The 72,089-nt window shown below is 30.1% G+C and overlaps 5 protein-coding genes across 7 annotated transcripts; 2 read left to right on the top strand and 3 right to left on the bottom strand.

Moving 5' to 3' along the window:
- The first annotated feature begins 26,298 nt into the window (after positions 1-26,298).
- On the top strand, positions 26,299-34,668 carry LOC101494741 (pumilio homolog 1-like). 2 transcript variants are annotated; one of them, XM_004490819.4, is made up of 9 exons: positions 26,299-27,267; positions 27,995-29,508; positions 29,593-29,734; positions 29,878-29,985; positions 31,425-31,637; positions 31,725-31,835; positions 32,433-32,627; positions 32,886-33,060; positions 34,235-34,668. In XM_004490819.4, exons 1-9 carry the CDS (start codon positions 26,734-26,736, stop codon positions 34,282-34,284), a joined length of 3,042 nt encoding a protein of 1,013 aa, XP_004490876.1. In that variant the 5' UTR covers positions 26,299-26,733; the 3' UTR covers positions 34,285-34,668. The 2 variants fall into 2 exon arrangements, with proteins under 2 accessions (XP_004490876.1, XP_004490875.1); XM_004490818.4 differs by having other exon boundaries at positions 27,992-29,508.
- A 1,127-nt stretch (positions 34,669-35,795) lies between these two features.
- On the bottom strand, positions 35,796-37,441 carry LOC101494427 (thaumatin-like protein). The gene is made up of 2 exons (XM_004490817.4): positions 37,269-37,441; positions 35,796-36,692 (listed from the first exon to the last, which is right to left on the bottom strand). The coding sequence occupies exons 1-2, from the start codon at positions 37,330-37,332 to the stop codon at positions 36,016-36,018; spliced, it is 741 nt and encodes a 246-aa protein (XP_004490874.1). The 5' UTR covers positions 37,333-37,441; the 3' UTR covers positions 35,796-36,015.
- Positions 37,442-38,601: 1,160 nt separating this feature from the next.
- LOC101494120 (ribulose bisphosphate carboxylase/oxygenase activase, chloroplastic) lies at positions 38,602-42,457 on the bottom strand. Its single transcript, XM_004490816.4, has 7 exons — positions 42,297-42,457; positions 41,183-41,505; positions 40,980-41,085; positions 40,812-40,897; positions 40,262-40,734; positions 39,896-40,177; positions 38,602-38,889 (listed from the first exon to the last, which is right to left on the bottom strand). Exons 1-7 carry the CDS (start codon positions 42,339-42,341, stop codon positions 38,774-38,776), a joined length of 1,431 nt encoding a protein of 476 aa, XP_004490873.1. The 5' UTR covers positions 42,342-42,457; the 3' UTR covers positions 38,602-38,773.
- Positions 42,458-46,993: 4,536 nt separating this feature from the next.
- On the top strand, positions 46,994-48,336 carry LOC101508415 (LOB domain-containing protein 33). Its single transcript, XM_004490859.4, has 2 exons — positions 46,994-47,315; positions 47,780-48,336. Exons 1-2 carry the CDS (start codon positions 47,037-47,039, stop codon positions 48,119-48,121), a joined length of 621 nt encoding a protein of 206 aa, XP_004490916.1. The 5' UTR covers positions 46,994-47,036; the 3' UTR covers positions 48,122-48,336.
- A 20,741-nt stretch (positions 48,337-69,077) lies between these two features.
- LOC101507777 (AT-hook motif nuclear-localized protein 15-like) lies at positions 69,078-71,028 on the bottom strand. Of its 2 annotated transcripts, none has more exons than XM_012713060.3 (2): positions 70,585-71,028; positions 69,078-70,391 (listed from the first exon to the last, which is right to left on the bottom strand). In XM_012713060.3, exon 2 carries the CDS (start codon positions 70,371-70,373, stop codon positions 69,360-69,362), a length of 1,014 nt encoding a protein of 337 aa, XP_012568514.1. In that variant the 5' UTR covers positions 70,374-70,391; positions 70,585-71,028; the 3' UTR covers positions 69,078-69,359. The 2 variants fall into 2 exon arrangements, with proteins under 2 accessions (XP_012568514.1, XP_012568515.1); XM_012713061.3 differs by having other exon boundaries at positions 69,078-70,373.
- Between the last annotated feature and the right edge of the window lie 1,061 nt (positions 71,029-72,089).

Here is a 72,089-nt window from a genome sequence, read left to right as displayed (position 1 = left end):
TACATCATCAGGAACATAAGCATATTCGATAAGGTTTTCTATTTTATGGGAGTCGGTCTTTTTACAGGTTTTTGGAAGGGATATTGACGAGGTGATGGTAATAGGTTGTTTAGACTCGGTTGTTTCCATGATTTAGCGGTTCCTTTCTTACTCACTCTCCTTATCATATTCATACCTAGATCAGGAATCAAGTTCTGATTTCCTTTGATATGTTTTACCGTAAAATCATATCTCGAAAACCAATCTTTGAGCCTAAGAGTCTGGGGATCTGGAGGCATTTTATTCTTAAATTCAAGAATTCTAGGGAAAGAAGAGTTCCATTTGGACCTCGAACTGGTAACCCCTCAAGTGGAAGTCAAATTTTTGTATTCCCAACTTAACTGCAAGTGCTTCTTTATAAGTGGTGTGATAATGTTTTTCGGCTTCCTTGAATTGTCCACTAGCGTGACCACAATAGTATTTTACTCCATTGATCTCTTCTATCAAGACTGCGCCCCAATAATGATCACTCGCATCAGTTTGTAAAATTCTTTTCTCATTTCCAGGAATTTTCAGGGCAGGTGGAGTCTGGGCAATCCTTTTCAAGGTTTTTACAGCTTCAGTGTGCTTTAGTTCCCATGGTGGGGGATTCTTCTTAAGCAACTGTGATAGTGGACTCGTGTATTTAGCCAACTTTGGGATGAAATTCCGGATATAATTAATTATCCCGAGAAATTGCTGGATTTGTTTGACCGTGAGGTTTTCATCTGGGAAATTTAACAGTTCTTGGGCTATGTGAGGTTGTGGTTGATATTTTCCCTGAGAGAAATGCATCCCCAAGAAATCGATATTCGTCTGGGCTATCTGGCTCTTCTTCTCGGATAACATTATCCCATGGCCTTGGGCTATTTGGGTAAATTGGCCCAATAACTGTTTATGAGCCTTTTCATCTTTTGAAAATAACAACACATCATCGATGTAAATGAGAATACTATCGATAATGGGCTCGAAAATCCTAGTCATGGCCTTTTGAAATAGTGAGGGAGCTACCTTAAGCCCAAATGGCAATACTGTCCATTGGTATTGAGCATTGGGAATGCAGAACGCCGTTTTGTAACGATCATTTGGATCAATGCCCAACTGCCAAAATCCCGACTTCATATCAAACTTTGAATAGACCTGAGCATCTTTGAGGAAGATGTTTAGTGAAGAGGTTTTAGATGAGAGAATTGTCCATGATTGTCTGCACAGAGTTTGAGTAGTTTGGATTTGATTTCTTCGTATCCAGCAGGAACTTCAGAAAGGGAATACAACTTTAAGATCCCTGAATAAGGTTTAAATTCTCGCTTAAATTTGATTCCTGTAGGGAGAATTTGTAGCCTACTTGCCGCTGAATAAACATCCATTTCCGTTGATTCTTATGCTCAAATCACTACCAACTCATGGCTCTACCATTAAAGACTTTCCTCCTGGGGTAGAACCGTCTTTTTCACCAGCTAGGCTCAAAGAGTACGCCAAGAATCATCTTTTTTATTTTATGGTAAAAATTATGAAAGGAATGAAAAGATTTCCAGATCACTCCCCTTTCCGTATAGACACACCGTTCTACTTACCATTCATGATAGACCCAAAGTGTAAGTTTACTGAAAATCATCTATGGTATATTTGGTGTGCAACTAGCTTGTATGTTATGCCTATCTATGTCCCAACTGAAGCAATGTACAAGCACCTGACAAATCCAAAAAATCACACCTCCTTAATTTGGACTGCACTTGGATGGTATTCTCCACTGGAATGGTGGAGAAAACAATTGGAACCGGTCTTAGACGAGGTCAAAGGAACGAAGTTAACACAGGAAGCTGTTGGTAAACTTAAAACGATTTTCATAATACATAGACCATATCTGACAGATTCTAGGACTAAACTCCTCATTAGTGCAAATTATGCTGATCTATGGGAAACTATTGAAGATTATCCTCCAAATTTAAAGGTTATGAATGAATTAATGGATTATCTCAATTTTATTAATCTTCATGATCAGGAAAAAACCCAAGCTGAAACAACATGTATCAGTCATGGAGATCTTCCGTCCCAATGGCAGCCGATTAGTCCAGAAGAATTTTCATGCACCAGTCATAAAGTACTCAACAATTCTCAATGGCAAATAGGAAGGATACAAGAGACGGGAGAAAGCTCTACTCGACAAGAACGGAACTCTAAAATAAAAATTGAGCGACAGTTTGCAAAAATGAATTTTGAAGAAAATCCCATGGATATAGATATTGCCGAAAATCCCATAGAAGAAACTTTGAAAGAGATGCTAGAAGACATCTGGCAGTATGATCCAGAGTATTCTCCAGACTATTCTCCAGAGTATTCTCCTAGCTATTTCCCAGAGGAGTACTTGTCAGATCAGAATTTGTCACCAAGTCACGAACCTATCTCTAAAGGATAATGAGTCCAAAAGTGTCATGATGATATCTTGTATAATTATTGCATGTCTTGTATAATTATTGCTTGAATAGTCTGTATTTCGTCCATATGTTGCATAATAGTCAAAAGGTGTCATAAATGTGTCTCCAATAATTGAAAAGCATTCAATAATGCTTATCATGAATAGTATAGGTGTCATGATTATGTCTCCAATTATTGAGAGACATTCAATAATGCTTGTAATAGGACATGATCATGAATAGTGTGTGCTTTGTCTTATGTATAACTCCTTGGCTATAAAAGGAGGAGTCTTGTAACATATGAGCTCAAGCAGCATTCGAAATAAAACGTTAAGTGTTCTTAACTATAAACATGTTCCTCTAAGTTCTCTCTTCTTTCTGAAAGCTCTAGTTATTATGTTCATATCATAAACACCCTATTAGAGATGCAAGTATGCTCTACACTCGCCTCAGTTATGAGGATCTTGTGTATCAGAAAACATCTGATTATTGATCCTTGCTACGGTCCTTTCTATCATAAGATTGTAGTTTTAATTGATAATATGTGCCTTGAGATTTGTAAGCCAATGGATGGCGTTTTGTTATCTCGGTTTGATGATTCAATTAAGACTACATCTCATGATATGGAAGGCTCCCGGCCAGCATGGTAGGAAATAACCAAACTTTTCAGATTTTAAAATAGATGGACCTATTTTGAATCGGTAAAAGTAAGAGAACAAAAATTGCAATTAAGCCTAAAAAAAGGTATTAAATCTCAGCTAGCTAGTTCCATCAATATCCTTAATCGAACCCAATTTCTTTTACAATCTACTGCACCGCATTTTTTCGGTAATTTCCATGTTATATTTTGTGTGAACCTTCACGACTTTGCCTTTTACAAATAAAAAAGTGTTTTAGTGGATTGATGAGTGTAGATGTTTATGAACTATCTTTAACATCAATTCTCACTTGGTAATCAAACAAGTCACTGGGAAGTGCCAATGTCTAGACCTAAATCTCCAAAGAAATTACGAAACGGCTAGCAAATTGTTACGTGTGTTTTTTGTTCATTAGTTTTCTGATCTAAATCTCCATGAGGCTTTGTAAGTCGACTAGCACTCATATAAATCGACTTACAATGCTTCATGATGAAATCTTGGACTTTCAAAAAACTGGTGAATTGTTTCACAAACCTTGTAAGTCGATTCACACAACCTATAAAATTAGTTTTTTCCGTAAAGATGCATTGTACTTTTGTCAACTAATTTATGTCTCTTTATATACTTATTTGAATATTCGTTCATTAATAAAAACACTTTTACCTATTTACCATTAATCATTTTTCATGCATTCAAGATCATAATTTAGACTAAATATTTTTATTGTTTAATTCAAAGTTTGTTTATGCGTGAATCTTTGGGTGATAAACATCAAGAAAGGGTATCTATTGTTGGAGTGTGTTAAAAAATACACGTGTAAAGTTAGTTAGAGTAAGTTTGTTGGGAAGTTAAGAATTTAGTTACATAATAAGGGTTATAAATAAGTGTCTCATTTTATAACTTTCCATTATTTGTGATCAATTGTGCAAAATATTTTCTTTTTTTTTTAAATAATTTAAAAGATAAGTGACTTTTAAAATTTTATTTTTGAGATATTTTCATGATTTAAATTTGAGTTAGAAAAATGTTTTGAACTAGCATCAACAATTGTGAATTATGTCCAATATTAATTTTTCTATTTACTTTGATTTATTATCATTTGTGTAATCAACTAAGTCATTCTAATTCACTTCAAATTTGATTGAATCACTTTCATCTTATACTAGATTCAATCAAACTGTTTTTCTTGTGCATGATATTTTAAATTTGAAATGGTTAATTGTAATACCAAACAAATTTAAAAAAATAAATTTTCACATGCTCTAACACTCTATTCCATCACGTTTTTAAATAATTTTCGCTATGCGATAAAAGTCTCTTCAAAAAGTCAAAATTTTATTAAACTCTTCTAAAGTTATTTGATCTTCTCAACTAACATATAAAACATCATTATTCATATTTAATAATACATACTATTATTTGCCATTTTTTGTATTATTATTTATTCCGATCAATTTTAAAATATTTTTAAATACATTTTAATTTTTATTTAAATACGAAGAACGAATGCAAAGTAATGCAGTAACAATATCCAAGTCACACATTGAGGTAAGCTTGAATTAGACTTGTGCTTACGGTAAGCTGCTTGGTAATTTGATTCTAATCTCTTACAAATCCATAAATTAAAGAGAGAAATATTGCTAGAAAATATAGATACTCATGTGGCTATATATTGAGAAACATAATGAATGAATTGATTGGATTAAATCATAGAAAATAAGTAAATAAGATACTCTATAAATAGATAACAAACTAATTTATTACTAATAAATTCTAATCAACTTTTTTGTTTCTAATAACTTGACAAAGTTGGAGTCAGTCTTAATCTGAATTTGGACTATAAAGTCCAAACTTTCAACAAACTTGTTGTAACTATAACGAGCCAGCCCAAGGGCCTACAATCAAAACATATATTGTTAGTCTTTTTTTTACTAACATATATTGTTGGTCTAAATTATCCAAAAATGGTGCATTTAATTCTTTGTAAGGACTCGTTGATAACTTAAAAACACTTGCTTTAAAAAAAACATAAAAACACTTTTTTTTTTCTAAAATATGAACACAGGAAGCGAGTAAAAAAATTATAAACCAAAATTAAAGTTTTTTTTTTTATAGAAATTAAAAATTTATTTTCATTTAATCCCATGTATTGATTGTGTGGAAGTGATACCCAACTACAAATTGCAGTGTTATACTAACAAATAAATAAATGTTGAGATAAAAAAGACAAAGCTCACACAATGTGCACAACAAGTTAGGTCCTTTTAATTCCTAAGCCGGCAAGCCCTAAAAGCAATTCTTATTCGTACCAACATCTAACAAAACTAATAAATGGAAGTTAATATCAACAATATATTTCTGTTCACCTTCATGTGAATCAATTCCATGCCCCCCAACGTCTACCATAGGCCATTCAACTCATGTGAAAAACAAAAGGAAGAATACATACAACTAATTAAGATTAAATTTACCTTGTCACAATCAGATTAATAGACACAAATAGCTAAGCATTCTACTTATAGTCAGTGTAATTTTGACTCAAACTAAAAAAAAAATTAATTTATAAGTAAATTCTATTTTAAATTTTTCGTTGCTAAAAAAACTAAAATTATAGTGACAGATCGAAAAATTAATTTTTTTTATTAATTTACTCGTCATTTAATGACAACTTTAAATAGGAATTTCATGTTTTCTTTTAATTTCTTTTGTTAATATAAATTTTTTAATTGTAATTAAAGTTGGTGGTTTATCTATTACATTGTATAAATTAAAGTTTATTCTTAAACTAAGCTTTTATTTATTAATAAAGTTAATTTTAAAAAAAAAAGTTTGTATATGGTAAATAAAATTACAATTATAGACAAAAAGAAAAAAGGTGGGTGGGTCAGTTAGAGGGAAACGGCTTTCACCTTAGATCAGAAGTTGTCCTATATAAAGTAGAACAACCAAATAGAAAATAGATTTGTAGTTCACATAATTACTATATGTGAAAAGTGAAATACTTTATACCTCTGCTTTAATCCTCAGCTGAAATCCTATCCAAAAGCCAGTAATACCATGTGCTCTGGCTCAAGTTTTTATTACTTCACTCTCAGACCCATTGCACATTAATTCTTTGTGTTCCATTTATTCAAGCATTAGATATTTATCTATGTGGAATAAATCATGATATTTCCAATGCCAATGCCACATTTGATAACAATTTATATATATACACTCTGGTAATATTGTTGAAGTGTGATTTTATTTTTATAATTTTTTTTAATTTCATATTTCCATTTTTAAGTACCCAATCAATTAATTAAGTTTGCTTACTCATTCAATTAGTCAAGGATACGTGTTTTAGATTTATTTAGGCTAAGGGGCAAAAGGATTTTTCAGCACTCGTACGTAACAGAGACTTTAATTTGTAGATTTGACTTCCACAAATGATTTTATTATTTTGATTTTAAGTATGTAGTATTACAATATTTACGAGGTATTATTTGTATTGGATCTTGTGTGAACTCTCACACAAAAAGTGAGAGTGTTTTTAAATCATTTTTAGTCTTCATTTTCATATAAGGTAGAATTTTTGGTGTCAGTCAAATGATAGTCCATTGATAGAATTTTTTTTGTTTTATTTGTGGAAATATATGAGATTTACTATTTGAGGAAAAAACTCTTTTATATAACACTTTTATTAGTTTTATATATAGAGCTAAATTTTGATTTAAAAACATATTGAATTTTTAAAATAAAGAATAAACATAACAAAATATTATAGACAGAAATATAAATTATATATGCTAATGATATTTTATTTTAAATCTTAAATATATTTAAATCTAAAACTTAAATTTATAATATATAGAAAATATTTAATTATATTACATGGCAGAGACCTTTGTGGATTTGGATCTTATATGAATCCTTACGATTTGTCCTTTGTGGAAATGTAGCTCAATGGATTGAACAGCGTAGATGTTTATATACTATTTTTAGTCTTAATTATTGTTGTTTTTGAAAATCGAAAACCTTTGAAAACAATTTTTGCCACCGAAAATATTACTGGGTTGAGTCGCGGACTAGGTCGCTCTCTTTAAGACGTTTCGAGGCACTGCCTAAAATTGTGCAAGGCAGACTATCAACCACGAAGTCCCCAGGATAAAACAGTCCAGTTCTCTGTATCGGAGTTCTACTGCACTGTAGAAAACCGTTCTAGAATTACACTCTCAATATGGCAGTCTTACGACTGACACTCGCAGTATGGCAGTCTTTCGACTGACACTCGTAATATGGCATAATGACCACTCGAAAAGGAAGAAAGAGATGAAGCAGTAAGAAGGGGGAGAAGAGAGAAAAGCCTCAGATGCGGAGTGCTTTTGGTGTGTTTTTCCAACTGGGGAGAACCCTCTATTTATAGTGGAAAATCGCAAGTGGATCTGAGAGATCCATGGAAACGTGCGCTCCAAGTGCTCTCAGAAACGTGTGTTCCAAGACCACAATTCGTACGCCCCAAACTTAGGAAGGTTGACTCTGACTATTGACCGGACAACAAAGAAACGTGAGACCAAAATTAGGGTTTTGACCGGGCAAAACAGACGCACAAAATCAGGGATGATGACTGGATCAGATATGACTAGGTGGAGGGCAGTTACGTAATTAACGTTTAAATTAGAGATGGAACACAAGTAATCAAATAATTAATTAAAGATTGATTAATTAATTTTCAGGCAAAATAATAATACACCACAAAGCCGAAGCCGAGCCAAGCCAAGCCAAGTCGGACGGACGGACGAGGGCGGCGCGCGCGCGTGTGTGGTGGTCAATTTGCTTGCGTTCTCCTTTCTTCACAAAATTGGGGTGCCCCTTGGGGCCCATCCCAAGTTCATTACCTCCACCTTATATACCCTACTAGTGTGTGGTATCCCTCCAATGTGGGACTTCTCAATTTTTTCAATTCACATCAACACTAGCTCATAAATGCCATCATTATTTCCAATGCATTTTTCATTAAAGGCATCATCATTTCCAACAATCCCCCACTTGAATTTAAAAAATATGTTTTTGAATAGCGTCAGACGCTTCTATAAGATTGTGCATAAACAAAGGTGTCTTTCGACTTGAACCTTTGCATAGCGAGTAGGATTCAGATTCAACAAGAGTAACTCGTAGTCTTGAACTCTATCTCTGACATCAAACTCACACACAACCTTTTCATTAGGTGTATTCTAAAAAGCATGTGCGTTTAGGGCCATACACGTGTATCCCAGTCTAGTGAACGCTCTAGGAATTCTGCCTCGAAATTCCATAGGAAGCGCCCCCCACTTCCACATTCACGTAGGTGAGTCTATCAAGATTACTCCTGTAGCTAAGTACCTCACTCCACATAGAGTATAGATCTCATTAAGAGTTTCTATTATCTCATCCTTTTATCGCTTCAGGAATCATGCTTCTCATATAAAACATAGCATGTTCATCTCATATCACTATGACTTGTTATTACCCATTGAACCTAATTCTTGGGATCTCCAGTCTTTTAGGTCGGGTTACCATCATAAGTGACTCATTTATCTATAGGCATTAGTCCCATCCTTTTGGATGTATTTTGGACTTTCTCTCTAGCTAATCCTTTCGTCAAAGGATCAGCTAAATTTTCATCAGTGCGTACATGATCCACAATAACAGCTCCTTTAGAAAGTAATTCTCTAATTGTGCTGTGCTTACGACGTATTTGTCGTCTCTTACCGTTGTAATAACGGTTCTCAATTTTTGCAATAGCCGCGGTACTATCGCAGTGGATCAACACAGCTGGTAACGGCTTATCCCACAAAGGGATTTCTGCTAGCAAGCATCTCAACCAGCTTGCTTCCTCACTAGCATTAGCCAGTGCTATCATTTCAGACTCCATAGTGGACTGAGCCAATACCGTCTGTTCTTCGATTTCCAAGATACAATACCACTCACTATATTAAAATATAGTCATCGATTGCTTTGGAGTCATCTGATAAGATGTTCCAATCAGCATCATTGTATCCTTCAAGGATAGTAGGAAATCTTCGATAATATAATCCGAGACTCATGGTCCTTTTCAGGTATCTCATGACTCTTTCCATAGCGTGCCAATGCTCCATACTAGGTCTACTAGTAAACCTGCACAATAATCCCACGACATAGGCAATGTCGGGTCTAGTACAATCAGGGGCATCCCTGAGGCAGCCAATGATGCTCGCATATTCAGTTTGTCTAACACCTTCCCCAGTGTAATTGAAAAGTTTCACACTTAGATCATATGGTGTGTAACTTACAGACCTTGTCTTCTTGTCCATGAATTACAAAACCTTCAGGTTGTTCCATGTAGATTTCTTCTTCCAGGTCACCGTTTAAAAAGGCTGTTTTAACATCCATCTGGTGTATCACCAGGTTATGAATAGCCGCAAGTGATATAAGCACCCTAATGGATGTTAGTCTAGTGACTGGTGAGAAAGTGTCTAAGAAATCTATATTCTCTCTTTGTCTAAAACCTTTGGCTATAAGGCGAGCCTTGTATTTATCAACATATCCATCGGGTTTCAGTTTCTTTTTCAAGATCCATTTACAACCTATTGGTTTTCAACCAGGAGGCAAGTCTACCAAATGTCAGGTCTTGTTAGATTCTAGAGAATCCATTTCATCGTTTATAGCTTCTTGCCGTAGATCTACATCTAAGGATGACAGAGCTTCTTTAATGTTCGCATGATCCTCTTCTATGTTGTAGGCCATGTATTATGGTCCATAATCTTTAGCAACTCTTACTCTCTTACTCCTTCGAGTTTCCGTTTCGTCTTCTTTGTTGCTTTCAGTGCTCGTTGTCACAGGAACTTGACTTGGTCCGCTGCCCCCACTATTTCTTGATTTGAAAGGGAATTTATCTTCATAGAAGTCAACATCATTTGATTATATGACCAATTTCGCGTTTAGGTCATAAAACCTATACGCTTTGCTGTTTACTGCATACCCAATGAATGCACATTCATAGGCTCTACTGGCGAGTTTGATTCGCTTGGGATCGGGGATTCTGACATAAGCCAGACAACCCCAGGTTCGAAGATAAGACAAGTTGGGTTGTCTATTCTTCATTATCTCATGAGATGTTTTGCTTTTAGAATTAGGGACTCTATTCAAAACATAGCAAATAGTCAAAATAATTTCCCCCCACCAATGAGATGCAGCACCAGAATTAAGCATTATAGCAACAACTAATTCAGTAAGAGTTCTATTCTTTCTTTCAGCTTTACCATTCATTTCAGGTGAATATGGTGCAGTTGTTTCATGTATAATTCCTTTGGTTTTATAAAACTCAATAAACAAGTCGGAATCATACTATGTTCCTCTATCACTACGAAACATCTTAATCTTTTTGTTAAATTGATTTTCTATTTCAGTCACAAATATTTTAAACATGTCAAGCGCTTCACTTTTATTTTTCATGAGATATACATAAGTAAAATTAGAACAATCGTCAATAAAAGTGATGAAATAATGTTTTCCATTTCTGGTTAGTGTTCCGTCAAGCTCACATATGTCAGAGTGTATTAATTCTAGAGGTTCAGATTCTCTAATAATTGATTTATGGGATTTCTTAGTTATTTTGGCTTGACTGCAAAAATCGCATTTTTCAAAATCCTTTTTAGATAATTTTGGAATGAAGCCTAAATTACTTAAGTTTGAAATCACATGTTTATTTATATGACAGAGTCTAGCATGCCAAATATAAAAATCACACAACATGTAAGAAGAAGGAGACATCTTATTCATTTCAACATTCAATTTAAACATGCCATCAGTGGCGTTCCCTTTCCCAACAAAGATACCATTTTTAGAAATGGTGTACAAATCTGCCCCTATAGACTGAGTAAACCCTGCCTTATTGAGAAGAAACCCTGAGACCAGATTCTTTCTTATTTCTGGAGTGTGCATGACATCCTTCAGAATTAAGGTCTTTCCAGATGTGAATGTTAGTTCCACATCTCCAATTCCAGCAACATTAGTGGTGTGAGAGTCTCCCAACAACACTTTCTTATCTTCAGTAGCAGTGTATGTTTTAAACATAGCACGATCATAGCAGACATGGCGTGAAGCGCCAGTGTCTATCCACCATCCATCTGATCCACCAACTAGGTTGATCTCAGTTATCATTGCAACGAATTGCTCTTCGGTCAAGTTGGCCTGATTTACAGTGTCTGGCTTGTACCTACACTTGCGTGCCATATGACCCTCTTTCCCACAATAGTAACAGAGAAAGGGGAGAGGGCCATTTCTAGGAGGTGGTGGCTGCCTGACAATTGGGACCCTTTGGTGGTTCCCATTCCTGTTGATGTTCTTTGAAGTGCGGTTCTGATTCTTCAGTTGTTTTCCGTTTGGCTTCAGAACTGCTCCGATGAACTTCTTTTTCTTGTTATTTGCCACAAGAAGAATTTCATCTTTCTGGTCTTGCTTGCGAGATTCCTCCTCAATTCTAAGGCGGGTTATCAGACTTTCTAGAGAGAATTCTTTAGTTTTATGCCTAAGAGAATTTTTAAATTCTTTCCAAGCAGGGGGCAATTTGTCAATAATAACAGCAATTTGAAACTGTTCATCTAGGGACATACCTTCAGTGATGATCTCGTGAGCTATTTTCTGGATTTCATGAGACTGAGTTTCCACTGATCTGTCATCTGATATTTGAGGTAGCGGCTAACAGCATACTTCTTGGCTCCAGCTTCCTCAGTATCATACTTCTTCTTTAAAGCATCCCAAACATGTTTAGCAGTATTGCTGTCGGGACTGTAGTAGTCATACAGATCATCAGCAAGTCCATTAAGAATATAATTCTTACATAAGTAATCATTATTTTCCCATTGGGTTAATTCAGCAGCTATTTTATCCTTTACAGATTGTTCACCTTCTTCTGGTACAACAGGAATGTCATCCTTCAAAACGTTGGCAAGCTTTTTCGTGGTTAGAAAAAACAACATCTTTTGTTGCCATCGTTTGAAGTGACTTCCCTCAAACCGAAACGGTTTGTTGTAGTCAGGAGCAAATGAACCTGGCCCAGTAATTTCGTCGGTAGACATGGCAGTTCGAAAACGTCTTAAAATTGTTGTTTTTGAAATTCGAAAACCTTTATGCCACCGAAAATATTACTGGGTTGAGTCGCGGACTAGGTCGCTCTCTTTAAGACGTTTCGAGGCACTGCCCAAAATTGTGCAAGGCAGACTATCAACCACGAAGTCCCCAAGATAAAACAGCCCAGTTCTCTGTATCGGAGTTCTACTGCACTGTAGAAAACCGTTCTAGAATTACAGCCTCAATATGGCAGTCTTATGACTGACACTCGCAGTATGGCAGTCTTTCGACTGACACTCGTAATGTGGCACAATGGCCACTCGAAAAGGAAGAAAGAGATGAAGCAGTAAGAAGGGGGAGAAGAGAGAAAAGCCTCGGATGCGGAGTGTTTTTGGTGTGTTTTTCCAACTGGGGAGAACCCTCTATTTATAGTGGAAAATCGCAACTGGATCTGAGAGATCCATGGAAACGTGCGCTCCAAGTGCTCTCAGAAACGTGTGTTCCAAGACCACAATTCGTGCGCCCCAAATTCGTGCGCCCCAAACTTAGGAAGGTTGACTCTGACTATTGATCGGACAACAAAGAAACGTGAGACCAAAATTAGGGTTTTGACCGGGCAAAACAGACGCACGAAATCAGGGATGATGACTGGATCAGATATGACTAGGTGGAGGACAGTTACGTAATTAACGTTTCAATTAGAGATGGAACACAAGTAATCAAATAATTAATTAAAGATTGATTAATTAATTTTCAGGCAAAATAATAATACACCACAAAGCCGAGCCGGGCCGGCCGGACGGACGACGGCGGCGGCGCACGCGTGTGGTAGTCAATTTGCTTGCATTCTCCCTCCTTCACAAAATTGGGGTGCCCCTTGGGGCCCATCCCAAGTTCATTACCTCCACCTTATATACCCTACTAATGTGTGGTATCCCTCCAATGTGGGACTTCTCAATTTTTTCAATTCACATCAACACTAACTCATAAATGCCATCATTATTTCCAATGCATTTTTCATTAAAGGCATCACCATTTCCAACAATTATCAAACAATATGAAACTTTTTTTTGGTATATCAAAACTATAAATATACTTTTTATATAATATAAGTATTTATTAGCAGCAAATTTTTGAAAGTTTCAATATATTTGTCGTCATATGAGTAAATCTATTATCATTTGAAGATACACTTTATTTTTTTACTAAAATGGAATTCATTAATTCAAACAGGTAAAAATCATATCGATCAATAATAATATAATTTATAGTCGCTAAAATCGCAAAAGATGAATTTGCAAACACCTTCACAACATCTAGGTTAATACTATAAAAAGGAAAATTATCTACAAATATGATAAAATTGAAGTGTCTAAAATACTCATGTTTTCAAAACTGTAACGTTGAAAACTCAAAAGTCATTTATTAAATCTACACTAGATCGGAGTTGATTTGTCAATATGAACCAAAGTATTTCACAACAAGATGAAAAATCAAAACAATGTTGCACCAAGACAACAAACAAAAACAATGTTGCACTAAAACGACGAAATCACAAATAAACATGAAATAAAAAACTAAATATGTGTGAAAATCACTTATTTAGAAGGAAAAAAAAAAGGAAGAAAATGATTTAGAAGGGTGGTTATGGATTAAAAATTGGTCAAAAATCACCTTACTAGGTGCAAAAGAAAAATGGACAAAATGGACGCTAATAAAAAAAAAAAGGAGTGGTTGCTAGGTTTTCTTGTCCTCTCAACTTATATAGACTCAACTTTTGTGTTTGTCTCTTTCTCAAACCTCATTCTCTTTTTAAAAATAGAGGAGATTCAAACTCCACGAAAATGAAAAAGATACATAATAATATATTTTATCTAGTTTTAATTATAGGATAAAGTTGAAAGAATAAAAATTGATATATATATATATATATATATATATATATATATACACATCATCATCATCACATAAACTCGTCACAAATTTATAGCATCACTATCATCAATTATACATCATCACATATACTGATCACAAAATTATCATATCACCATTATTAATCACATTATCATCATTACATAAAATTATCACAACACATCCATCTTTTATTATAACATCATTTGAACTCATCTAATCAAACATATGCATAAAATTAATTCAACAGCCAATATCACAATAATATCAAACACCACACATTTAAAGAAATTAAATCAAATATCACAATAAATATCAAATGCCACACATTTAACGAAATTAAATCAAATATCACAATAATATCAAATGTCCAACATATAACAAAATAAAATCAAATATCACAATAAAATTAAATATCACACATTTAATGAATCAATCAACACCTTATAAGTATTTCTATTCCAAATTTTAATATCACAATTTCAATTTTGCACATTAATTAATTTATCACTCAAAGGACTACTTCGATACGTAGCGATAGTGAGCCCCAAATGATTCGTTGGGAAATACGATTTTCTCATTCATCTCACAATATATTATACTCATGTTTCGATGCTTTCACACACGAATATGATTCCATGAGCAAACAACCTTTGTCCTTCTAACTCGACAATTTATGGGTAAACGTCAAAAATAGATTATGAGAAGACACTCTAAAAATTAAATTTCGAAAATCGGTCAAGGAAACTTACCATAAACCAGAAAATTAATCAGTGGATAATATAGCCACTTTTCACAAGATCGTTTTGGCGTTGGTTGCACTCAAATCGGACTTACGGTGAAGAAGAACAGTGTAGAATAACGAATTTTGTAAATGGGGAAGTCAGGTATTTTAGGGAGAAATCGGGTTGTTAAAGATATGAAAAATTGTGTTTAATTGACTAGCTAATTGAATGAAACAACATACTCAAATTTAGGTGAAAACAGATAAAGTTTTCTAGGACTGTTATCGATCACCCGTGCCAATTTTCTATTTTTTTTCCTCCAAGTGCGGCTGGTTCTTCATCTTTTCTACTGTAGCATTGTGCGGCTACTCTTCAGCTTTTAATTGTAGCCTATTTGAGTTATATTTGACCTTTATTTATATATATATATATATATATATATATATATATATATAATTTATTTTTAGAGCGAATACAATAATTTATGTTGTCTAACTTTTTCTTATATTTAAGAACGAATATAGTATTTTTTCCTTTTCTTTTTAACTGCCAATTTCTTAAAAATAAAAATTATTTTAATTTATTAATTTTTTCAAACTTTAAAGTTACATTAACTATTTTTTGGTAGACTATATTATTTTATTTATCTTATTTATTACTACTCTCTTTGTCTTAAATTATATATCACTTTGTCAATTTCACATAATTAAAAAATGTAGTTGATGTTGTATAAAAAAGAGAAATTATGAGTTAGTTTCCAAAAATATATCCTTTACTATTGAAATTGCAAAAGATATATAAAAAGAATTGAAAAAAAAAAGTAATAAATAATAGTAAAACGATATATAACTTAGGATAAACAAATTTTGTTAAAATTACATAATAATTTGGGACCAAGGGAGTGCTAGTTTACACTTACATTGATAATGAGACACTAAGTGTGTGAGTTAATAAAAAACTACTTATTTAATCTCTTTTTATAAGATTTTCATTTTTTAAATTATTTTTTCCTTAATATAACACTATTTTCAAAATAAAAAATGCATTAATTATTTTTTTTTATAAAAACAACGTTATTTAATATTTTATTCACATCGAAAAAAATGTAATATTATTGTGTTATTTATAATATCAATAATTAGAAAGGCAAATATAAAAAAAATAACACAAATTTATTAAAAAATTATCGGTCCAAGTACTTTTTAATATACGTTAATTTTGTCATAGAATCTTATATTAAAAACAGATAAAGTAATAATATATTTGATAATTTTTATTAATTAAAGCTATTTTTAAATTTTTATCTTCAAAATTATACTCTCACTGACAAATTCATTAATTTCTAAAAAATAATAATTTTACTTTATTGGTATTTTAAAAAATTCGTACTTATAATTTTGTACATAAAAATGTTCAATTTATTTCTATATTTCAATAATTTGTGTTATGTTCAAAAGAGATTAAAATCACTTATACACAAACTTTATATTTAATGTCATAATTTTATTGTTCAACTAAATAAATTTTTTACAATAAAGTGTTTATTTGATAATTAACTTTTTAATTATATACTTTAAATTATAATTGATTAACTTTACTTGTTAATTAATTTTTTTCCTAAAAAAATATTCAGATATTATTATTTAATTATTTATCTTGAAATCAATCGGATACTGTCTTTATTAAGATTGTAGGTGATATTGATGTATGCATTAAATATTAGTATTCAACAAATGCAACCTTTACATAAAAAAGAAAAATGCAACCTCAGAATCTGATACTCAACTTTAATTTATTATATTACCTTTAATTAAAAATTATGAAAAATGTTATCCACTGCAGAATCTAGTGAAGACGTGAAACCAAAGCCGACACGACACATTGCACGAGTACCATCATCTAAACCAACAAATAGATTACTTTACGATTCTATCATTTAACTATATACAATTATTTATTTAACTATGTGGTCTAACCCAGTCTGAGTTTTTTAAGTATATAACAATAGAAAATTATGATAAAAAAAAAAATTTAAAATTCGTGTATCAACTCCAATTAATTAAGATTAGATAAATAAAAAATATTTGAGTTTAATCGATAATTCAAATAATATTTGATGAAACTTTATTTAACTATAATTATAAACTATCAAATAGTAAACATTGGAAATCTCTATCTAATTTTTGAGTATGCATCATCATATTGAGTGTCATGTTTGATCAATCTTCTAAAATAGTCCATTTCCTTCGCAATGTTCATCAATTAGGTGCCTCTCTTAGTGTCTTGTCATTTAACCGAGTTAGGAGCACTAACGTGTCACGTTAAGGGTCTCGTTGGGGATAACATTTCAATTAAGTTAGAGTTTTATATGGAGAATCCTCAACAACTCTTTTTCTCTCAATTAACAACATTTGCGAAGACAAAAGGCACATAGTGTAGTTGGTGCGCAAATTCTTGTGTGGAGAAGCCGAATAAGTTACATGGGAGGAGAAGCGACTTAACTATGCATATAATTATGATTAAAAATTATATAAATGATACATGATTCATTTTTAAGTTACATGATTTTTTGTTTTTATTTTGATCATGTACACTTATGTGGTTAAGATTTAAATATTAAATTAAAAAAATATATCACATCTTTCAATTTAAATTTTAAATGAATGTGTGTTGAGTTTCGTCTACAGATATAAAAATTAAACTGATGTCTAATAATTAAAAAAAATTAATATCAATTATATTGATTTTTTCTTTTTAGATTCAAATTCAATCTGAATCGAAATAAATAAACTGAATCTCGATTAATTTGAGTATAATTTTACTTTGTTTTAAAATCGACCATTGATAAAATCATTAGACTATATCATTATTGTTATCTTAAATATGTGTTGTATTTAAATATTTTTTAGTCATCTATATATCATTTTTCTCATTGAAGTTTAAAAAGTGTTTGTTTTAATGATATAAAAAATTTAGTGTTTAAAAAAGAATTTTTTTATTTTTAAAATAAGTATGTTAATTTTTATTAATATCAACGTGATTGAACTAAAACAAACCAACATACTATTCATCAATTTGAGTTAATTTTGTGATCAAAATTGTTAAAACTCAATTAAACTAACCCTATTTTTTGTTTAAATTTTTTATCCTCTCCAAACATGTGAACTAAAACAATATCTTATACCTATGATTCCATCTCTTCTAAACTCGTAAACTCGTGCAACTCTTTAATCCAATTTGTTATTTTTTTACAATTGTATTTGCAAAAAAATTATGTATTTACATTACTACTTTACAACTTAAAATTTTAATATATAATAAAATACTGTATTTAATTTATCTATTAAAATTTTAAAAATTCAATACTTTTAAAATATTTGTTTAAACTCCATCACGATTCATATATATATATATATATATATATATATATATATATATATATATATAAATATAAAGAAGTGGATAAACAAACTCATCAATATCCATATTTTTATTAGTATAATAATAACATAAAAAATATATATTATTATTTATTATTAGAGAAAGTATAAGACGATATCCATGTATATATAAGATAATATTTTTTTAATACATCACAAGTATTCATGAGAATGATTTTAAATTTAATTTTGATAAATTTAAATCTTTCGAATGATTTAATTGTTGTAATTGATTGATAGTGTATAAATTATTTTATATTAACTGTATATATAAATTAAATCTATAATTTTATATATGACAATATTATATCTATGTATATTGATGTATTAATTTTAAAGTCAGGAAGAGGATTAATATTAATTATCTTATAACTAACAAACATTTTACAATTGTCTTAGAAAAGTTTTGAAACATTATCACCTAGATAACATCTCACACGAGGGAGGTGATGTTATTTTTAGAGATCCTAGTAGTGCAGTGACACATTGTTTGTGTTCGATCTTGATATTTCTTATGTTTTTCATGTAAAGTTAAAGGCAATCATATAAGCCATTAATCCTGCTAATCAAAAGGGATGATATAAAATTTAGTTAGAATGTGATTTTTTAAAGGTAATTTTATCATTTTATTTCTATATCACGTTCTTTGGACATTACTTTCGAAATTGTGTAACTACCTTCAATTAGTTTTCTTCAATCAATTCGAGTTTGCTTATATCTATAGCGAATGAAATAATGGTATCAATAAATTGTCTTGTTTTGGAGTTTCTTAGAGATGATTTATTGGGTGGAACTATATTCCTTCTTTTATTGCTCCAAATTTTTCCACCAACAATTTAAGTTACCGTTTTTCATTTTCCATAGTATTTTGTTTCCTTTTTGGGTTTGTTACTCATACCCGATTTTCTTTTTTATTTTATTTCATTGTTGTGTTTTCCTTTTAGTTAGGTTATTGTTTGTATTGCACTCTTATTTTTTATACTATAATTTTGTTTTATTGAGCTTTTTTAGTAAAAATTTTAATAAGACAATTGTTTGTTGTTTTTTCTATCTGTATCAATCTTTGGATACTAGTAAATGTTGGGGAGTCTGGGGGAGCCTTATGAGTCATTCTCCTTATATATCCAATATAGTCACCATTTCTAGTCAATGTGGGACTAACTACTCATAATTGAATTACAACAAATCTCTCCTCAATTATGAGTTCCCACCACTAGACTTGATCCACTTGATCCAAGTCCTTTTTGCTCTTGATCCACTTGATCCAAGTGCTTTTTGCTCCCCCCACCAAGCCAAACCAGGCTCTGATACCACTTGTTGGGGAGTCTGGGGGAGCACGACATCTGGAATGGACTAAACATCAAGGATTCTTAAGAGACTTAGACACAACATCTCAACCCAAAATCTTAAGGCAATAAGTTTATGGGTCATTCTCCTTATATATATTCAATATAACCTCAATTCCTAGTCAATGTGGGACTAACTACTCATAATTAAATTCTAACAAATTTGCATTCCAACAGTAGAGTCTCTCAAGTTTGTTTTTTTTTCTTTTTTTTTTTTTGATAAATTTTTTGAGGTACTACAATTTTAGAGTTGGAGTAAAAACTTAGTTGGAATATCTGCACCTTTTACTTATATACTTCATTAGCCTTATATATAACATAATATTTGTTGCAAAGTATAATATTATATAATGTAATATATAATGTTATACATCACATATAAATATATTATAATTAATACATATATAATAAATATATGTATACAAAATAATAATAATAAAAGTATAAATAACGAGAGTTTGAATTTAGCAAAACAGACTAAACTCTTATAATTTGGTGACTCAGTAATCGAATTCAGTATTCCAAAATTTTTAAGACTCACACACAATGCACATCAACAACTTATGTTATAATATATCACTACAAAATAAACGCTACTTAGTCACGTTCTTAACCGTGACAAAATTGCCAATTGATCGTGGCAAATAAAATTAGCCACGCTAACCATTCCCGTGGCGTAGCTGGGCATCACAATTTATTAGCCACGATTACAATTCATATTAGCCACGCCTAAAAGAGTTGTGGTAACATATTTTTTGCCACAATTATTTTACAGTTAGTCACAGCTAAAATCGTGTTAAATGATAAAATGAAAAGATATTTTGTTTTCGCATTTGCTACGGGCCAACCGTGGCTAAATGTTTTTTTTTTTTAATATCAATTGCAGGTTTGTTCCTGTTTTTGTCATATCTTTCTAACAATAAAGTCAAACCAAATACTGTAATATCAGGAAGACATTCTTAACCAATATAACAACAATAACTAATTAACATTTTAAAACTATCATTAATATAAAAGTATAAAATGGTTTATACCAACAAAAAAACTTTGATCAAAGTAGTAAAACATTCTAAAATTTTATACATAAACTAATGAAACATACAAAAATTGTTGACAACATCAAAATAGTCTAGAGCAAAAGCAAAACAATCCACTAAACATCCATTCCTTCCATTTGCAATCCAAATAGCAGCATATTTCTTCCATTTGCTTGCATACAACAAAAAACACAATTCTTCCATTTGAAGTCCAAAAATCAAGATGAACTTTACTCGTTAATTATGAGAATTAGAACCTGTCAAGTCAAAGCATAATGTAAACAAATGTTTACTAATTAACACTAATGAATGAGTATCATTTTAATAATATCAATCACTATGTCAAGAAATAGAACATGATATTTGCTAGTGACTTAAAGTATAGATCTAAGTGCAAAAACTCTTATTAACTTCAATTTCTATATATTATAAGAAATTATATTTCTAAGGTGGAGGGAAACCTTGGTTGAAAGTAGGTAACTCATCACCAAATTTTCTTCTCATAAAATTAAGGAGAACTTTAAGTTGATCTTGTGTTTGTGAAAGTTGCTCCTTAGTCTCTTCATATCCATTTAGCTTTTCTTTCAAAGTGCGCACTTCCTTTTGTAACTCCTCGACATTTTTTGGCTAGAGCTACCAACACTGTCAGATTGCGTGAAATATTTGCGCATCTTGAAAACACTCGTGGGGCAAACACCAACACCTAAACCACACACTCGACTTGAATGTTCAGCTCCGTACACTTTGCCAATGACATCATCTAGATAGGCATTAATCTTTGATGGAACACCTTCAGTGGCAACACGTTCTTGATCTTGAGATAAGTTCTCTGATATCTTTTCCTAGTAAAGAAATAAAAGTAAGATAAATTCCACCATACTACCAAGTAGCAAATACTTTATTAACAATAACAATGTTATCTTTTTTACTTAATGCGATGGATTTTTCTTCCTCATTCACATAGTTTCCATTCTTTTTAAGCAAAGTTGACAATATAACCTCAACATGACATACAGGTCTATTCAATTGTAGCTCCTAAGAGATTAATAAAATATAAATCAATATCAAACTTTCATATACAAATACTTTAATATATTACAAAAATAAAAGTTATGGATTTAACTTACCATATGACGAGCTCTTCTTGCGTTGCTCATACTACCCCCATCATGTGAGACTTTAAGCATCTTTCGATTTTTCATATTTTGCTCACTTAGTTTCTACAATTTTCAAATGATAGTCATTATATGCATTTAATATAAAATAACAATGTACATTGTTTACTTTGTAAAAGAAATGCAACAAATATTTATACCTTCATTTGTGGTTTTTTTATAGTAATTAACAAAAGCAATCCAATCATTTTTAGGCACAGGAGGATCAATAACAAGTAGGTCTTCCTTACTTTTGTTAGGGTAGAAGTATTTACATCGTAACTTATATTTATAGCAAGCTGATCATGATATTAAGTTGTCACCTAAAAAGTGCAGTTTCCACAATTGCTTTTTCTCTGAAGTTTATCTCCAACATAGTAAGAATCACATGATCCACTAAGTTTGTACTTATAAGGTTTCTTGTAGATCAAGATAAGGTTGGTAGTGCATTTTAGGTATCTAAGAATTCTCTTAACATCAGTTAAATGTGATTTCATATGGTCAGCTTGAAATCTTGCACATATACATACATTAAACATGATGTCAAGTTTAGAAGCAGTAAGATAAAGTAAAGATCATATCATTCTTCTATAAGTGTTTTTGGTCAATTTTTTTGACTGAATCATCTTTTTCAAGTGAACAAGTAGGATGCATTGGTGTAGCCATAGATTTGCAATAACTCATCTTAAACTTCTTGAGAAGGTCTTTTGTATATTTAGTTTGATGAATTTATATACTTTTTTGATTTTGCTGAATTTGTATCCCTAAGAAGAACTTAAGTTCTTCCATCAGACTCATTTGAAATTCAAGTTGCATTAATTTATAAAATTATTGGCAAATAGTGCCATTAGTAGATTCAAAAATAATGTCATCAACATAAATTTGAATAATAAGAATGTTATCTCCTATTGATTTTCTAAAAAGTGTAATAGTTCTAATAGATTATCAGTAATAGATCTAATAGATCAATAATGAATTTCATTGTGAATCTAGTAGATCCAATAATAGATTACCAGCGAGCGATCTAATAGATTATCAACAAATAATCTATTAGTACCATTGTAAATCATAAAATCAGCGACGAGTTCCTAAAATCTAAAAACTAACGTCATATTAAGCCCTGATAGATGATAAGTTCCTAAAATCAAAAAAATTAACAATTTCAAGATAAGCGAGTTCTTAAAATCAGTAAATCATAGAATCCTAGCTAACGTCAAACTTCAAGATTCTAATACTGGGGCGGTGGTGGGTGGTAGCACTTAGGCTAGTCTATGTTCAAATATTTATTATAGACATAAGGTGGAAATATAAAATTTTAGAGTGATCAATATACAAAATTAAAAATATTAATATAATTTTTCAAAATATACTATTAAAAATATCGTGAATATTAGCTAAACACACTACGCCAAAAATGGTATTTTACAGCGCTTTTTTTAAGCCATTTACAACGCTTTTTCAAAAAAAAAAAAACGTTGTAGAATTCAGCGCTGTAAAATGATACAACAACGCTCTTTAAAATAAAAAAGCGTTGTAAATCCCTTCTAAAAACGCGCTGCTTGTTGTACTAGTTTTACAGCGCTTTTTAAAAAAAGCGTTGTAATAGGTGCATTCCTTTATTTCAGTTAGATCTCTTTCTAGGATTATATCAACAATCTCCTTCATGAATCGCAATATATAGGATCCGCAGTCTATGTTGTTAGTTTGACGAAGACACTATAAAATAAAACATATAAGTCAATAAATATTTGTGCATTGATTGTTAATGAAATTTTAAAGGCATATATTTCAAACCTTTATTAGAATCCATGTGATTTATTTGACTTTTGCTTCGACACTGTAACACACATTTGAGCTCGGAAAACTTGTAAAGCACTATCAAATAAATGTGATTATTAGTATTAACAAACACATTATATATATATATATATATATATATATATATATATATGTAAGAAATAAATGAATAAATGTATACAATACCTGAAGAGTGCGGAGAAATACGTAGGGTTCGTAGGGTTACAGTTTCGTTTAAGAAGGAACAACGAGAATGCGCAGAAATACGAACGGTTCGTAGGACGGAGTAGGGTTCACAATGAAAAGAGTACGTAATAATGTTCGTAGGGATAATAACAAATATGAAGATGGTTTGCAATGTAGATGGTTAACAATATGGTTCGTAGGGACAATAGGGTTCCAAATGAGAAGGACACAGAAGCGTAGTGAAGTTTATGTAATGAAGAGGAAACTGAAGGGTTTAATGTTATATATAAAATGCTATTACAGCATTCTTAAAAAAATAAAAATTATGAGGTCTTTTACAACGCTCTTTAAAAAAACGCTGTAATAGGCTTTTAAAAAATAAAATAAGGATGTCTTTTACAGCGTTTTTTTTAAAGAGTACTGTAAAAGACTACTTTTTTTTTTAAAGGGCGCTGTAAAAGACCACCTTATTTTATTTTTTAAAAGCCTATTACAGCGCTTTTTTAAAGAGCGCTGTAAAAGACCACTTTATTTTATTTTTTTTAAAGCTTATTACAACGTTTTTTTAAAGAGCGCTGTAAAAGGTCTCCTTATTTTATTTTTTAAAAGCCTATTCCAGCGCTTTTTTAAAGAGCGTTGTAAAAGACATTCTTATTTTATTTTTTTTAAAGCCTATTACATCGCTTTTTAAAGAGCGTTGTAAAAGACCTCATTATTTTATGTTTTTAAAGTCTATTACATCGCTTCTTTAAAGAGCGCTATAAAAGACCTCCTTATTTTATTTTTTAAAAGTCTTTTACAGCGCTTTTCCAAAAAGCGCTCTAATAGGTCCTTTAATTATATGAAAGCGCAAGTCTTTTACAGCGCTTGTCAAAAAAACACCGTTGTATTCTCCGTTATTTTTAAAATATCATACAACAACGCTTATATTTAATAAGCGCTATAAAAGGCGCGCTGTAAAATGTCATTTTTGGCGTAATGACATTTATGATCTTTATTTTGATTGGAGATAAATATTTGTGTTATGTTAGTTATTTTCACTTTAAAATTCATTCACAATTTTACTATTGTCATGACACTTTGTATATATAATAAGCTTTTGTGTAACAAGTTTGATTATTTCAATTCCAAAAACATGGTAGCAATATAAAAATTTCTTCTGCATTGATTATTTTTTCTTAAATTACCATAGATGTGAATCAATACATATATATGGAGACATATATTTAGCAAGAAAAGAGTTCGACAGGAGAGAGTGGTAGAGACAATTCCCAACCTTTGATCAAAATATATAAAAGAGATAAATTAAAATGTTCCATCCAGAAATAGACATCCTCATCGTCTTCTTTTGATCAAGTTTTTTTTTTGAAAAAACCGTTTTCAACTTGTTCCATGCCCACCATCGACATTGCTATCAATTGCAGCCACCATTGCTATGCAAATAATTTTACAGAAGAGTAATTCAAATCCTTAATATTGCAAATGCCTATTACATCTAGATCTATTTTCTAGTATATGCTAAATATTTTGACTATTACTTCGTTGTTCTTTCTAGTGTAGATTTGCAGAAATTGTAGGTTAGTATTAATCAAAGCTTTGGCCATTTCGAGAAAAAGACATTAAGTATGAACTATTTCTCAATTGTAGTAAGTTTCGCTAAAAAATAATAATTATGGTAAGTTAAAATATTATATGAAAATAGTTTTGACAATAAATACGATTATCACCACTCTAGTGAATAGTGACATAATTACTTCGAAAGAATATAAAAAAAAATAAAAATAATATTTGAGATTTTCTAATGAAAATGCAAATTCAAATGTTTTAATTAAAATAAAAATATAAAAAAAAGTTGCTTAATATTAACCATTTATTTTAATATAAAGTTCGAAAACAATCCCTCTTATGATCTTACCATAAAAAAAACTTTTGTTTTTTTTGACAAAACTCACAAAAACTCATTTCTCACAAAATAAGGCCCTACATATATATTTGGAGTTAGTGATTTAATTGAGTATCAAATACATGATAGAGGTGAATCTGAATGTTGAATGCCTATACATTACCCAATAAAATAATAAAACAAGTAATGTCTATTTTGAATCTCACACAAGATCTCACATCACAACAACAAAGAACCAAAGAGAAGTTTGTCCAAAGTTTGCATACTTTGCATCCATGCACGAAACAATTCTGCAAGGTAGTTATTCCAAATTAGACAAAAACCATGCACTTTAAGTTTCACACACAATCTCAATTCAACAAAAAGTACTATAAAACAACAACGTTAGTTTAGTTCCTTCACTTACACTTACACTTACACACACACAAACAAACCGCCCCAATCACAAAACGACACTAATATTAAACCTCCAAAACAACAATTATAATTATAGCAAAATTATAATTAAAAAAAAAAAACAACGTGGGTCAAACTTTTTTAATGCCGAATATTGAATAGGATTTAATTTGATTTTGTTGTTATTTTTTTTAATTTTTATTTTCCTTCTTCTCCTCCATCCCCAAGTATAAAACGCCAATAAAATCATGTGTTAATACAAAAACATAAATAAAAACCCTAATACCCCCAATGCAATAACAAATCCCTAAACAGTTAATCTCCACCGTCACCACTATAAAATCCAACGGTTGTTAAGTGAGGAACACTCGTGCTTATCACTCTTCTTCTTCACAGTCATTATTCACTTCCTCACTGATTCTCTGTTTCTCTCCTAACATGAACCAAAACATCATCGATCCTCCACGTTCTTCTCTTTCACTTTGAAGAACAACAACAATCTTGATCTTTGTTTTAATTTCGACCCATTAAGAAAATCGTAATACCCATCAATAAAAATATAATCTTTTTCAGCTTCATTGCTTAATTTTCAGCTGAGTCGTAAAAAAAATCGAACTTGTTTTCTAAAGGTGTTATTTTTAACTGTTTCTTGTTCGACGATTGAGTTTTTTCTTTTGGGTTTTTCTTTGTTTTGTTTTTATGATGGTGAGTGATAGTTATCAGAAAATGATATCCGATGTAGCACGATCAATGGTGAAGAACGGTGATTACGGCGGTGAAGATTTAGGTGTTTTGAGGCGGCAACAACAAGAGGTGAATGAAAGAGAGAGGGAAGTTGCGAGGTTGAGAAGTGGGTCGGCGCCTCCTACTGTTGAAGGGTCTATTACGGCGTTTGGAGGTTTATATGGTGGTGGAAGTGGAAGGGGTTTTGGGAGTGAGGAAGAGCTTCGTGCTGATCCATCTTATGCGAATTATTATTATATGAATGTGAATCTGAACCCAAGGTTGCCTCCTCCTTTGGTTTCAAAGGAGGATTGGCGTTATTCGCAGCAGCGCGTATCGATGGTTGGTGGAATTGGGGATCGGAGGAGGGTGAATGGTGAAGGTGGTGATGATGGTGGACATGGAGAAAGGTCTATCGGTTCTGAATGGGGCGGCCAAGATGGGTTGATTGGCTTGCCGCCGGCATTGGGGATTGGGAGTAGGCAAAGGAGCATTGCTGAAATGTTTCAGGTGAGGGTTCAAAAAATTAGGTTTTTTTTTATTTGTTGGTATGAGATTGATACTTTCTTAGCTAAACTTGTAATTGGAGTTTATTGTGTATGTTTATGTGTATGTGTATATGTTTGTGTGTTTTTAATTTATTTCACATTTATGTAATGTTTGTTGTATTCAAGGTTTTAAATCACCCGCGTTGCGATCCCTGATATTGCGGAGATTCGCGCGGGATGGTGTATGTTTTTTAAAAAGTATGGTATTATTATGTTTATTTTTTATGATTGATGATGGTTTAATACTTGTTGAAGTAATGTTGGTAATCTTTCTGGATTATTACAATGGTGTTTATATATAATGAAATTGATTACTCTAGTTTTCTATTTTGTATCTCAAATGTAGCTGTTTACTTGTATCAGTATGTATTTTCATTCTGAATTGTTAGCATGTTTTTTGTTTTGCTTCCATTGTTTTAATTTCCGTTTTGCTCACTGGTTTTTGTTTTTCTAATTGTAGCTAAATTCAAAGAATTTGCTGATAATTTTTGGAGATTCATTAATATCTGTTTCAAATTTCTTGTCTTGAGCGTTATTTTTGTGACAAACGGATATTATTATATTCATAATGATCATGAGCTAAAAGTCCCGACATTCGATAAATTATATGCTAAATATTATTTGTCGTTTTGTCGTTTTGTTTACTTATGATGTTTCTAATATTTTCTTCATCTTGTTTTCCAAAGCAGGGTGATATGAATACTGCGGCATCTGCCTCCAAGCATCCTCATCATCTCTCTGGCCATAATGTGTTTGATGACATTGCTGAAAAACCGGAAACTCATTTTGCTTATCTGCATCAAGCTTTGGATGATTTGCAGTCTGGTGGAAATAGGCAAGGCACATCCACCGCTCAAAACCTTGTTGGCTCGGCATCTCAATCTTATGCTTCTGCTTTAGGAGCCACCTTGTCAAGGAGCAGCACTCCTGACGCTCAGTTTCTACCTAGAGCCGCTAGCCCTTGTATTCCGCCGATTGGGGAAGGGAGGTCAGGCGCTGCTGATAAAAGAAGTTTCAACGGTCAAAACTCATTTAATGCTGCCGCAGCATCTAAGCTAAACGAGCCTGCAGATCTCGTATCTGCTTTGGCTGGCATGAATTTGTCCCAAAATGATGGAATGGACAATGACAAACGACCCCCGTCATCCGATTATACTCATAATGCTAAACAGTTCCAATATTTGAACAAGTCTGATTCTCTACCTTATCTGCGTCATTCTGCTAACCATCCTTTCATGAAAGTGAGTAAAAGCGTCAATTTCGGATTGGATCTGAACGATTCTTCGTTATATGCAAGTGAACAGCTAGAACATCACAAGGCTGGTGGATTTTCTGTTAACTCCCATTTAAAAGGACATTCTACACCGAACTTTAACGGCAGAGGTGGTTCACCTGCTCATTATCAGAATGTTGACGATATGAATATCTCACACTCGCACCCCAACTATAACATGGCTGGATTTTCTGTTAATCCTTCATCGCCATCCATGATGGCAAACCAGCTTGGAAGTGGCAATTTGCCTCTTTTGTTTGAACATGCTGCTCCATCGTCTGCGCTGGGAATGAATGTCATTGATCCTAGGGGATTAGGAAGAGGTGCAAATTTAGCACCTTTGTTGGCTGCATCTGAGTTACAGAACGCAAGCAGGTTCGGAAATCATGCTGCAGGTAGCACTCATCAGCTGCCATTAATGGATCCTATGTATCTTCAGTACCTGAGATCAAGTGAACTTGCTGCTGCACAGATGGCAGCCCTTAACGAATCGGCCAGAAATAGGGAACACACAAATAATTCATTAACTGATTTACTTGGCCTCCAAAAAGCTTACATAGAGTCTTTAATCGCCCCTCAAAAACAACACTTTTCTGCCCCGTACATTGGTAAATCAGCTAGCATGAACCATAATTCTTATGGAAGTCCATCGCATGGTCTTGGCATGTCATATCCAGGAAGTCCACTGGCTGGTTCCGCCTTTCCGAACTCCATATACGGACAAGGTAGTCCTATGAGCCAAAGTGAGCGGAATATGCGTTTGTCTGGGATGAGGAATGTGGCTGGGGGTTTAACAGGAGGAGCTTGGCATTCTGACGCTGTCAGTAATTTGGATGAGAACTTCCCTTCTTCCTTGCTTGATGAATTCAAAAGCAATAAAACCAAATGTTTTGAACTTGCTGAAATTGCCGGGCATGTTGTCGAGTTCAGGTGTGTAATGCTGCTTGTCATTCTATGTTTTGTTTCTTTTCTTTTAACATTTAATTAACTCTTGATTTTTATATTCTTTAACAGTGCTGATCAGTATGGAAGCCGTTTTATCCAACAGAAACTTGAGACTGCGTCGATGGATGAGAAAACCATGGTGTTCCATGAAATTATGCCGAATGCACTTTCTCTAATGACTGATGTCTTTGGTAATTATGTGATTCAGAAGGTAATTCTGCTCTTGGCATTGGACTTGAATACTGTTTTTGTTATTGGTGGTATGCTCAAGTGCATAGCAAATTCATTATATAAAGCAAAAAACTTCCCTACTTGCTTGATGCATACCTAACTTATTTTGATTCGTGTGTTCAGTTTTTTGAGCATGGAACAGCAGCACAAATAAGGGAATTAGCTGAACAGCTTACTGGTCATGTGCTGACTCTAAGTCTTCAAATGTATGGCTGCCGAGTTATCCAGAAGGTCTGCTCTCACTAACTTGTCTACCTTATGATTTTTCTACCACAAAATATCTTATTGTACTCCCCATTGTTTTTATGATTGACAATATTCTATAACTGTGTGATGAATTGTAATTCGTTAACCGAATAGGACGCCGCATTGATGTGGCCTTTGGCCACTGCATGTAAGGCATGCATTACATTTTGTCATTGGGCAGTTGGATTGCTTGTGCTAACGTCATCGGCAAACCTCACTTCTTTTCTAAGAAGCATTTAATTTCACAATTAAAAGAAGAAACATAATTCATAATGAGAAGTGCCAACAACACGCACTCTAACACTATCTTTCCAACACTCTCTCTTATTGGGTGAAATTCGCTTAGGTCCCACCATTTTGGAAATGAGTTCCACATGAAGTTATGGGATCTACATGAATTTCACAAAATAAGAGTGTGTTGGAAAGAGATTGTTGGAGTGAGTGTTACTAGCCCCTTTTCATTCATAATTAGATTACACATAATTGTCAAATTAGAGAGTTGATACTGTCCTAATTAGTGAGATACGAGAGAATAAAATCAGAATTAATATTATTGTACATAATTGGCCCCCTGGTTATGCTAATTACAATAAAGAAGATTTTCGAGTTTTACCTAATCAATCTCACGGTCTTACGATTTACCATCCCTGAACAAGTTGGATACATGCAAAATCAGGATGCCGTGAGATCGCAAATAGCGTTCGATCTTGCAATCACAAAAAAGATTATTTCCATCTTCTTAGTCGGTTTGCTTGACCTAGTACCTAAACCGCTACAGCGAGTCTCTTCACCCTTGCCTCCTCCTCTTGAATGACTTTCCGGCCAGCACCTCTGTCTTTCTTGGCCAGTAAGTGGTGAATTCCGACAAATCCACTTAATATGGTGCTCTGCTTCCAGCAAATCCACTCCACATAAGTGGTTAGAAAAGGCGAGACTAAGGAGGAGGGTGGCAAGCTCTAAGAGAATGTCCTTCCACGAGCGAGATGCGGCAGCAAACATACTTTGATTTGTTTTTATACCTAGATGGGGAATTAGGGCACGCACCGATTTACAATTGGACTAAAATTTTGTTTTGGGCCCATGTGTTCAATCATTAAAATGGGCTCTTTTTTATGGAAAAAGGGCTAAAAGTTCGAAACCAAAAAGGCTACTTCAGGTTCAATAATGTAGCCTCATATCACCCATTTAATAAGCTTATATTGTTTTATTTAATTTTTATTTTAAACACTACATTAAATTAAATATAATATAAATGGAAATATGGAAAAAATTGTGTGCGCATATGTAATTTTTCATTTTGGTAGGAATTGCGATCTTCGTTATGATCTCCGTTGCGATCTTCGTTATGATCTCCGTTGTGATCTTGGCGTTGATATTAAAGTTTACTGTTATTCATCCTTTGTTTTTTCTTCTGCATTGACCAGGCTATAGAAGTTGTTAATTTAGATCAACAGACTAAAATGGTTACAGAGCTGGATGGTCATATCATGCGCTGCGTGCGTGATCAGAATGGAAACCATGTCATCCAGAAGTGTATTGAATGTGTACCTGAAGATGAGATTCGGTTTATCGTTTCAACATTTTATGACCAAGTTGTGACATTGTCCACTCATCCATATGGTTGCCGTGTCATACAGGTAAAGAACACATCTTTTTATTTTATTGCTCAATTGATAACCATCAAGAGATTATGATTCTAAACTAGTCAAGTTTTTGATAAGCAGAGAGTCTTGGAGTACTGCCATGAACCCAAAACTCAACAGATTATGATGGATGAGATTTTGCAGTCTGTTTGCATGCTAGCACAGGATCAATATGGGAATTATGTTGTACAGGTTTGTTGCATCTCATTTTATTTTTTTGGTTTAAATGTTTCTTTGTTCCTACAATTATGCCATTTTTGCTTTTAGTTCCTGTAATTTTTTTCTTTTGTTTTTAATATACTATTTTTTGTATTTGGTCCTTGTTGATTTATTTTAGTCCATGAAATATTTGTTTATGTTGGAATTGATCACTATAATATGTAAACATTTTATTTTAGTCCCTCCAATATGAGCTGCATAGGGACTAAATAAATGTTATGCACATTACTGGACTAATTCCAATATGAACAAATTTTGCAGAGATTAGTATAATTTTTAATTAAACTTTATTTTTATTTCCTCATTGGTTTCAAACTTGTTTTATTTTCGATATGTGTGCAGCAGTCACATGTTCTTGTGCCAAAGTATTTATATCCGGAACAATTATGGTCAATTGGTATTGTAAATAATTTAAGTATATGAAACACTGAATCAATTATGAATTTGCTTAAAGTAAAAACCATATGGTAGTAATAGTTTGTTTTGTGCTTAAAATTTTTGTTGGTTGATATATTTATTGCCGCTTAAATTCATCTCATTTTCTTGTCTTTGATTTTTTAAATATTTCAGCATGTGCTGGAGCATGGCAAGCCCGATGAACGTTCTGCTATTATAAAGGAGTTAACTGGGCAGATAGTGCAGATGAGCCAGCAGAAGTTTGCATCGAATGTTATAGAGAAGTGTCTCACTTTCGGAACAGCTATCGAGCGTCAAGTCCTCGTGAATGAGATGATTGGTTCCACCGATGAAAATGAGCCTCTACAGGTTCGTGCATGAAAATGGGCACTTATCACATTATCTATTTTTTGTTGCATTATGCTCCTTTTCACTAATCTTGTGCATGAATAAGGTTCTTACTTAATACTTGAATTTGTTTTTTTCATGGATGTAACTAAGGTAAGTTATGCGTACCATATCAGTAATGCGTCTGATGTGTGCCTTAAGTTGAATCTATGATCAGATTTCTTTTGTTAAGGGAATCATGTGACCAAGGTTTTGTTTGTATTTTTGGTGGTTTTTTAGGTTATGATGAAGGATCAGTTTGCAAACTATGTTGTACAGAAAGTGTTGGAAACTTGTGATGACCAGCAACTTGAGCTAATTCTGAATAGAATAAAGGTTCACCTGAATGCTTTGAAGAAGTATACCTATGGGAAGCACATTGTTGCGCGTGTCGAGAAATTGGTTGCTGCTGGAGGTACTTTCAGTCTTATATCTTTATTTTTCTAATTTTGCAATTGTCTCAACATAGGCTTTCATCTTTGGGCTTGCTTGACATTTTTCACAAAACTTGCATGTGTGTATATCAAAATGTTTATTTGAAGAAAAAGTTAATTTTCCATTCAACCATGAAATTTGATAATTTGGATCTATTAACTTTTATTCCCAACTGGATGATGTGGAATGATGTATTAGATTGGTGTTAATGTTTTGCAATTGACGAGTCCTTCTCAATTAGATTCATAGAATTTGGACTTAAGCATAAATGAACCATTAAAGCAAACTCAAGAGGTGAGAGTTGTCCTATCCTTAGAAGGGTGAATTTGGCTAAGGAATCTCAACACACTTCGTCACATCTGAAGTGTGGACAAATGTGGGTGACTCCAATTGAGAGATCTAGGATAGATTCTGATATTATATTAGATTAGAATTCACTCTTTGGCTCAACTCTACCCCAAAAGCTAACTCAAGAGATGTCGATTTCTCTAGTCAGTGTGGGACCTCAAGACACCCTCGTGCTTAAAACTCGGTATCTAAAACATGAACAAATGCTTTTGGGATGAGCTGAGACCTTAACCACTATCATGCATAATAAGCGGTTTACTCCTAGGCATAGTTTTAAATTGCGGTTGTGGTTACATTACAAACTTTTATAGCAGAGAATTCAAAATCCGCAACATTGCAACCGCAGTTACGGTTTCATATTGCAATTTAAAACCATGCTCCTAGGTGAACTAGTGAAGTCTAAGGGCCTCTTTACTTCCTATGTTTCCTGTTTTTATTTTCACATGTAGATTCTATATTTTTCTCTCAATTTTTTTTCACAATTTTTGAAAACATATCTAAAATTCATTAAATAACAAAACATTATTATCATGAAAATGCATTTTTCACAACTTATCTTTCATGGTCTCTCTATCACAATTGTTCACTACAAGAGCCTTCCATCTCTTTGTCAACAATTTAAAATGAACATATTTTACAAAATGAAAACACAGTTTTCAGAAAGTAAACAAACAGACCCAAAACTATTGACAATTTGACATTTTTTTCTGGTAGTTTTAATATTCATTCAATTGTATCTTCATGAAAGTGTATTTATTTAACTAATTAACTAACAAAATGTTTTTTATATTTGATGTTTTATGCAGAGAGGAGGATTAGTTTTCTGACACTAAATCATCCTGCACAGATGGTATAGAGGAAATGAAAGTTATGTACAGCTAACTGAGAAAGAAGGATAGTACAAGTGGCCAATCCTTTTTCTTCTTTTTTCTTTTTCTTCATATCTGGTACTGATAATAGCACTGTCTATATTCAAATAGGCAATTGCTGATTGGAAAGTAATAAAATGTTAGTTGTACTTGAAAACTGTACATTTGTTAGTTTTGAGGAGAGATATAGCTAGAAAATCAGATTAGCTAAGGCTGAAAATATGAGCTAGTTTTAATGTTGTACAGGGAGGTGTTTGACTGTACAAATTTTTACTAGGTTTATCATAGGACAAACAAGTCCTTGTATTCCGGATATGCAAAACATGTTTTTATGAGCCTTTACTCTTTCAACTTTGTTAATTTTTTTTTTATATCCATTGCTCATTTTCTTAGATGTTTTGAGGTTTTTCATCGATCAATAGTATGACCATTTCTTATCGAAGGTGTGTCTTGACATTTGACTTGTGTGGATGGATGTGTGACATGACATTGACACATTGATTGTCTTCGATTAATTTTTGTTTTTGAAATTATTATCGGTATTGATGTGTCTAGTGTTCGTGTTAGCATCTATTTTTCATTCATAGATCATAAGTAATATATGAAGTTTTTTTAAGAACTCAATTTATTTTTGGTAGATTTTGATTGTTTGATGTCCAAAAGTTTCATCTCAAAGCCTTTTTCAGATCATTTTGATTTATAAACATCTTTAAAGATGTGTATTGAAATTACTAAGCAGTTGTGGTTAAATGTTGTGCGTTTTGCAAGTTTTATTCACAAAAGGTTGCTCTTATAGAAGTTTTTTAAGGACTGATTTATATCGTCTTTTATAAATTAAATATTTTTATTTTAAAATTGTTTGTTTACTTTTTTTGTAAAATGTTTTACAGAACTATTTTTGACTTTATTGTGTTTAAAACTTAAAATACAAAATAGATGATTGTAAAAATAAGTTTTTGAAATTACTTTATAAAAAAAGTACATAAATCAGAGCACCTAACAAACCCAAAGGGTGTTAGATTTATTGTGTTGGAAATTAGGTAAGTCTTGTGTTGTTAAGCAAGGCAAATGCATTTATCTAACAACAAAGGCAATAACTCTTACTTGCTTATTGCTTTTGACCGTGTTAATGATAATAGTAGTATAGTAGGTAACGATTTATAAAAATATTATAAATTGATAATATTCCTAATTCGACGGTTTAAGTTTTAAAGTAGATTTTATTTTATTTTTTCATCAAAACAAAATTCCAATCTTGAAAATCTCATTTTATGTTATTTTATTTTTTTCAATGATCCCACAGTTTTTCCCGCCACTTGTAAATCTCATCGGTTACTTTATCTAACCAAGAGAATTTTCTCTTTTCACTTTTTTCCCTCCCTTTCTCCTTTATCTTCTTTTAAGAAATTTTGTCCTACAAAAGTTGCAAATAAACATGCTACTAGGCCAATGAGCTCCATACCTTCACAATAAAATTGAATTCAACTAAGAGACTTAATAACAATCTAACAACCATCATAGTCACAATTTCAAATTATAATAATCCATTTTGGATTGACAACAATCAAATCAAAAATAAAAATTAGATATACGGTGAAGTTGAGTATAGATTATTAGATTAAGAGAAAAATTTATTTCTCCTGTAATCTTTTAATATTCAACCAACTACACTATACAACCAATCGATTTTAGACGATTTAGGTTCTCTATTCAAACAATCAATTTGACGGACAAAATGTAACGACATATCTAGTTGCTTTACAAGTCCTAAGCCCCACCGAATCATCATAAGCATAACTATAAGCTCGAGGACAAATAGTCTTGAAAAGAAGAGCAAACACACTTGGCTTACACATTTTAGGACTAGCAAACTCCCCAGTACAACAATACCTATCAGATTTTGCAGCCAAACAAGCACTCTTACATCCAACAACTTTTCCTTCCTTTTTCACAACAAGTCCATATGGACAACAAAAATTCAAATCAGCTTCACAACCAGCTACACCACAACCAACACCACCATCTATAGGCTTCATTGAAACAGGAAGGTTAAATCCATCAACCAAACTAACATCATAGAAATGCAAATCTGATTGTGAAGTTCCAAGTGTCATTTCAATTAGTGTAGCTGGTGGGACACCACCATTGCCATTGCAGTTTAAAAGACCTGCACAATCACCTGTTTGACATGACCCTTTTCCTGTTGTGTCAAAGCAACAACCTTGTCTTCCCCATATTCTACCTGACCATCCATTTGGGAGGTCTAAAACTACCTCTTCTCCACTGCAAAGATGAAAACCACCATCTTTTGGTGATGTGTGCCCTGCACTTCCTAGGATTCCTGGCCACACACTCTCTTTGCAATTGTTAACCAATATGAGTTGTGTCCCATTTGCTACAACAAAAGAAACATCAAAGAAACAATTAGCTAGCACAAAGTTCTAAATTACGGTTGTAGTCGCAATTACGATGCAAACACATGATATTGCAGCAAAATGAAACCAATACAATCGCAATTGCAGTTGCACAGACCTCTAATTACTTTACGTGTATGTTTGAAATCACGGCGAGTTTAAAAAAATTATGATAGGTGCACGACTTTGTTGAAACTCTAAAGTATAATTTTTATCAAAATTGCATTAGTATACTATGATTCTGATAAATTCACCGTCAATCCAAGAAATCAAACCTTATGACAAATCAAATTGGCATTTAGTAATCTCTCATGCATTCTACTAGATTTATACACCAATCAGAAAATAATCTAACAGAATCCTTAACCTTTATTTATTTATTAATAAGCTATAACAACAACAAAAAAATAAAAAGACTAAATATGAGTCAAAATAAATGTCATATAAAAAGTTGAACTATTAAAAACCATTCTAAACATGTCCTATGAAAAGAAAGAAAAAAAAAGTGCATGTTGTTAAGAAGAGCAAGAGTTCAAAGTGTATATAGGAGTGATTACCTGTGAGAGAGATGGAGATGAAAATGAAAATGAAAATGAAGAGATGCAAGGAAGTTGTAGCCATTGGAATATGGAATGGTGAACCGTTTTGTGCTCTTCTTTACTATTTGTATATGATAATTCTTTCTTTCTTTTTAGCCATTTTTTATTACTTTGCATTTTAAAACGGTTTGCTAAAGTGCAAATTGGATCCCCTTATCTCATCTGCCTTTTTTGCTTTTTTTCTTCTTTTTCTTTCTCTCTTTCATTCAAATTTCCTAACTTCATTTGCCACATGAAAAAGGATGAACAAGGACATACACATCTAAACTAGTTTTACACTAGTCTATGAGAATATGGTAATTTGTAGATATAATTATATTTGATAGACAAAATGTTGGTTAATTTGTTAGGAAGAGGGAAATGTTACTTACAATATTGAACCTGACATCTTCTACATATAACTCCTTTGTTGTCGTAATCCTTACAATTAGACTACTCGTTTGAGGACATTTTCTAGTTATCTTTAAATACACTTACAAAATGAGTTTAGTTCACAATATCTTCACTTTTAATTAAATGATAGTGTAAAATTATTTTGAGTAGTGTTAACAACATTTTCTTTTCTATGCTCAATTTCTTATTGAATAAATTGATGTGAATCCTATCACTAAAAAATTTAGAAATTGACTATGATATGCGATTCATTTGGTTTCATGTTCCACCTATCTTGCAATGAATCAAATTGATTGATCAACATTTTAAGAATTTAACAAATTCTTTAGTTATTATTTTTAGTCTTTCAATTGCATTTGCAAAGTTATTCCTTAGACATTTGTTTTTTCATGTACAAATCTCATTGTTTGGAGAAAAAATATTTGGAGATCTATCAAGTCATTGCTACATATGTTACAAAATATAAAATTTAAATGTGATGTGATGTGATATAATTGAGACTTAAAAGGATAAAGTAAAATAAATAAAGAAGGATAAAGTTTGACTCAATTTCTTACCTTCGTATTAATATATAATAATTTTGATTTGTTTAAATTTAAAATTTCACTTCTCATAAACCAAATAAAAATTTGGTTCATAATTATCACATCAACGAAACATGCCATAAAATGTATATGATGCATAACTAATACAAGTATTTTTCACTTTTCAATACTTCAAATATTATGGTATGTGCATTCATAACGGTGGAATAATATAATAGTATGTCCATGTAACACTAATTTATTTATGATGTAATAGATTGAAGTAATTTTTTTAAAAAAATTAGAGCATCCTTTATACTTCCATTTAATATATTTTAGTTATTGACAAAAAGTGATTATCATATGGCATGGAGGAAAAGAGAAATGGAACCAATTCGATTATCATCTTAGTGCACAAAAAATCTGAATACACTATAAAGGACAACAATCCAAATTATCCAATATAAACAAGATGATGATGATGATAAAAGTATTTGATTATCTCAAGTCTTAACATCTCCTCTCTTTAGGAGAATGCTTATATTCTTAAAGTGTGTATACGCAGGTACCATCATCACTTCTAGCTGTTGGGTCGAAGTTTGTGGCATTTGGATCCGTGCAACCTTCAGGAACAGGAACATGTACTTGTTGGGCTGCCTGGCCTACATAATAGAAAAAACACCCAAAAAGTTTACACCTTATTTTGTTGTATTTCATTCAATCATACATATTGTTTTGAGTTTAAATAGTTTTTTTTTCCATATAATATATCTAATTTTCATTTTGTTCCTTATAAAATATTTTGTTCAAAATCATCTATAAAATGATTTTATTTTTGGTTTCATTTTAGACCATGATATATCAATTCTTTGAAATTAAAATACTTTATAATCATCCCTTAAAAAATAAGTTTAGTTATTTTTCCTTTTGTTTGTCATCTTAAAAATAAGGTGAGGTTTAGGTTATCTTTAAAAAGTTTTAGATAATTTACCCAACATCTAATACAAATTAGCCACATAAGTGAATTTGTAAGTGGGACACATAAACTAAAGATTTTTTACTTGTAAATTTACTTATGTGACTAATTTTCATTGGATGATGGGTAAATTACACACAAATCTTCAAAAATAACCTAAAAAAACATATAAATAATAGCAAACTAATAATGATGACCAATACTAAAATAAAATATTACAGGATTATTTCAAACAATTTTTTTTATATAGACTATAAAATTAAAAATCAAGTATATCATAGAGACCAATAGTATATTGTACCTTACTTCCTAACTTCAATTTATTTGATGCAGTATAGAAAAGGAATATTGTGTGAATTTATACTCCACCACATCAAATGTGTTAGCAATTTTTTACCGTATGAATTGCACTTAGGATATTTTTCTATGTGATATTTTAAAGAGTTTGATATGGGGATACATTATTCAACATTTTAAAAGCTTCTTCACTAAATAAATGTTTAATGTGTATGTAATATGTTTGGACATGTGTGTCAGTATCTAATACTGACATATGTAATTATTCTACTTTCTCAACTTATCATAGGTTTAACATGTCAATATCAATTCATGCTTGATCATATATGTAGATAGGCTAAAAATGAAAGCTAAATGCAAACATTTTATGAATGCATGAAGATAAAAGAACTAACCATAGAAAGTTCCTCTCTTAATAGCATCATCATTAGCTTCACCAAGAGCAGCCTCACTCATATACTTGTCTGCCAATTGGACTCTCTTCACATTCTCTTGTTCTTGAACAAGCATGTTACCATATTCCAATAGTTTCTCCACTGTCATCTTAGGCTGTTCAAATGTTGGAGGCCCTTCCTTTGAGTTCACAAGCTTCTTTCCAATGGTTTCAACACCAATACCAGAAATCCACTTCCTCACTTCATCATCATATACTCTGGCTCTCAATGCACCAAAGAAATCTGCAAAAAATGCATTCCAATTCCAATTAATCTGAATCATCAAAATAATAAAACATTTTGACATTAGTCTAGAAAGAAACTTACCAATGGATTGACCAGGGAAAGTATCAACAATCTTAACAATAGCCTCCTCAGAAATATTATCATGTTTAAAAATCCCTTTACAAACACCAACACGATCATCCCTTGTAGGTGCCCAATAGAATTTCTCCATACGTCCATCACGAATAAGAGGAGCATACAATGTTGAAAAATCATTACCAGTAACAATGATTGGTACACGTGGATTATCTTCCTTGTTATACATACCAGGTAGTTGAACATTTGTTGGGTTATCAGCAATGTTCATAAGTGTTGCATTTACCATTTGATTGTTTACTGTGTACTGTGTTGTTCCACCCATTCTACCAGCACCTGCATCAAGATCGTTTATAAACAAACAACACATTTTTCCTTTTTTAATTATGTCTGCTGCTTCTCTGTATCTCTGTCTTATTAGTTTTGCTGGTTCCCCTGCGTTTCCACTTTCTAGTTCTCCAGCACTCATCATTATTGGGCTGTTATATTATCAAATTCATTAATACAATTCATATTCACATACATTAATATTCAATTTACTATTCAAATTACTTACTTGATTCCCATCTTTGCAAATACAAGTTCACATTGGAATGATTTTCCTTGACCTTTTCCTCCCCATATACCAAGAATCAAAGGAACCTATATAACATAATTAAAATATTCAATATTCAATATTTTTCTCTCTATTTTATCATACTCATGTATCTAATTAATTACATGCCTTAATGTTAGGAAGGGTCATGAAATTCTTGGTGACGTGTACAACAAGTTTGTCCATAAAAGCAGGAGCTATGTAAAATCCATCCATAGTGTTGTCAAAGTTGTACCTGTAATACCATCAAATGTTACTTTCATATGAAAAGGGACAAAAAAATTTCAACTCATGACAATGAAAATGATTCAAAAAGTATGTTTCTAACTTACTGTTTGAGTCCAGTACTAATGTACTCATAAGAGCTCATGACTGCATAATGAGTTCCAGCATCTTGTGGAGCTTGGAAAACAGAATCAACCATACCCTTTCCTCTTGTAATATCTTGTTGATCATCTGAGATATCATAGGCCAAACCAGCCCATCTGTCTTTCTTAGTTTGCTTGTTCTCATCACCCTCATCTGCAGCAACAATTTTCAAACTTCCACTTGAAACCTTTGAGTTGGTCATTCTTGATGTAACTTTCTTTAAGCTGCTTCCAAAGAAGGATGAACTTGGAACTGAGGTTACTGTTCCGGAGCTATTTAAGCTCAGCTGCAATATCACAGTATTAGTACTCACATATGAAGCACGGATAATAATTTGAAAAAATTAATTAATTGAATGTAATTAATGTGTCGGTGTTAGATACCAATATGAGTCGTACACCAGGACACATCTTTTATTAGGAGTGTATGTGCTACATAAACTTTCGAGATATGTTTTTTTATTTATTTCTATATGTTTTAATTATCATGCCTCTCAAATAGGAAATATATAGTGTCATGCTTTTCTAATTTAATAATTTGGTATCATATATACTAAAGATTAATATGGAGGAGTATTAGTTTCACATTCTCTAACACTTATTTTCTACCGCATTCTCTTTTATTAGTTAAAATTTAAATAAATCTCATCAAATTATATATGTCTTGTATGAAATTATATATGTCAAATTATATATCTCATCAAATTATTTTCTAACACATTCTCTAAAGTAGGTACAGTGGATCACACACATATCTCTCACAGGTGGATTTCCTACTACAATCGGAATATCACACATATGATATAGTCACAGAATTCAGACAGTTAAATCCACTTAATAAATCTGATACAAAATACCGATTAAGTAGGAACTAAGCTATATGATCTTAATAGGACAGTCTGATGGTATAAAAATAAATGTTTCAATCATTTGAATCACTACTTGATATACAATTGTAACATAATTTTACAATCATACAATAATGATTTGAGTATTGCCTATATAAATAATTTAATAAAATTACTTAAAAGAGCATAAGAAGCAGAAAAATTGATGAGTAGATTAAAGCAAAACATACTGGAGTTCCACTGACAGCTCTAATAGTAGAGACTGAAGCAGCCATGGCTATGTTGTGTTGTGTTGCAGAGAAAAGAGAAGTAAATTTGTGGCGTTATGAAGCTAGTAGATATATTCAAAGGGAATGATTTATAGTAGTTACTTAATTGAGTGTACATAAATTCATATCATATCCAATATTAGCTAAGGATTCATAAGATCCACACAATCAAGATTAGTTTACTGCCACGTGGCAATCACATTGTGCCTGAAATTCTTAGACAAAGATTTTGAGGTTGGAATTAAAGCCTTTTCCAACCTCTATCTGATTCAAGCAATAGCAACAGCTTTTCTTTTCATTCGAATAAAAACAAGTGTTTATCATTAATGCCATTAAACTTTATTTATTTATTTATCAACTTTAATTTAATTTTAAAGTTTAAGTATATGATATTCAAATTTAAAAACAAGGGAGAATTTCTCTAGTATGAAGAATATAAGAGCTTAACTCAAGTTAGAGCTTTGTGTTAATAAAATGGACTAAAAAGCAAAATCAAGAATAAAGAAGATATACGCTTTTGTATTGTATTATTCTCACGAATGTGTTTTATTATAGTATATAAATAGAAAAATGAATAATCACATTGAAAATTACTAGCAATTAATAGATCCATTCAATAATAAAAGTTTATAAAAATATAGAAAGTATAGGAAATAGACATCCATACATTGAGTTTACTATACAAGTATTACAAAAAACTAACACTCCATTTCAATCAATTAAATCATTTTTCACTGAATGCTCATCAATATAATTTTGTTTTAAAAATTCTTTACTATTCCACGTTCCACAATTGTTTTGATGCCACGTGCACAACAAAAAACACTCACACAAGCTCTAAATAATGTTTGTGATATCTCATTAGGCCAATTACCTAAACCTTGTATTAAAGCAGCGATACAATCGAGATTACTATGAAATGTTTATTGGATACAAAATTTCAATGTTATGTGATAACAAAATTACTCTAAAGTATTTAATAATATTAAAATATGAATCTCTTGCTAATAAACTAATTAACTCCTCTTGGACATGAAATTGTTACGATGCATAAAATAATACTTATAGAACTAAAATGAAAAAATTGATGCATGGGCATCGCGGGCCACAACCTAATAATGTTACTAATTAAGTATAGAACGTTGGTTAAAATATACTTATATTTGGACTACCAAACTTATCTTTTTTCTTTTTTGTTATTTATATTCCAAACCGACTTATAGAGTATATGATTGATGATTTCATACTTGATAAATTATTAATTTGTCAAATATAAAAACATCAAGGGTTGATTTTCCAAAAAATATATTTTCATAGAAATCACTATAAAATCAAATTTTTTACTAAATAATTAAAAGTCTTGAATATTTGTTGACAAAAAGAAACTCAAGTATTTACCACACATTAGGGTATTTGTTAAGGATTCTAAAAATAAATTTAGGTTGTTGAAAAAACCAAAATTTGAATATTTATTAAGTTGAATACATAAATTTTAGATTTAGTTGTAATTTTGGCCCCTTATTTTCATTAATTGGTGGAATTGATCCATTTATTTTAAAATCTTACAGTTTTAGTTCATTTTTATATTTTTTTTAACTCAAAAAAAGTGATATAAAATATTTAAAATGATTTGACATACGATGTCATGACGTAGAACTATTTAGATACATTAATTTTTTATATATTATTAATTAAATGATAAAAATGATTGATTATAAAATTTGAAATGAAAGATTTTATAAGATTTTATTCAATTTATAGATATTAATCATTCAACATCATTTATTCATAAGTCACGTCATTTGAAATATGTCAAACTAATATTTTTTTAGTTAAATTATTTAAATGAAGTATAAAAACTATTAAATATTAAAATGCGAGAATAATTATATAAATTGATAAAAATATAATTAATAATATTACAATTAAACCTAAATTTTAATATAAAATTTCTACATTTAATACTTTAAAATATATCATTAAAGCCAAAGAGTATTTACCACACATGCCACGTTATGTTGGTATAATACTTCAAATTCATGTAATTATGAAACTATTATCGTTGGTTGGTGTATATAGTATATAAAAATAATCTATAACATACAATGATGATGATGGATGGATGCATGATAGAGAAAGACAATTTCATCGTTAAACTCGAAAGCCCAAAGTTATAAATTCACCAGCTCATAATTACACTCCCTTTTCATGCAATACCCACTGGTCAAAGACAAAAAAACTCAAAAGTTTTGAAGTGACACAAACCAAAAAATTATGTAAGTTTAAATTTAAATAGCATTTTCCTCGTTTCCAAAGGTTGTAGAGATTGCAAGGCGATTAATAACGTGTTTGGATAGAGTTTATATGTTTGAGCACGCGTTCCAATGCTAATTTGGATACACTTTTGGTCCATTTAGTCGCACAAACAAACATAAGCTACGAGTGCTATTATTAGTGTAGTATGTTTGATTTTTATTTTTCAAAGATTCAAATTATTTTAGACAGAGCTAATTCATCTTTTGCTTGGAATTTATCGTAGATGTAATAAATTTATATGATTAATTTATTTAAGTTCAATTTTAACAAGAATTAATTTTGTATGATTAATTTATTTTAAATTAATTTTTATAAGGGCGAAACTTATCACAATAAATGAGTAATACCTTAACACATAGGATAAGAACAAGTTTAATTCATATACAAACATTTCGACAAAATCACACTGATACCTTCATTTTATTAAAACTTCAAAGTTTAACTTTTGTCAAATTTATAATCGCCAATGTATAAATATTTTTTCCTAATCTTCAAAAACTATTGTAGAAGGCTGTGATCTTTAACCTTTCTTTATTTCTTCTTAGTTTCACCAATATCACAACCTTACCTTCATAACACAGCATTACAACAATCACCACAAGAACAGAGAGAATACATTTGAAACTGTTAATTAGACCGTCAAGCCCGATTCAAAAGACAATAATTAATATAAAATGTTAAATATATTTCTTCTTAGTTTCATTTTTAATCCATCTAAAAAATTTCTTCAAAACTTGATTTTTTAAAATCTCCTGATACTAATTTTCATTTTCACTTTTTTATAAAAGTTCACGTTAGATGTTCTAATTAACTTTTTTTTAATGACATGTCATTGTTACCATTTTAAAATATCATTAATTTAGTAACTTAATTATTTAATCTTTAATTTGAAGTTATAGATAAATTAATAAAGATTTAAAATTAAAAGTTAAATTATTAAATTAATAATAGTTTAAAATTTTATCAATGATATTTTGTAAAAAAAATCAATTGGAACGTACGACGTGAATATTTGTAAAAATAGAAACTAAAATTGATAACATAAAATATAAAAATACAAAAATTCGAAGACATTTTTTAGATACAAAAAAATGAAAGTTAATATATTTAGATAAACTAAAAACATATTTAACTTTATAAAAATACAAATAAAAAATACAAAGATTTGATCATACCACTATGTCTACTTCTCTAATTAGAAAGTATTTATGATACATTTTCTATTATAATTCAAACTTAAAATTTATTGGGTATAATTTGAGTTTAAATATTGTGTTACAGTTTACGAGATTAATCATATTTTAATGATTTATACACTTATTACAAACTATCGGTGATATAAAAAAAAAAACACATTTTTGTTATTGATTGTATGTGCGTGTGAACTTGAATTATTTATCTCTTAAAAAATGAACCCAAAGAACTACAGGGGTTAGTCTAACAGACCTAAAACTAAGACTATAATTTAAGTGGCCAACAGCTAAACCTGAATTATGGTGTGATTATAATAATATCATTAATATGTTCACATAAAGCAAGTGGATATTAAATTAGGCTCATTAACAGACCATTAACAATATCTAGACAAAAAACAGCAATGAGTCATGAACTCTATGCTAACAAAACTAGATTAGGTAAAGCATGCATTATAATTTATAACTCCAAACTTATAAAACTGATTGTAGTATCAAAATTCCTTCCAATCTCCAACAAATGATGATGATTGGGAATTCAATAATAGTGACCATATGAGGAAAAAACTTTATGAATCAAAGCTCTTTTGAGGCACAAAAGAGGAAATAATCTCCCTAATTGATAATGACAATGTAGGCCACAAAAGAGACCCAAAAGAGCATACTTAAAAGCACAATGAAATAAATAATCGAAGTGGTTGGGGTAAAGTGTTTAATGAACTTCAGTTAATCATAAATTCTTTAAGAGAATCCAAGTTAAAATTTTGATTGAAATAATTGTTATTTAGATTTTATTTATCTCTCACCAAATTTTAGATTATCGAAATCTCTATAGCATTGACACCTCTGATCAAAGACGTGTTTCAGTATCTGACACCGATATGACACTAACACCTTGATTATATACAATTAATTAATTTTTTTAAATTATTATCAATATCAATGTGTTAGTGTTAGTATCATGTCAATAATTGTGTTTTATAGAATATGGTCCATTTCCCTTGGAATTGGAAGAAGACAAAAAAAAAGGTAAAATGAAATGAAATGAGAATGTGCTTTGGAAACAACAAAAAGAATTGAGCCCTCAGGTGATTTCTATAAAATGTTAGATTCTCTCAAATTCTTCTTATCCAACCAAAATATACGAGTACTACAGTCTTAATTGTACTATACGACTAGAAAAAATTAGAAAATGACAGGGTTTGGCTCATCATGTGGAGCATGCAAGTTACTAAGGAGAAAGTGTTCTAATGATTGTGTATTTGCTCCTTACTTCTCTTATGACCAAGCTTCAACACATTTTGCAGCTGTTCATAAGGTTTATGGTGCTAGTAATGTTTCTAAATTATTGTCACATCTTCCTATTCATAATAGAAGTGATGCTGCCATCACCATTTCTTATGAAGCCTTGGCCCGCATGCAAGATCCTATTTATGGTTGTGTCGCTCATATCTATGCATTGCAACATCAGGTTAATTTCTTTGCTCTCACCCTTGAACCAATCTTTTAAATTGTTGCAGTAATGATTTTAAATTATAGTTGCAGTCATACTGAGAATCTTTATATTGTTGTAAAATGTGAGCAAAAATGTCTGATGTAGCCATAATTTTGATTGTGATATTGTTGCAGAGACATCTAAAATAGTTACATTGTGGTCGCATAACACAATTTTGAACCACAGTTATCGTAATGTTACAATCCCATCGTAATATTTGATATTGATAAAATTACGATGAAATGTGTTTGATGCAGCTTTAATCACAATCACAGTGGTAAATACATCAACAATTTTAATGTTGCAGTCCAAATTATTGTCACAAACAATACAAAAATGCAATATATCAGACTCATGCATCGCACGAGTCAGCGATCTAGTATTGATAATTTTTTTGTTTGATGTAAAGTTTAAAACTTAATAATGTGTATTTGTGTTAGGTTGCAAGCTTACAAGAGGAGATAGATATACTTGGAAGTCTAATAGCAAATTCAAGTGTTAGTGTTGTGAATTATGACAATGTCCAAGCAACAATGAACTCAAACAATGGAACACAATATTACCATAATCAAATGGCTAATTTTCTTTCACATGAAGGAGGAGCCACATACCAAAGTTTCAACTCATACATGGATATGGAACTTCCTTATGCACATGGTTTGGCAGAACCTTTATATGGTGATTCTAACTCCAATCTATTAGAGAAGTTCCTATCAGGAATTGACCAAGAGGGATTCCTTAACCACCCTTGGTTCAAGCATAATGAAAACATGAAGAACTAGGAATATTAAATTAAATATTTATTATAGACTATATATAGTACTTCTCCAACTTTATAGTGCTTATCCTACATTGTACAAAATGATTGCTTGAAATCAAGCTTATGTTGGATGTATGTTTTACAATACAATCATAAATCATATAGGCAAGAGTTTAATTGAGTTAGATTAATGCTACTTCCATAATCTTTTTAATTTGCTTGTAAAAAATGTTACAATTAATTGGCTATATAAATCAAAGTTTTCTATCACGTGTTTAATTAGTTTGAAAACAAACTATTTACGGCCTCTACATTGATTCACTTCCCCTAATTATTGCACAGTTTTCTATACTCTATTGTGGTGTGAGTTTGATTGAACAATAGACAATTCAAGTCTATCACTCTAAGTTAAGATTTCTCCCACTTTGTTTTTTTAGAAACTTCAGTATGTAGCTTCAGATCCAATTTGTTTTTAGTGTTTCTCAAACAAGCTTATTAATTAGTATCGCTCATTTCTCACTTGGGAGGGAAACGGATTTGGGAGGGTTTTGTCTCCCTCATCCCATATACGACTAGTCGAAAAAAATCTACACATGTTTCTTTTTTATCAGATGTGAAATTTAAATTTTCATTCTCACTTGTGATGTGGTTTGAGTTTGTCTACCCGCACATGTACGTAGTCATATATATAAAATAACAATTTAAAAGTCATATGTATTATTATTATATAATAATAAAATAAAATAAAAATATTAAAAAATATTTTCTATATAAAGAGAAAATTATAATTTTTAATATTAAAAAAATACTAAATATGGAGCAATCTAGAGAAAGATTGATTAGGAGTCCGAGATTTATACCCTTGGTAGTCCAAGATTTAAATGTTTTTAATAAAGTTATATTAGATAAATAGGGTTGAAGGTTTAAAATAGAGTTAAAAGACTTTTGGATTGAGGTGTTGATCAATAAATATTGAATGGAAGTTGGGGGATTTATGGGGGATAGGTCGAGGGAGTCTGTGTGGTGGAAATGTATTTTTGTGGGAAGAGTTGATATTGAAGAGGAATTGTTTTATAAAAAAATTGTTTAAAATTATTGGAAGTGGAAATAATACTTTGTTTTTGAAGAATCCATGGTTGGTTGGTGGAGTTTTGTTTGAGAAATTTAGTAGGATATTTCATTTACCTTTGCAACAAGAAGAAAGTATAAAGATCATGTTAGAGTTATTGCGACTAAAGGGTGTTTAAGTGTGAAGATGGTAGATGCAGTTGTTTGTGAGGGAGAAGGAATTAGTGGAGCAACGTAGGATTTTATTGGGTAACGTTCATTTGCATGTTAATGTAGCAAATATGTGGACGTTGAATAATACACAATGAGAATTGTATTCGATAAATGAGATGTATTTTGTGTTGTGGGAGGTGTTTATCGCATGTGTCATTGCACCTCCATTTCAAGATCTAGTGTGGTATCCTTTCGTCCATTCAAAATTATCATTATTTGGGTGGAGGTTATTTAAAAATAGGTTGTTTACAAAAGATAATTTGTTTAGTCGATGAATCATTTCTTTTGAAAATCAACAATGTGTGGCAGATTGCAGGGAAGTTGAAATAATTCGTCATTTGTTCTTTGTGTACCCCTTTTTTTGGAACCGTGTGATATGATGTTTTGAATTGTTTTGACTATTTAGTGTATTTCTTATGGATGCAATCAATCACGATACGATAACCAATTTAATGGTCTTTTTTTGTGCGGTCGTGTAATGTGTCAAAGAATTAATTTAGTTTGATTGTTGTTACATGGACGGTTTAAAAATCAAGAAATGAGATGATTTTTGTTCACATATTTTGAATGCAAATTTTGTTATTGAACAAGTTAAGTTTTTAGCAGTGAAGTTGATCAAATTGCATGTACAACGATTTTGTTATAAGTATAATCAATAGTACTCTCAATCCTAAGTGTGCATTGGCATAGTTTGTGGTTCTTGTTTTACTTCTTGTTTAAGTAGTTTAATTTGTGCTTCTAATTTATTTTGGTTATACGGTAGAAAATTTATAAATTTTCTTTTGTTCTTGTTCTAAACACCTTTTGTGCTTAGAATTTTTATTTAATATATTATTTTTCTCTTGTTCAATTAAAATATATAGAATTTCTTTATTGTACTTATAAATACTTCTTTACATTTAACATTTAAAATACATAAAGTTATAAGTTTTTTCTTTGAAACAATTTCCTTCCTTTAACATATACATGGTCATATAGCTCTACATAATTGGTTAATAACTTGTTAATTGTGTTTTTTAAATTATATTTCTCTTTCATTTATGTCAAATGAAGAGAGTAATGTAGAGACAAGCAAATCATATTTCTATTAGTAATGTTAGTATCAAATTATTGAAAAAATACAAAACATTGAATTCTAAAAATGATAAGAATTAATAAAATAAAAATTAATTATAATTTTGGTCATTCTATTTTAGCTGAATCACGAAAGTAGTCTTCTATTTTATTTTTCTCTAGTTTTGGTTTCTCAAACAGAATTTTGGTCCAAAATTTGATAAAATGTCATTTTTTTAAGTCTCAGGACACCATTTATGATCATAGATTTCAGGTAGAGTTGTTCTACCACGGAGATTTTGAGACATAATACAACTTAAATAAGCGCAAAAAAAAGTGACAGTTCATTTGGACTAAAGTTCATTTGGACTAAAATTATGTTTGAGGAATCAAATTGAGAAGAAATAAAATAGAAAAATATTTTTGTGACTAAGCTAAAATAGAACGACGAAAACAGTAATTAAGTCAAATAAAAATTTATAGAGACAAAATTAGTGAGTATTAATGTATTTATGGAGAATAAAAAACATATTTATCTTTAATATTGATTTAAAACTTGAGTAAAAAGTATTCAAGTTTTAAAATAAATAAAAAAATGTTTCTTTTGAATTGTTAGAATATATTAATTGAGAAAAATATAACAATTTAAATAAATAAAATAATACACAAATAAACTTATATTATTCAGATTAACTAATATATTAAAATGAAAAGACATCTATAATTATAATAAAATTAAAGTATATGTTTGAAATAGTTAGGTGTTCAAATCTATTATACCTTTAATAATGATATTGAAAACATTAAAATTATTAATTTAATATATAATAAATAAAACGGAAACCGAAAAGACAGAAATAATGTATGTGTCGATATGTTACTGGTTGGCAGGTTGGAAAGTATGGAGGAATTGATAGGGAGCTAATATAGGGTAGGCGGGTTGGTAGACCAATATAGACTCGAGAAGGAAAAGTGAATATTAATTCATCAAATCAAATAACAGTATGATTCTTAAAAACATAAGGACAAAAATTCAAAACAACAAACTATTAGTATTACTTATCTTTTTCTTTTTCATATATATTACTGATTTCGAGTTATTTTTTTTTTTTACAATAATAATTTTTAGATTAAATTACATCTGTGATCTCTTAACTTAATTTTCAGTAATGTTTTAGTCCTTTTATCTTTTTTTTTTCTTTTTTCGATTTAGTCCTTTTTTCCTAACAATATCAAATAAAGTATGAAAATATGAGTTTATTTGAAGATTTGCATTACGAATTTGATGAAATTTGTATTATATTGAATAATATAATTAATTTATTGATTTTTTTTTTTTGAATTTTTGTATAAAAAAAGATAATATTGTTGAAATTTTAAAACATAAAATATCAAATTGTCACTTAAAATTAAAATAAAGGACCAAGTCGGAAATTAAGTTAAGGGACCACAGATGTAATTTAGCCTAATTTTTACATACATTTTTTTTAATGATTTAACGAGACATTGTTTCATTTGAACAAGATATCAAACAGTTAAATAATTTAAATTTTAAAATAATTTTAACAAATAATATTTTAAAAGTAAATAATTTATTTATTATAATTTAAAATAAATAAAGTAGTTAAATAAAAAATCAGATAAATAAATAAATAAGCTTAATAAAAAATATCACATTAATAACATTTAAATTTATGAAAAAATTAATTATTAATTTAAAAATATTTTTGGTATTAATTGATATAAAATTTATTTTTAATTAAGGATATCATTTTATATTTTTAAGTTAATTAAACCATTAATTTTACCAAAATACTTCAATTTATTTAACAACTATCAGCTATAAAATATTAGTTAATTTTTACAAAACAGAGCGCACAATAAAACTTGAAAACTTAAAAAATATGACTAATTTACTTAGTGAAAATAATTTAAATTTTTGAATATTTTATTTTAACGAGAGAATTTGTGAATAGTTGTCGTAAAAAGAAGTTGAATCATGAAATGTTAGTCAATAATAATACAGTTTTTAAAATTATAAAGGTGTCTTTTGACATTTTTCATTGGTTTTTAAAATATAGATAAAATATTTGCTTTAGAAGTCGTTTAAACTTCTTGTTAATAAATAAAATTAATACAAATTTATAAAAAAATATATATTTTTTTGCAAACTAAATTACAACTAAACTGTCATTTATTTAAAAAATATATTTTTTAAATATATATTTTTTTGAATTTGTTAATAAGATCATAGATTAAAGTCAACCATTATAATAAAATAAGAGATAAAATGTTAGGGAGAGATGATGTATTTTCATAAATAATGAAAATTATACCTGTGCATTTTTATTATTTTTGAAAATACAAATAATTATTCAATTAAAAAGTCTCTTATTTTATTATTTTATTGTTAAAAAATAAAATAAATAAATTTTTTTAGAAAAAATAGATTGTTTTTTTTTTACAAAGCATAGAAAGGTGTGTTAGAAAATGTTTCTTTACAAATCTATAACTTTTCGGAGCCTAAGAATTTTTTAAAAGATATTTAATATCATATAAATTATTCATTTTTATATTAACCTTTTAGCTTTTTGAGTTGCAAAATAATTTATCAAAATTGTGTAAACAAGCAATTTTAATATTTCACTCTTAATATATCTGATAGCATTGTTTAATCTCAAATATGATTAAAAAAATCTTTCGACAGTAACAACTATATTCTCCATAATATTTTATAGGCAATATATCCATTTCAAAAAGAACCAGATATTTTGACATAACTTTATACTTCTATTGATGTATTAATTGTAAGGCAGTAATAAGAAGTTCTAATGCAATGGATAAACTGTGTTAGTTTTCATTATTCAAACGCAAAGCTAGCTGGCTTTAAATAAGCCTTACAAGTAACTAACAGTAGAAAAACTAGGAATAATAATCCTAACAAACTAGAATAATTCAAATGCTTATTCAGCTCCTAAAAAATAGCTTATTAACTGCAACAATAGTAACAGACCTTAAAAACAAAGACTAATTCCTAGTCAAGATTCCAACAAATTCCTCCCCTTAAACTGAAATGCTCATTGAGCATACAGTTTAATTTTCAAGTGGCTGTACTCCCAATGCCCTTCGAAGTGTCACAAACTGATTCAACTTCATTGGCTTTGTCATAATGTCTGCAACTTGTTCTTGTGTTCCACAGAAGATTAACTTAACTACTCCCTGATTTGAAAGATCACGTAAATAATGATATCTAACATCAATATGTTTAGTCCTTCGATGTAACACCGGATTTTTAGAAAGTTTGATTGATGAAGTATTGTCACAGAGAATGTCAATACACTCACAATTTTCAGCTCCAATCTGTTTAAGAACACCTTTCACCCAAACACAATGACAAGCACAGGAGGTTGCTGCCACATATTCAGCTTCTGTGGAGGATAATGCAACTATGGCCTGCTTCTTTGAGCTCCAACACACAGCTGCCTCACTTAGCAGAAAAACATAGCCAGAAGTACTCTTTCTGTCGTCCACATCTCTTGCATAATCACTATCAGTATATGCCAAAAGTTTCGAAATTTTTCTTCTGTAAAACAGACCAAAATCCAGTGTACCTTTTAAATACCTCAAGGCTCTTTTAGCAATCTGCATGTGTTTCTCCTTTGGATTAGCCATGTAACGTGAAATCAAGCACACTACATACATCATATCCGGACGTGTTGCTGTCAGATACATTAGACTGCCTACCAATTGCTTGTACAAGGTTGGATCAACATCTTCTCCATCTTCTCTTGTCAACACAGTTCCTGGCACTATTGGGTTTTTGACAGAATTACAGTTCCACATATTGAACCTTTCCAGAACCTCTCTTGCATATTTCTTTTGGCATAAGTGAATTCCATTTGCATTCTGACTTACTTCAACTCCCAGGAAGAACCTCATTTTGCCAAGGTCCGTCATCTCAAATTCTTTCTTCATTGATTGCTTAAACCTTGCACAAAATTCTTCATCATTTCCAGTATATATCAAGTCATCAACATAGAGACTTACCATGATTGCTCTTTCTTCTCTTCTTTTGATGAATAGAGTATGATCATGGCTACTCTTTGTAAATCCTTCTTTCTGGAAATAACTCTCGATTCTGCTAAACCATGTTCTTGGTGCCTGCTTTAGTCCGTACAAGGCTTTGTGCAGCCTATATACCTTGTCTTCCTCTCCCTGCTTTATGAAGCCCTCAGGTTGATCTACATACACTTCTTCCTTCAGTTCTCCATATAAGAAGGCACTTTTCACATCAAGCTGATACACATTCCATCCCTTTTGAGCTGCCACAGCCAACAAGATCCGAATTGTGTCCCATCGAGCTACTGGAGCATATACTTCATTATAGTCTACCCCTTTTGTTTGTGTATATCCTTTTGCAACCAGTCGGGCCTTGTACTTGTCAACCTTCCCTTCTTCATTCAGTTTGGTTTTGTAAATCCATTTCACTCCAATTTTCTTGGCTTGAGTTGGCAAAGTCACTAACTCCCATGTCTTGTTTTTCTCAATGGCATCTATCTCAACCTTCATTGCTTTTATCCATTTTTCATCATTCACAGCTTCATTATAATTTGTGGGATCATCATTTGACATGAATAAAACCATACTTGCCTCTTGTTCTTCTTCAGAAAGGCCCTCACCACTTTCGTAGTCTTGTAGCCAACCAGGTGGTCTTCTTCTTCTTGGTTGTTCCTCGGGATCTAGTGTATGCTCAAGATTGTCAGCATTACTTACTTCTTGTTCTACCTCTGATTCCTCGTCAGACTCCTCCATGGCAGTTCCATCATCACCCCAATCAAGAGTATTTTGTTTTGTTTCTTCTGAGTTCAGGTTCCAATTCCATTTTTCTCCTTCTTCAAATATGACATCCTTGCTAACTGTGATTTTCTTCAACACTGGATCATATAAACGATAAGCCTTGGATTCATCACTCACTCCAAGTAAGATACATTTGTGACTTTTATCGTCTAGTTTAGTTCTCTTTTGCTCAGGTATATGGACATGAGCAATGGATCCAAACACTCTGAAATAGTCAACTGTAGGTTTCAGTCCACTCCATTTTTCTTCTGGCACCACCTCTTTTACTGCTTTGGTAAGGCTTCTGTTTATCACATGGTTGGTCCACTTTGCAGCTTCTGGCCACAAAATCTTTGGCATATTTTTCTCAGTGAGTACACAACGCACCATATTCATAATCGTTCGATTTCTTCGTTCAGCAACTCCATTTTGTTGTGGAGTGAAAGCAGCTGTTAATTGTCTTTTGATGCCATGCTCTATGCAGAACTGATTGAACTTGTTTGAGGTGAATTCCCCTCCCCTATCTGTTCGTAAACAACATATTGCTTTCTGAGCTTCTTTCTCAACCAGATTCTTGAAGCATTTGAATATCTCAAATGTTTCACCTTTTTCTGCAAGAAGATAAATCCAAGTCTTGCGAGAATAATCATCTACAAGCACTAGCAAATACCTCTTACCACTGTGAGAGATTGGAGATATTGGTCCACACAGATCACCATGCACTAATTCAAGTTTTTCAGATGCCCTCCAATGACTTTTCTTTGGTATTTTGTCTCGATGTTGCTTGCCAATGTTACACACCTCGCAAACAGCAGCAGTTTCCTTGAGTTTTGGTAGCCCTTTCACCATCTGCTTCTTCTGCATGGCAGCAATGAACTTGTGATTTACATGCCCATACCTTCTATGCCAAAGGTCTTCCAATTCCTCCTCTTCAGCTTTTAAGCATCTCCCTGGAAGTGGTTTCAACGTAGCATAGATTATAAACATCCGGTTCAGAGTCATCTTGCTGTCTACAATTTTCCCTCTTTGAGGATGATAAATTTTGCATGCACCTTCTTTTATTATGATGGACAGTCGCCTTTCTTGGAGTTGACCTATGCTCAACAAATTGTTGGTTAGGTCTGGCACAAAGTAAACATCACTCACAGTTTGAGTTATTCCTTCCACTTCAAACCTGACACTTCCTTTTCCCAACACAGACATTCTCGAGCTGTTTCCCAATCTAACAGTACGTCTGAAACCTTCATCTAGTTCAACGAACCACTTTTTATTTCCTGTCATGTGATTCGAACAACCAGAATCGAGAAACCATATCCCTTTGTCATTAGTATCTACAATTTCAGCATGGGCCATTAGGAGCAGCTCCTCTTCCTCATCAAACTCAACATAGTTTGCTTCCCTTTCTAGATTTGGACATTCAAATTGGTAGTGTCCTTGCTTTTGACACCGATAGCATATAATAGCATTTCTGTTTACAAATGTTCTGGCCCTTCCTCGTCCCCTCACGTGGCTGTTACTTCCTCTTTGAAAGTTGTTTCTTCCTCTTCCACGTCCAATCCTTGTGCCATGCTGAACTTGCAACACCTGTTCTTCACTCCTTTTCTCTCTCACTTTTTGCTCATGAACTAGCAGTGAACTTTGCAGCTCATCCACAGTTAGGAGATCAATGTCCTTAGACTCTTCAATTGAGCATACAACAAAATTGAAGTTGTCTGTGAGAGATCTAAGTATTTTCTCAACGATTTTTACATCGTTCATATCTTCCCCACAATTCCTCATATCATTTGTTGTTTCCATCACTCTTCCAAAATAATCATTCACTGATTCACCTGTCTTCATCTCTAAGGTTTCGAATGTCCGTCGAAACCTCTGCAGCTGTGCACGTTTCACCCTAGCACTTCCTTGGTACTTGACTTTCATGGATTCCCATAGTTGTTTGGCTGTTTCTTTCTGTGTAATAGTTTTGAGGATGGATTTGTCAATGGCCTGAAATAGATAGTTCTTTGCTTTCAGATCTTTAAGCTTTGTGTCATCCAATTCCTTCTGTTTTGCTACACTTATCGGCTCATTCTCCTTTGGTTCCTGGATTCCAGATTCAATAACACTCCAATACTCCTTTGATCGAAGTAGATTCTCCATGATCAAACTCCAATGATCATAATCTCCATCAAATTTGGGTAGACATGGTGTGGTGAAATTGCTAGATTCTGCCATGTCACTTCACTCAGTGTTTTTCCTCTCAAACACTCTTGTTCAACTCACTCTAGTGTTTTTCCTCTCAAACACGTTTAGCTCACTCACTCTTATCAGGCCCCGTGGTGGAGCTCTGATACCAAATGTAAGGCAGTAATAAGAAGTTCTAATGCAATGGATAAACTGTGTTAGTTTTCATTATTCAAACGCAAAGCTAGCTGGCTTTAAATAAGCCTTACAAGTAACTAACAGTAGAAAAACTAGGAATAATAATCCTAACAAACTAGAATAATTCAAATGCTTATTCAGCTCCTAAAAAATAGCTTATTAACTGCAACAATAGTAACAGACCTTAAAAACAAAGACTAATTCCTAGTCAAGATTCCAACATTAATTTCATATGTTAACAACGATATATTTTTCAACAATTGGTTTCAAGGTTTAAAAAAAACATGAAGATCAAGTTAATAAAAGAGAAACAATGAGAGTTCTTCATTAACAGAAGAAACAATGAGAGGAGAAATTTGAGAGATCTAATTCTTTTAAATCTCAATGTACTTTTTTTCAATTATATAATCTAATATAAATTGAGAGATCTAGTTACTTCAAACCTTCCATTTTTTCAAAATTTGACACATCATTCGAGATAATTTTGATTTTATTGCTTGCCATATCGGTTTTCTTCAAACCTTCCATTTTTTTTAACGTTCAATTAAATATTTCGTTTTTTTCAAAGTCGTTATCTTTACAAACCCTTCATTTTTAAATAAGTAACTTCCATTTTTACAATGCTTCCATTTTTTAAGAAATAACTTCAATTATTTTTTCAGTCAAAAAATAAAACTTCAATTATTTTTAACCAAAACCTAAGTTTTCTTCAATTAAAAAATGGGTATGAAAATTTCCTTCAAAGCTTTTACTTTTTCAATCCTACCATTAAAAGGTTCCATTTTTTCAAAGCTTTCATTGTTTAAGCTTACATTTATAAAGAAATAATTTTCATTTTTAACACTTTTTTATAAGTTTTCATTTATTTCATTCCATATGTTTTCATTTTCTTATCTTTTTTCCAATTAAGGGTGTCGTTTTTATCACATACACTATTTTCTTGCTTTATTTTTTTTTTTTTTACATTGATTTTTTTCCCTGTTTGTTTCAACAAGTTTCCTTTTTATTTAGTTGGTTGATTTTCCTCTCTTAATAAATATTTGGAAAATGTGATACAAATGCCTTTGTATTTATTTTTAATCTAATGCTTTTATTTATTCATCAACATGTATTCTTTAACGTTGTTCATTTATTATATAATTTTTTTACTAGATTTTTTCTTTATCCAAGTTTTTCTCCTCAAAACCTAAATTTAGATTAAAATAAAATTATATTTTTGAACTACTTTCAACAAAAAGTTTGTGTTTGAGTGTATATTGTTGAAAAGTTGCATTTTTGCTTAGTTATGTAGTTCACAAAAAAAAAATATATATATATTTGGAATATGTAGTTAACAAATTGTTTTATACTTTTTATATTTTATATTTTAATTTATGTGTTGGAGTATTTTTTTTTTTTTTATTATTTGGCGAGGTTCCTCTCGTATGTCAAAGTTAGACATTTTTGCAAAGTTTGAATCTTTATTCATTTAAGGTTTGTATCATTATGTCATGTGTTTCTTTTGTGCTCTCAAAATAGTTCATCAAAATTGTAAAAACATAGGTCTTGAAAAGTTATTAAAACATGTTTAACAAAGAATTATTTCAAATATGTTAACTAAACCATGGACAGCATCAAATTTTAGTTAATATTCAACAATAAAATTCCAAAATTTTAACTAAACCAAACTCCATGCATATTCAAATTTAAGTTCATATTCAATTTTTTTTAATCAAAATCACTATTCCTCTGACTGGACAGACTTGAGTGATATAAGAAGTGACATTTCATTCACTATAGCATTTTTTTTCTCTCTAATCAAAAGAAAGATGAAAACAACTTTACACAAGGTGAGAAAAACTACTACTCATTCACCAACATTTTATTTTGCTTCTGATGATCAAATCATTTACATGAACGTTTCTTTTATAGTACTATTGTTTGTTCATTCTAAAATCTAAGCAAACTCATATTTCTTGAAACTTCATTTTTGTTAATCATTTAATATCATATCTAAGTTTAGTTGTTGCCATTTAAGTCAATAATATGTTTTGCTCATATTTTTCTTATAAGACACTCTTTTTCTTGCATGAAGATTCAAAGTTAAATATGATTACAATTTACAACTCTATAATAATAGCCACCAAAAAACGAGACAATATCTGATTTTAGTGATTAATATGTTTTGCACATATTTGACCTAAACAAACTTTTTATCTTTCCCGTATTATGTAACTTTAGCAAGATATTAATTATGTTTAATTATTTTTGGTTTTGTGTGGTGGGTAATCTTTTATACCCTCATGTTAGTGTCGTTTGTCTTATACTTTAACTTTCAAAAATTTGCTACTTAATTATTTCAACCTTCAATAATTATGACAATATAGTGAACTTATTTGGACGCACGGGTATTTTGTGATGTTTAACCATGTAACTATGTTAGACAAAAGTTTGCTAATGTTATTGTGCTTTGTTGACTTGTGATCGGGATGTCTTATGTTAGCATCTACTAATGTTATAATGCTCTTTTTGACATGAATGTCTATAACTATCTTGGTACGTTGTTACACTATCAAAACTAAAATCTGATAAAAACAAGTAAACATGAAATTCACATAAACTCCACCCTTTTTGTAAATTATAGTAATTCATAATCATCAATAATAAGAATCGCAGAGTATATATATATATATATATTATAAAATAATAATATGATTCCATAGTGTAATCAACATATTACAATTTATACTTTTGATTCTTACTTTTTTGCTTACAAGACAGTGGCAAATTATCGAACTTACTTAGTTGAGACAAGAACATTTAATGAAATATGCTGAAAATTTGTAACTTTATACTTGAAAACAAATTATCCTGCATATAAGTTCCAAAAAAATCATGTATGGAGGAGACCTTCAAACTTGTGAACTCATTTTGTATTTTACATTGTTAAACAACCTGCCAGTTAATATAGTAGGAGTGTGTCGTTTTTGGATAAAAACAGTTTTTAAAAATAAGTTTGAATCATCAAATATATATTATTGGGTTGTAGATTGAAATAATTTTTTTAAAACGTTTTGCGATTTAAAAGTATGTAAGTATACTTTCAATCACGACGTCTTCAATATAAACAACTCAATTATAAATTGTATCAATATTTTACAATATTGTAGAATTATTTTGAAAAATTACATCTTCAATATGGTTATTATGACTAATAAAAAACATTGTAGAAAAATGTTGTAAAATTACACTATCTTTATACATCATTCATTAATTAATTATAAGTTAATTTTATATTTGTTATAATTAGTTGAGTTTGTTAATTTTATATTTGTTATAATTAGTTGAGTTTGTTAATTTTATATTTGTTATAAATAGTTGAGTTTATTGAGAAATATCAGGAGTTATTCATCTTATATATATAATCGGTCGTTTCTAATCTTTTGAAGAATTAACAAATGAAATTATTTAAGATATTCTACTTTATTCATTTTGTAATAATGTGTGGAAAAAAACATTCAATTGGCCAAAGAAGTCCTTATCTGCAGGATCATCTCTTAAACTTTGGCGTATGTGCAGTTTGATGTCATATTTTATTATAAGTCATATATATGAGAGATATTTAGTGAGATTGATTAGAAGTTAATTGTTTTAATACACTTTAAAGTGAAATCAAATATTATTGAAGAAAAATTAAAGAGTATAAAAGTTTTGAAAAGTCCATACTAATCTAAAATCACAATATTATAAGGAAAATATTTATACATTTATTTACCAACAATATGTATTAGTAATATTCAACACTAACAAGAACATTCATCCACTTATTAATCTATGAATGGTGGTGAGTTCATGCACCCATTTATTTTCAGGGTTTCTGTTTTAAAATGTTTGAAATTTAAATTGGAAATTTATAATATACAAAAATGGTTAAAAATTCAATTTAGATTTGAATTTGAACAAATACCATAAAACAATATTTTTATTAGATATTCAAATTTAAAAAACAAGTCTATCCTAAAAAAAATTTGATCTCTAAAAATTTAGGATCAATTGTGAAGTTACGTAGTCATGCATTTAAAGTGTTGTGATTGAAGTGTCTAAATTGAAATTTGATATTTTTGATTATATAAAATAGATAAAATAAATATTTGATTTAATCATAAGATTAAGTTCTGACAGTCTCGGAGATATCCACCGTGTAATGCTGGAAATAGGTGATGATAGGGAATCTGATTTCGAAGAAAAGACATAGAATTGCCCATAGAATTGCAGGTCATGTCAATATCATGGTAGCTTAATCGAAAAGAGTTTGAAAGCTTTTATCATAACCAATTTATTGTCACGCTGAATTATATTTAAAATAGTTGCACGTGCTCTTTAGTGAACGGTAACACAACACTTTATAACGTGAGACGTGAGCGCATGCAATGATCTTAGCCAAAGCTTTCAGGAAGCTTGATATTTTTTTTTATATTTTTTTTTTCTAGGCGGGAATAAATTGGCATAATATCTTCCGTGTTTTTTATTTGTAAAATTATATTGATAAGTTTAATTTAATTTTCAGTTAGTTCTTTTGAGTTTATTTTGTCTTGATTTAATTTTTTAAGTTGTATTTTATTTATATTATTAATTATTTATCTTAATTTCGACAATAATTAGTTTTACTAAAAAAAAAAAATTTCATTAAAAACTCTATCAAATATTGCAATAAAATATATACTTATATTAATCTTTCATAAATCATTGATCAAAACTTATAAATTGGACAAAATACATCCAGGTGTCCTTTGGTTATATTTCATGAAAATAACATTTTGGTTTTTTACATTTTCTTTAACATATATGTTCTTTTAGTTTAGTTTAGTTTCTACTTAATTACTTTAAGTTATATATCAATTGTCCCACTTTAAACAATAACTAATGCGATTAAAAATATCTTATAATTAAAAACTCTACCAAATGTTGCAACAATAAATCTCTCATATACTAATTCTTTAGAAAACAATCATCAAATCTTATAAATGGTCTATATTTCTTTATGTTTCACCAAAATAACAGTTTGGTCTTTTATACTTTTTTGTAACACACGTGTCCTTTAAATTTAGTTTAGTTTCCGCTTAGGTACTTTAAGTTTTTACTTTTTTTTATTTAGACATTTAAGTTACATCGTTAGTTCTTTATCTCACTTTAAACAATGACTAGTGCAATTTAAAATATTTTATCATTATAAACTCTACCAAATATTACAACAAGAAGTCTTTCGTATTAATTTAGAAAATAATCATCAAATCTTATAAATGATATATATTTCTTGAATTCTATACAACCATTTATAGACATATATAGTCTCTAAAAATTTGATAATAAAGGTATATTTACATAATCAATATTATTAATTTTATTATCTTGTAAAGTAGTATGGATAATCAGCTAACTACGTTGTTTGGATTAAATGTTAATAGTAATTCAAGAAATTGTCAAATTTAACGACCAGATGTGTGATTTAATATAACTTAAAGGTTAATAGTAAAAAAGTAGAATATAATTTAAGTGACTAAATTGAAAAAATAAAAAGTTTAAGAATCTAAACATAAAATGAACTAAACTTAAAGGAACAAACCATAGCACAAAAAACTTAAAGGACGAAATTGTAACTTTCATCAAACATAAAAGATCTCATGATGTCTTTTGTCTATAAATTGTCTATATTTTTTAATTTTATCTATAACAATTTAAATACATGTATAACTTTAAAAACAATGTAATAAAACATTATCCACATAATTATTCTATTTAACTTTTTTAACATGCAAAATAGTTTGGACACTTAACTCGTTGCAATTTTAGAATTAGATCTTAATATTTCATGACAATAATTCAATAAAAATTTTAAACTTATAGAACTTACATGTATAATACAATATATCTTAAAAGCTAATTATGCAAATCAAATATAACTTAAATAATTGAATAAAAAAAATAAACTTAAAAAACACAAACTAAACTGAACTTAACAAAAAGGACAAAATGTGTATTTTTGTTTTTTTTATATAAAAAGAACTAATTCATGATATCATTAACGGTCCTAAATCGAAATACAAATAGAAGCATAATTACAAATTCAAAAATCAGTACTATTTCTTACCTAATTTAATTTGTTCACGTCCTATGTGCACTATACTATATAACATGTCGGGTTAATATCACTGTCAATTTTTGGTGGGGACAAAATTATCTAACTTCTTATATATAATCAAAGTTTGTTGAACCAAAAAGAGAAAAGTTTGTTTAATATCTTAACTTAATTGATATGCCATAAGAAAAGCATAACTCTTTTTTTTGTTTTTTTAATTAATCTCTTTTCTTTTTCATCCATAGTAGATATAGATGGTTTAAGTCTTTTTTTTTTCAAAATTGTTTTTTCTTTATTTTCGTCTAAATAAATTGTTTCTTCACAAATTTAGTTTTTTTTACATATTTATGTCATAATTTTAGTATTTGAACACCATATTTTGTTTGTTGTTTTGACGTGACGTATTTTGTTTTTCATTCTAATGTAATATTTTTTTTAATTATATTAATATATTAACTTTAATCTATTACAGATTTAAATTAATAATTTTGTTGTCGTCAATATTACAAATTGGAGACATTAATATTTTAAACACTTTAATTTTATCATATTTTAAAATATTTTACTGTTTAATACTATTCATTTGAATCATGTTTTTTTTTTATAAAAAAAATATATTGTCTTAAATTATGTGAATTTGTTCGTAAATTTATTTTTTTAATGACTTTAATTTGTATTATTTTTCAACAATATATTCTATTAATTTAAATAAATGAATATAGATTGTTTTTATTAAAAAAAATTAAAAACTTGTTATTAAATAAAATATAAATCTACCTTCAATTGGGGCAAGGATTATTACAAATGCCGTTGTGTGTATACATTGAATTTACAATACCACCCATTAAATTTAAGATATTAATATACTTAAGTTATAATTCAACTATCAAATATTATATTATTAAGTTGAATATTATGTGAGTTAATTATAATAAAATTTATAATTTATAATATAAAAAAAATTAAAATATTAATAATCTAAAATCAGCCTTTGACATCCTTACCCAGAAACAGGAGATTTTCTCAATGAACACATGCTTATAAAGTACTAGATGCATTATTCATGGAAGCCAATGCAAATTATACACGTTTTAATTTCTTTCTCTTTTTTCTCAATAAAAGTTTAAAGAGTGAATTATGAAATCCGTCTGGTTTACGACAAACTTCAATATTCAAATAATGTTAATAGGAGCAATTAATTTTTTATCATCTGAATCAACCTTGAATGATACGTTTTAATTTCTTTCGATTATATTAGAAATCTTAATAAAAAATATTGAAAAGAAATAATATCAAAGTGAAGATTAATTCTATATTAATAGATTGAAAAAAGATACAAAAGATATGTTCTTTATATAGAGTTAGTGGACCTAACTAATTAACCACTTATAAACTAATTTTAAAGACATTTATTAACATTCTCCATGCTTGATTTTAGTTTTTTTAAATTTATGTTCATTTTTTATTTGTAACAAGAAAATGAAAAATTCATTGAGTAAATAATTGTTATAAAGAAAATATAAAAAAGTAACTAAAGGAGAATGCAATTTCTAAAATAAATTAAAATAATTTTTTGATGTTTGTAAAATTTCTCAAAAGTCAAAAAAGTTAGACTTGTTTATGAAAATTGTAAAGAAAATTGCTAATAAAATATTAGATTTATTTTCTTGTAATGAAAATTGCAAAGAAAATAATAATTTATTTTACAAAAAAAAAGTATTAGATTTATATTTACTTTACATTTGCTAATTAAAATAAAAGCTCAGAGAATATTGACATGCTCATGTGATAGTTAAAATGGCGACTAAGGTATTTATACAATGGAGATTCTAATTAAATCCAAACCGCAAGTGGCACCTATAAGCTATTAGTTAATAAACTGAAAAATAATATACCAAGTTTATGTTTACATATACAGTGATAACATAATTATCGTTTCCCAATATTATTAATGCGATTTTACAAAGCGAAAAATCGAAGTTTTCACTAAATTTAAATTTATATTGTGTTTTTATTTTCTTTCGAAATCCAAACAACACTAAATCAAGCGAGGTAGAGTACATAGTAGAACTTCATGCACCATCTTCTAAAGTATCTTGTGTTGCTATTAAAGAAAAACACGAGAAGTAAATCGAGCACTAGTTTTACTTTTTAATATTTTACATATCAAGCAATTTTCATTTTTATTAATCAATTCATCCCAATCAGTTTTTTTATATGGCTTAAAATCAAATTCAATATTAAGAAAATTACAACACTCGCATACATTACACATCAATTATGTGCTGTAGACTTGTCTTTGATCATAACTATTAATTACTGTCTTAAAATATAAGACCCTCGTGAAATAACTTTGTATCTCTTTATATAAGAATCTTTGAATTTTTAATTGTATCTTTTATGTCTTTAGTAACTTACTCTTAATTAACTTGCATTTTTATTTCGTGACCAACAATATTAAATATTATAAAATAAACATCAACTAATTCACTCTCTTGAAATATATTATCGGTTGAACTCAAGCATCCTAGCCCAAGTCTAACATGGGTGATCTCGAATCGACCCAACTCAATCAAATGACATCATAGAAATTTTTTGAAACTAAGACAAGCCATCATCAAAAGTAGAATTCAAAGTTGATATCTACTATAACTCATCTGAACCTCCGATCGTGACTACTAAAGGGATGAAGAGGAAATTTAGTGATGACAAACATGGTAATCATTTATACTCTCAACATGAACCACCTAATAGCAATCTTACCGTGATTACGGTTATCGGATAACACCCATGATTTCATGATTAAAAGGACATGTCTCCTACATCAAAGGGTGATTTAAATATCACATATTACTCATCTGATTATCATAACGAGAACCTTTTAGAAACTTTAAAATGACTCTGAATATAAAGAGAACCTCTAATATCATTAAGGTACACAAAAATTATAATCTTAAAACCTCTCACTCTAACAAATTCTTATTTGATCGTTAAAGTGTTTGCAGGTACATCCTTCAATAAGCGGCTGACATAAGAAGATGGTGAGCATTCTTCAACTACCGTTCATCATCGTTCCCATAATCAAATTTAGTATTATTTGTCCTGAATAAAATAATTGTAAAAATAATATTAATTATGAATTATACCCTTCAATTATTACTATATATATTACTTCTAAAACATCAATTTCACTGTATTTTATTATAATAAAAATCAATAATAGTCAATAAAGATAATTTGATTTCTTTTAATTATTACATTTTTTTAGCATACACAACAACTTTGAATGATAATTATTTTGAAAATAAATTTTGTGATTTAAATCAAAGGAATGTAAGAAATAAATATAATAGAGGAACCATAATCAATTATCATCATTATAAAAGGAATAAATTGAGAGACTTTGTTGTTAACAAGAGCCGTAATAAAATTCCAAAAGATACAGCGGAAGCAATTATTCTGCTACACGGATCCTTACCATGCTTATCAAAACCGCATAATCTCTCTTTCAAAAAGTGATTAAAAGACGTTTGTTTTTATTATTCTTTAAACACGTGATACATACTTCTTGTATCTCTTTTATTATTCTTTAAGCGTTTAAGTTCAATTTTCACCGTTCCTTTTTCTATTTTCCTCTCCCTAGATCTCTTTTTTTTTTCCCCCTTATATACTCATTTTGATTATGATTCAACTGCATGTAGATTACATGTCCATCACTTATAACTACTATATTAAAATTGTAATTTTGATCCACCAATTTTAAAATTCTACAGTTTTGACATCTCCTATAAATTTATAGATATGAAAATAGTAGTGTAACATATTTTAATTAACTGATGTCTCATGGTTTGATAATGTAAAAATGATTCAGATTTATTAATTATTTATCTTTCATTAATTAAAATACAACTATAAATAATATATGATGTTGAAAATGAGGCTTTAAGAAATTTTCTTGCAATATCATATTACATTTTCATATTGACGCTATGTTATAATACTATTTTTTAATCCAAAAATATAGAGAAATACAAATTGTAAATTATATTCCTATCCAATCATACCTCTATCTAATAAGAAACTCCCAACTCTCTTAAGTAAAAATTTTGCACCAAAAATAAGAATATTTCTTAAGTAGTCTATTTTTCTATTTTCTCCAACTCTTTTTTTTTTTTGTCTAAATAAAATGATAAATCTCATACAATTATAAAATTTTAAATTCGAACTGACATAATAGTATTCAACCTAACAATTTCGTTATTTAAACCACACTTTACATATTCTTGTACTTCTCTTTTATTCAATCATAATTCATTTCCCCATTTATAAGACATGGTCTAATTCAACTCGCACAACACTTATAAAAGTGAGGGGGAATACCTATCATTTATAACCACCATTAAATGGTATCACAATCTAATTGTATCACTGGAGAAAACTAAAATAAATCATTAAATTGCGAGATTTTAATCAAATTCATCATTTCATTGGTATTTAAAAATTAAGAGAATAAAATCACATAAAATTAATAATATCATGAATGATTTAGAAATGAGTTGTGCCATGTGTTAAGTCTTCTCGAAAAGAAAAGCAACAGTTACACTTTAATAGAAGAAAAACAAAATCCAAGGATATGATGGAATACAAAGTGTGGTTGTGAATGGATTCAATGGTTGAGTTAGATCATCAATCCCTATAAGAAACATTTTTCTTTAGAAATTAAGTGAATCTATGATAGATTTAACAGTAGATTAAGGCAAAGCTTTAACTTGATTAAAATTTTTACAAATTTTATGGTACCATTAAAAAACATATCCGTATTATTAATATTTTGATTAATAATTTTTGCTAATTTATTTACGTAAACATTATTATAAGATTTATTAAAATTAAGTGAATTAAGAGTTTGATATATTTGTTTATTTAATTTTAATTTCATTAATTAAATTAATTAATTTCATATTTAAAATTTTAATATTAATTAAAAATATAACAGAAAACTTCATATCAAAATAAATTCAAAAAATAAAATTTAAAATTTAATAATATTAAAACTAAAATATAGTCAAACCCATTTATAAATAATATGTCATTCAACTATTAATAATTTAATTTATTAGTATTAATATATTAATTTTCAAATATGCCATAAAATTCCCCTTAACATTTTAGTATTCAAACAATGTCATAACTCATTTTACACTCCTATAATTTGAATGACCCACTTGAATATTTAATCATATCGGTGATTCAATTCAATGAGAGACTATCAACTCCTCAAGTAAAATTGAAAAAATTCCAAATTCTAAACTACACAATCACAAACGAAGTCTTCCAAGACAAAAACAATTTGTTATAAATGTAATAATAAATATATTATATCCCCAAAATAGTAGACAATAAGAGACTACCACAAAAGTTTACAAGACAAACAAACTATAGGAAAATGGGGGAGGGATTCTTATAAAAACCAAAACAAAACATCCTAAACCTTTGCTTGCTTGCTTGCTAGCTAGGACATCACAACAAAACACTCTAAAACTTGATCACATAAATGTAACACAAGTAATTAATAATGTAATGTAGTAATGTAATGAAAATCCAATTTCAAATCTCAAAAATGAGGTGGTGGTGGTGGTCTCCAAAACACATCATGTGCCACATTGTGTCCACCATTTCCCATCAAATTTGGATTCATATTGAAAACTTGTTGTTGTTCACCTAATCCATGAGAAGTAACACCACTTCCACTTGCTGAACCAGAACCAGAACCACCTTCATTATTATTATTATTATTATTATTATTATTATTATTATTATTATTATTATTATTATTATTATTATTATTAATATGATTATTACTATTAGTATTATTATTAACCTCTTGTTGAATATTTTCTTCTTCTCCTTGTTGTTCTTCATCTTCTAATGGTAACCTTTCATAAGTAGCATTAGCAAAAGTTGCAGCAACAATCATCACAGGTCCCGAAGCAACCAACGACCCTACCACCATTCCTCCGACGACCTGACCTTGAACTCCGGCAAGATACACGGTCAGTCCGGTCGCCTCCGGCGGCGATGGCGGAGGCAAAAAGGCCCCGGAGAGTGACAGAATATCAAATCTCCCCGGAAGTGAAATGACTCCTCCCGGCGCCGTCGGTTGCCGGAGTGTGACATTGGTAACAACGCCTGTGCCGCTGAGAACCGAAACTCCACGATGGCGACGGTTAGCGAAGTTCGCTATACACTCGGCGATGTCACTTCCGCCGGAGATTTCCATGATGTGGCTACGGAGAGCGTTCGGAGTTTCTTTCGTTATCACCACCGGCGGTTTTGGCTTGTTTTTGGATCCCGGCGGTCGTCCACGTGGCCGGCGTCCACTGCCGGTGTTGTTATCATCGCCGTCACGGTCATTGTTGTTTTCGTCTTCGCCGTTAACGTTAACAGTGTTAGTATTGCTGGTGTTGCTGATTGTTGGAGTAACCGTAACGTTACTATTACTGTTATTGTTACTATCGAGAAACTCTTGCTCTCTTCTTAACCCAATCCGGTTCGACCCGGTTTGGTTTTCTCCTTCGGCCGGGTTTGCTTCCGTTGTTGTTCTTCCATCCCACCATCGATTCGCCATCTTTCAAAACCAAAAAGCCTTTTTCACAAACCCAGAAAATAAAATAAATATAAAAAAATATAGAACAAATTTATTTTTTTACTACTTTTGGATATTCAGATCTATTTCACTTATCCAAGTTTATAATCCCACTTTAAGAAAAATAAAAACACTATTTTTTTAGACAAAAAAAAAAAAACTAAAGTAGGAACCTTGTTGCAAGCTTACTCACATGAAAAAAACAACCTCTCCTTGAAAAACTTGTGGTGCTTTATTTGGTGGTTTGTGTTAAAAGGGTAAGAAAATGGTGCAACTGTTTGTGTGGATTTTTCTTTGACTAACAAGCAAAGAAGAATTTTTTGTTTTTTTGGTGTGTGTGATGATTTCAAGGTTTTGAACTAGCCAAAGTATGTAAGGACTATTCCACTTGTTATTATTATGCCACCTAACTAAATAAACGCGGCTTGAATATAAAAAAAATAAATTTAGAGCAAGTTGCAAAAAAGGGATGATTATGGAGGTAGAAAAAATGGGGCCATAAGGGATGGGTCTAAAGAGTGAGAGGATATGAGTTTGATGGTTATGACAGTATGTGTTTGTTGTTTGGACTGTTTTATAAAATGATGGAATCCAAAACAGTTGGCTTTTGGCTCGAGCACCTCGTGGGAAACCAACTAGTCTATATTTCATTGTGTATAAGTCTTTGGTGTGAACTTCTTTTATAAGGTCTAAAATTTACATTCATAACATATTATCAATTTTTAATTATTTTTCTTTTTTAATCATTTTTCTATAAAATTCTAAATATATTTTCTCATAAAATTGAAATTTGACCGAAAACAATAATTCATTATTTTATTTTGACTTGCCTTAATAAATTTTTTAACATTTTTAATCATTCATGTATTGAACCATTTTTTTGGTAAAATAATTTAAATTTTTATATCATTTTAAGTATTTGATCATTTAAAAGTAATTTTAATTAATATTAGTTTTCAAGCCAATTCACTATATATTTGGTCTTTCTTGAATTTTATTTAATAAATTCAAATTCATTCAAAATTAATATTAAAAAAATGATTTATAAGCTATATTGTTAAGAAGAAAAAAAAATGTAACTACGTAGAGAACAAATAAATTGATTTCATTTTAACATTAAAGTTTTATGCTAATTTTTTTAAAAATAAAAACTATAATTATTTTCTTTTACCAATTTAGATAAGTCAAAATCAAAATTAACATTTAAATAGTCTAAAGATATAAAATTTAATTTTTCTATATTTTAACAATAATAAATTCTTAAAAAGAAGTTCATTTAATGTAATATCTAGCAAACATTTTTGTATTATATAATAATAAAAATTAGCACAAGGCTAATTAACGTAAAAACTAAATAATCAAAATTATTTAAGTAAATTATGATTTATTGAATAATTAAGATATATTATTACTACCCATGTTCTTAAACCACCCACAGTTTTTTATTATATTATATATCCACGTATATATCTAATTATGATTCCAACTCAAATTTTTTGGTCGCTCACTTATATGAACGGTTTTTTTTCTTTCATGTATATAAGCTTGTTTATAAAAATTACGTTAGTTTGACAAAATATTTTATGAGTCTAATCTAAATGCCCAAATAAATTAGGAATACTGGCCTTCTTGCATACTTGGTAATGGAGTATTTTGTTAATTTATATTCACTTATATTGTAGTTGGTGTAATTAGTAA

The sequence above is a fragment of the Cicer arietinum genome, chromosome 2, assembly GCF_000331145.2.
Source record: "Cicer arietinum cultivar CDC Frontier isolate Library 1 chromosome 2, Cicar.CDCFrontier_v2.0, whole genome shotgun sequence".
NCBI lineage: Eukaryota > Viridiplantae > Streptophyta > Magnoliopsida > Fabales > Fabaceae > Cicer > Cicer arietinum.
The sequence above is the reverse complement of the archived record's forward strand: the minus strand, read 5'-3'. Positions and strand labels throughout refer to the sequence as shown.

Excerpts from the sequence above, each read along its gene's own strand:
- LOC101494120 (XM_004490816.4), bottom strand. The coding sequence starts at position 42,341 with ATGGCTGCTTCAGTCTCTACTATTAGAGCTGTCAGTGGAACTCCA. Across the intron at positions 41,086-41,182 it reads ATTAGTACTGGACTCAAACA|GTACAACTTTGACAACACTA; the intron begins GTAAGTTAGAAA and ends ATGGTATTACAG. Across the intron at positions 40,178-40,261 it reads TTTCCCTGGTCAATCCATTG|ATTTCTTTGGTGCATTGAGA; the intron begins GTAAGTTTCTTT and ends CATTTTTTGCAG.
- LOC101507777 (XM_012713060.3), bottom strand. The coding sequence starts at position 70,373 with ATGGCGAATCGATGGTGGGATGGAAGAACAACAACGGAAGCAAACCCG.
- LOC101494427 (XM_004490817.4), bottom strand. The coding sequence starts at position 37,332 with ATGGCTACAACTTCCTTGCATCTCTTCATTTTCATTTTCATTTTCATC. Across the intron at positions 36,693-37,268 it reads CATCTCCATCTCTCTCACAG|CAAATGGGACACAACTCATA; the intron begins GTAATCACTCCT and ends CTTTTGTTGTAG.
- LOC101508415 (XM_004490859.4), top strand. The coding sequence starts at position 47,037 with ATGACAGGGTTTGGCTCATCATGTGGAGCATGCAAGTTACTAAGGAGA. Across the intron at positions 47,316-47,779 it reads TCTATGCATTGCAACATCAG|GTTGCAAGCTTACAAGAGGA; the intron begins GTTAATTTCTTT and ends TATTTGTGTTAG.
- LOC101494741 (XM_004490818.4), top strand. The coding sequence starts at position 26,734 with ATGATGGTGAGTGATAGTTATCAGAAAATGATATCCGATGTAGCACGA. Across the intron at positions 29,735-29,877 it reads GTAATTATGTGATTCAGAAG|TTTTTTGAGCATGGAACAGC; the intron begins GTAATTCTGCTC and ends TCGTGTGTTCAG. Across the intron at positions 31,638-31,724 it reads ATGGTTGCCGTGTCATACAG|AGAGTCTTGGAGTACTGCCA; the intron begins GTAAAGAACACA and ends TTTGATAAGCAG.